The sequence below is a fragment of the Salvelinus namaycush genome, chromosome 1 (genome assembly GCF_016432855.1).
Source record: "Salvelinus namaycush isolate Seneca chromosome 1, SaNama_1.0, whole genome shotgun sequence".
Classification (NCBI taxonomy): domain Eukaryota; kingdom Metazoa; phylum Chordata; class Actinopteri; order Salmoniformes; family Salmonidae; genus Salvelinus; species Salvelinus namaycush.
The window spans coordinates 75,457,404-75,529,492 of record NC_052307.1 but is presented as its reverse complement, the minus strand read 5'-3'; the positions used below and the strand labels follow the sequence as shown (position 1 = coordinate 75,529,492).

The window sequence follows — 72,089 nt, the reverse complement described above, 5'->3', positions numbered from 1 at the left end:
AATAAGGACATCAACAGTAAAGTGTTACCAAAGTCTGATTGGCCAGTATGGCATTGTTTTCCTTTCTCACACATTGATGAATTGTAACGCGAGCTCCACATCCCTTCACCAACAACCTCATTATTCAAAGACGAACTGTTGGGTGGAAAAGCTGTTGTTTGTGTGAAGCATGAAGGAGCAGCGCTGTGAAAACAGCTATAGGGAGGTCGAGTATGGAGTGGGATTCCTCAGCAGCAGCAAACCAACTCTCCTCATGTATTTGTGAGGCCAAGAATCTCCTTGTGCTAACAGAGCGATGCTATTGCTAATTGGTATTATAGATCAGTCAGTGTTGGCCGGAGGCTGAGCTAGGACTTCTGCTTTCCCAGAGTACTGCCTTAGCTAACTGTGTGTGCAGGGATGGAGTTACTGGAGACGGTGGAAGGTAAAGGCCTAGTGTGGTAAAGGCCTAGTGTGGTAAAGGTGGCTGAAGGAAAGTCGTTCTCAAACACACAATCACAAAAAGAGAAGGGGACAGAGATGCAGTAGTAACAAATAACATAATATGCCATTTAACAGACACTTTTAGCCAAAGCAACTTATAGCCATGCGTGCATATATTTTACGTATGGGTGGTTCCAGCTGGAATCGAACCCACAACCCTTGAGTTGCAAGCACCATCTTCTACCGACTGAGCCACTGTCAAAGCAAACCAGGACAAAAGTCACAATAGCAGACCTACAGTGAGCTTTTGGGCATCCCACTGCAACAGTAGAACAATAACTACTATTGTGTTCCCTGCCAATACTGTAGTAGCGTTCCAAATCAACTCCAGGGAGAGAAGAATCTGTTAAACAGATGAAAAGCCATTTGTGCAAGGTAGATTCTTGGTTCTGTTTTTTTAAACCTTACCTCAAGGCTTTAAAGATATCAGCGAAATGTTCCATAAAATAAATGACTCCTTCTGAAGATGTACTTCTGGTGGCTTTAGGTTAGGTATCCAACTTCACCAAATACAAGGCTACTTTATCTTTATTGAGGTTAGCATGAGGACATTCATGTGATCGCGTCTGAGCCTCAGAATGGGAGGAAAACAGCACTGCTTTCTGGCCAGATGTCAATAACCCACTTCAGACAGGAACCAGTTGGCCCACAATAAGTAAAATGGTACAGAACACTCAACACTCTACCGCAAGTTTTCTTAAAATAGGGGTCAGGACCCAAAGTGGGCCCTGGGCATGTGAGAGGTGGGTCGTGAGATATGAGAATACATGCTGTTTGGGGTTTTAGGTTGGGTTTCTATATAGCACTTTGTGACATTGGCTGATGTAAAAAGGGCTTTATAAATAAATACATTTGATTGATATATAAATCACACATTATTTCTACTTAATTTGGCTCGTTGGAGGATGATTTAGGTCTCGGGACGACAGTCAATTTCTCATTTGGGTGTCTAACAAACAGTTTAAGAACCTCTGCTCTACAGGACTGCAGCTGCTCCTCAAGCCTCAGCTATGACTTCATCTATTCTACTAGCCAGGAAATATTTAACCAAGCAGGAAATCACTTACGAAACTGCAAGGAAATCCTTGTGGATTCACCAGAAGCAATGTATGAAACCGGTACTTTATCATTGTGTTCATATGGGTTTTATCAGTGCTGTGATTGCTAGGCTTTTGATTGGAAGTGGTGGAGAAAGACGGCTTGGCTTTCTGCCCGTTTTTATATCCCTAACTCTCTCCCTCGGTCTCGCCATGAAAAGTTTCTCCCTTAACTCCTCCACACATGAACATTGTTTACTTTGGAGAGCTTCCATTCCCTAATCCAAGACCAGTATTTACCCGGCAAACACCCTTCACTAAACGCCACACCGCTGATGATTTCAGCTCCTGTGTAGTGGGTCACGTACAGCTTCCATTGCTATCTTGCTTGACTACAACAAGAGATTATTTAAATCAATCGACAAAACTCTGTCGAAGTGATGTAACAATAACTACACTGACCAAAAATAAACATTTCAAGAGCCGAAACAAAAGATCCCAGAAAAGTTCCATATGCAGAAAAAGCTTATTTCTCTCAAATGTTGTGCACAAATTTGTTTACATCTCTGTTAGTGAGCATTTTTCCCTTTGCCAAGATAATCCATCCACCTGTCAGGTGTGGCATAATAAGAAGCTGATCAAACAGCATGATCATTACACAGGTGCACCTTGTGCGGGGGACAATAAAAGGTCACTAAAATGTAAAGTTGTCCCACAACAATGCCACAGATGTCTCAAGTTGAGGGAGCATGCAATTGGCATTCTGACTGCAGGAAATGGTCCACCAGAGCATTTGCCAGATAATTGAATGTTCATTTCTCTACCATAAACCGCCTCAAGTCGTTTTAGAGAATTTGGCAGTACGTCCACCAGCCTCGTGTGGGCGTCGTGTGGGTGAGCGGTTTGCTGATGTAAATATTGTGAACAGAATGCCCCATGGTGGCGGTGGGGTTATGGTAAGGGCAGGCATAAGCTACGGACAATTAACACACTTGCATTTTAAATCGATGGCAATTTAAATGTACAGAGATACCGTGATGAGATCCTGAGGCCCATTTTGAGGCCCATTTTATTTTAAAGGTATCTGACCAACAGATGCATATCTGTATTCCCAGTCATGTGAAATCCATAGATTAGGGCCTTATGAATTTATTTCAATTGACAGATTTCCTCATATGAACTGTAACTCAGTAAAATATTTTAAATTGGTGCATTTTGCAGTTATATTGCCTCCCGAGTGTCGCAAGGCACTGTAGCTGTGCCACTAAAGATTCTGGGTTCGAGTCCAGGCTCTGACGCAGCCGACCGCGACCGGGAGACCCATAGGGAGGCGCACAATCGGCACAGTGTCGTCCGGGTTAGGGAGGGTTTGGCCGGCAGGGATGTTTTTGTCCCATCGCGCACTAGCAACTGCTGTGGCGGTCCGGGCGCAGTGCACGCTGACACGGTCGCCAGGTGTACGGTGTTTCCTCCGACACATTGGTGTGGCTGTCTTCCGGGTTGAGTGGGCATTGTGTCAAGAAGCAGTGCGGATTGCATTGGATTGCGTTTCGGAGGACGCACGGCTCTCGATCTTCGCCTCTCCAGAGTCCGTACGGGAGTTGCAGCGATGAGACAAGACTGTAACTACCAATTGGATACCACGAAATTGGGGAGAAAAAGGGGTTAAAAAAATATAATTGAAGTGTCAAACTTCAGATTCTAAGCTAGTTTGAAGTGTGAGAAGAGGAGGAGGCAGAGGAAGGGGGAGGTTCTGCACATGTAATGCTCTGGGTGTTTCTAGAGCTCTTCCTGTTAAACCAGACATGTTGAGGTAAAGCCAGAACAGCTGGCCTTATCAGCCGGCAACAAACCCACAACATGGGTCAAATGTCAAGCATTAGCTGGTTGCGGCTAGACTAGGGCTAACTATAGACGGAGTGAAGGGAGTGACTTAGCACAATGAGGCTAACGCTAACCCACATGGACACAGCAGAAAGGAGGTCAATCCCATTAGTTAGATCTCAGAGACACTTCTTCCAATCCCGTGAAAATTCTCAGGGGTATATCCCTGCGGAGTGTCCAGATACAGTTGTAGGCTGGGAGTATTTTTATTTTATTTTTGTATTTATTTAACTAGGCAAATCACTTAAGAACAAATTCTTATTTACAATGACGGCCTACCCTGGACAAACCCGGACGATGCTGGGCTAATTGTGCGCCGCCCTATGGGACTCCCAATCACGGCCGAATGTGATACAGCCTGGATTCAAACCAGTGCCTTAGACTGCAGCGCCACTTGGGAGTATGATATGCTAAATTCTATATGAGCTAAACAAACGCAAAAAGAATGTAGCCTATTGTAGCGAAACATTCACTAGAGAACCATGTTCTGACGCATTTACTGTAACAACGTCCTGTTACACATCAACAGGACATTGTTAAGGCCAAGGCTTACTCAGAAGGAAGCAGTGAAGTCCAGATACAATGGAGATATAGGCTGTTAAGGGCTTTACATTGGGAGGGAACTGTAGTCATTGTTGTGGACAGTTAAGTCATTTACTATACCACAGGCAACATTCCAGGTGGACAAGCGCTTTATTCTTAGCATGGTGGTGACACGTATCATCTTACAGGGCTAGGGCTGTGAGTCGAGCGCAGTTAGAACGACCAGACAACCAGAGGAGGGGTGGAGTGAGGGAGCGAGGGGGAGAAGGTGAGAAGGGACTGACAGTTCAAGCTTTCCTTCAACAATTAATTTATTGTCGACCTTTGGCCTCAACACTACATGGCTGTGAGTCACTGTCCACCAAACTTGATTAAAAAAAAATAAAAAAAATAAAAATAAAAATTGTTGATGCATTCACTAAATTAACTCAGTTAAATGTAAACAGAATTGACCTCAACCTTGCTGTAGACATACTTCAGAGCGCACTATGCTCTTCAACCAAAAAGTATGGCGAAGAGGACACAAACTCTCCAAACCTGCCTGGAGTCAAACACAGCATGCACCTAAACCACACTACGGGACGGTTACAGGAAGAGCACAGTCCGCGGCCCGTGATGTTATTTCCACGACTGACCTACTGAGGGGGGATGTCCCTCATGTTGTTCACTAGTAAGAAACCCAGCTGTTTTCCAGATGTCTGCGCTTTAGTGTGAGGAAGGAACAGCATGCGCACTTTGCAAATGGAGAAACCCCATCTGGACTAAGAGGACCGGGCCGCTACGACGCCCATCTGGACTAAGAGGACTGGGCCACTACGAAGCCCATCTGGACTAAGAGGACCGGGCCGCTACGACGCCCATCTGGACTAAGAGGACCGGGCCGCTACGACGCCCATCTGGACTAAGAGGACCGGGCCGCTACGAAGCCCATCTGGACTAAGAGGACCGGGCCACTACGAAGCCCATCTGGACTAAGAGGACCGGGCCGCTACGAAGCCCATCTGGACTAAGAGGACCGGGCCGCTACGAAGCCCATCTGGACTAAGAGGACCGGGCCGCTACGAAGCCCATCTGGACTAAGAGGACCGGGCCGCTACGAAGCCCATCTGGACTAAGAGTACCGGGCCGCTACGAAGCCCATCTGGACTAAGAGTACCGGGACACTACGAAGCCCATCTGGACTAAGAGGACCGGGCCACTACGAAGCCCATCTGGACTAAGAGGACCGGGCCGCTACGAAGCCCATCTGGACTAAGAGGACCGGGCCGCTACGAAGCCCATCTGGACTAAGAGGACCGGGCCGCTACGACGCCCATCTGGACTAAGAGGACCAGGCCACTACGAAGCCCATCTGGACTAAGAGGACCGGGACGCTACGAAGCCCATCTGGACTAAGAGGACCGGGCCGCTACGAAGCCCATCTGGACTAAGAGGACCGGGACGCTACGAAGCCCATCTGGACTAAGAGGACCGGGACGCTACGAAGCCCATCTGGACTAAGAGGACCGGGCCGCTACGAAGCCCATCTGGACTAAGAGGACCGGGCCGCTACGAAGCCCACCTGGACTAAGAGGACCGGGCCGCTACGAAGCCCACCTGGACTAAGAGGACCGGGCCGCTACGAAGCCCATCTGGACTAAGAGGACCGGGCCGCTACGAAGCCCATCTGGACTAAGAGGACCGGGCCGCTACGAAGCCCATCTGGACTAAGAGGACCGGGCCGCTACGAAGCCCATCTGGACTAAGAGGACCGGGGCGCTACGAAGCCCATCTGGACTAAGAGGACTGGGCCGCTACGAAGCCCATCTGGACTAAGAGGACTGGACCGCTACGAAGCCCATCTGGACTAAGAGTACCGGGACACTACGAAGCCCATCTGGACTAAGAGTACCGGGCCGCTACGAAGCCCATCTGGACTAAGAGTACCGGGCCGCTACGAAGCCCATCTGGACTAAGAGGACCGGGCCGCTACGAAGCCCATCTGGACTAAGAGGACCGGGCCGCTACGAAGCCCATCTGGACTAAGAGGACCGGGCCGCTACGAAGCCCATCTGGACTAAGAGGACCGGGACACTACGAAGCCCATCTGGACTAAGAGTACCGGGGCGCTACGAAGCCCATCTGGACTAAGAGGACCGGGCCACTACGAAGCCCATCTGGACTAAGAGTACCGGGGCGCTACGAAGCCCATCTGGACTAAGAGGACCGGGCCGCTACGAAGCCCATCTGGACTAAGAGGACCGGGCCGCTACGAAGCCCATCTGGACTAAGAGGACCGGGCCGCTACGAAGCCCATCTGGACTAAGAGGACCGGGCCGCTACGAAGCCCATCTGGACTAAGAGGACCGGGCCGCTACGAAGCCCATCTGGACTAAGAGGACTGGGCCGCTACGACGCCCATCTGGACTAAGAGGACTGGGCCACTACGAAGCCCATCTGGACTAAGAGTACCGGGATACTACGAAGCCCATCTGGACTAAGAGGACCGGGCCGCTACGAAGCCCATCTGGACTAAGAGGACCGGGCCGCTACGACGCCCATCTGGACTAAGAGGACCGGGCCGCTACGACGCCCATCTGGACTAAGAGGACCGGGCCGCTACGACGCCCATCTGGACTAAGAGGACCGGGCCGCTACGACGCCCATCTGGACTAAGAGGACCGGGCCGCTACGACGCCCATCTGGACTAAGAGGACCGGGCCGCTACGAAGCCCATCTGGACTAAGAGGACCGGGCCGCTACGAAGCCCATCTGGACTAAGAGGACCGGACCGCTACGACGCCCATCTGGACTAAGAGGACTGGGCCACTACGAAGCCCATCTGGACTAAGAGGACTGGGCCACTACGAAGCCCATCTGGACTAAGAGGACTGGGCCGCTACGAATCCCATCTGGACTAAGGACTGGGCCACTACGAATCCCATCTGGACTAAGGACTGGGCCGCTACGACGCCCATCTGGACTAAGAGGACTGGGCCACTACGAATCCCATCTGGACTAAGAGGACCGGGCCGCTACGAAGCCCATCTGGACTAAGAGGACCGGGCCGCTACGAAGCCCATCTGGACTAAGAGGACCGGGCCGCTACGAAGCCCATCTGGACTAAGGACTGGGCCACTACGAATCCCATCTGGACTAAGGACTGGGCCACTACGAATCCCATCTGGACTAAGGACTGGGCCACTACGAATCCCATCTGGACTAAGAGGACTGGGCCGCTACGACGCCCATCTGGACTAAGAGGACTGTAATTATCATGTTGTTTAATCAGCTTTGTGATATGCCACACCTGTCAGGTGGATGGATTTTCTTGGCAAAGGAGAAATGCTCACTAACAGGGATATAAACCAATTTTAGCACAACATTTGAGAGATATAAGCCTTTTGTGCATATGGAAAATTCCTGGGTTCTTTTGTTTCAGCTCATGAAACACGGGACCAACACTTTACATGTTGCGTTTATATTTTTGTTCAGTGTACTTCCCCCGAGTCAAATGAACTTGTGGATACCATTTAAATTGCACTAACGCTAGTTAGCATTGTATGACGCAGCTGCCTCTAACTTCCTTCATACTGGCCACAGAGACATAAAAATGGTATCCACTAGTTCATCTGACTCTGGGGAAGTAAATAAACGGCCTCATTGCCAAAAACCTGAAGTATCCCTTTAACATGCTGCAATTTAGCTGCTATCAGTACATCACTGGGGCCAAGCTTCCTGCCACCCAGGACCTATATACTAGGCGGTGTCAGAGGAAAGCCCAAAAAATGGTCAAAGACTCCAGTCACCCAAGTCATAGACTGTTCTCTCTGCTACCGCACGGCGAGCGGTACCGGAGCGCCAAGTCTAGGAACAAAAGGCTCTTTAACAACATCTATGACCATGGGTAAAATGTTAATGGTCCCTGTTCAAATAAATCCCGGGAAAGGACCCAACTGACCAATGAGCTAGTGGAAGGGGATATGGGTGTGGTTTAGCTGTGCGGACATGATAAGAGTTAGGGTTAAGGAGTGTTGGACTACACATTCTAATGCTCACCTTTCCAGTTCAGTACAGGAGACAGGTGGGGAAGTGGTGCACATGGGGGTAACTTGAGACAGTAACATAAAGACACTGACTTTATACACCCAGATAGACTAACTAGAGACACAGACTTTATACACCCAGATAGACTAACTAGAGACACTGACTTTATACACCCAGATAGACTAACTACACATTTACATTCAAGTCATTTAGCAGACGCTCTTATCCAGAACTACTTACAGTAAGTAGTGAGTGCATATATTTTCATACTTTTTCATACTGGTCCCCCATGGTATTCATTATTACTATCATTATTACTAAGCCCCCCTCCCGCCACAAAGAGCCCTCCCACTCCTCTTACGGAAGGAAAGGGAAAGACGAGGAGGAGAAAGGGGTTACAGAGGCAGAAAATGAGAGCGCAAAAAGGACTTTTAAAAACCAACTGACATCCACTCCTTTACATGTACAGGACAGAAGAGGAGTGTAGAGGTCTGCAGAGGAGGGAGCAGCAGGATAACACAGCCAGCTGCACATGGACACAGTCAAGGCCACACAGGAAAGGAGGAATGGATGGTGTGTGTGTATGGGGGGGTGGGGGGTGGGGGGGTAGGAAAAAGAGAGCAAGAGCAAAGAGAGAGATGATGTGCATTAGTGATGTGTGAATGATCGTTCCTGTGCATGTTCATGTTGTTATTTTTGTACACTATGATGTGTCTCTACAACGAAGGAAGCGTGAGGAATAAAACAGAGAGCGTAACCATCTCCCCTATCACTCTTCGGGGGTACTGAGTGCATTTGAACGGAAATGATTGAACCATGTAGTTTCAACTGGAAAGAATGAAACCAAGCCATAACAAATGGAAATACAGAATGTCTATTTTCCACTCCCATAACGTGCACAGACAGTGAGTGCATGTCTATGAATAACAGAGACACATTGTGTATGTTAGTTAAAGCTGTTGGGAAGATATACAGTCTATTCATTGGGATGAAACATTAAAGTGGAACTGACAGCATTTTAACTACTTTGCAGATATGAAACAAACAGAATCATAATATCTGAAAAATATATCAAATTCCTAGTTTATGCTACAATACCAACTTTATAAGAACTTTTAAAAATAGGTTCTATTTGATTCAAAGACAACCATGAACAGGTAGGCTATTTGATCAACATGACTGTAAAGATCCCAAATATTAGAGGACTCCCGTGGTATTTACATACTTGCAGAAATCCATTCAGGTGTATTTTGCCATATGCTTTATAATGATCTAATGATGGCAGGCCCTACTGCCTGTAAACACACAGTCCAGTTCAAAGTGAATGATGGCAGGTCCTACTGCCTGTAAACACACAGTCCAGTTCAAAGTGAATGATGGCAGGTCCTACTGCCTGTAAACACACAGTCCAGTTCAAAGTGAATGATGGCAGGTCCTACTGCCTGTAAACACACAGTCCAGTTCAAAGTGAATGATGGCAGGTCCTACTGCCTGTAAACACACAGTCCAGTTCAAAGTGAATGATGGCAGGTCCTACTGCCTGTAAACACACAGTCCAGTTCAAAGTGAATGATGGCAGGTCCTACTGCCTGTAAACACACAGTCCAGTTCAAAGTGAATGATGGCAGGTCCTACTGCCTGTAAACACACAGTCCAGTTCAAAGTGAATGATGGCATGCCCGTGTGGAAAATTGCTTATTTGCATATAGGCATACTGCAGCTCTGATTGGCTATGGCACACCGGTCTATGTAGAGTCAGATCCTGGACAAGACAGATGTTTTATTATGTTTAATTTACTGCAGTGTGAGTTCCCACTTTATATTGCTATAGAATGTTCAATTGCCTTAATGTACATCATTCCCAAACAGTCTGAAAGTATGAAAACGTGAAAATGACCAAATTTAAGTGCGCACTTGTTTTTAAATACAAATATAAAGCTGTCATATTCTTCTTGGGGGTTTATAGGAACAGATTTTAATAAGATTTCATGTGGCTAAAACACTGTCAATTCCACTTCAAACCCATTTATGGGTGATGGGTAGAGTTGCAAAATTCCTGGAACTTTCAATAAATGACGTGGTTTTCCAGAAATCCTGGTAGACGGCTATTATGATTAAGGATGATAATTAGAGAACAGTGACTATTTCTACAGATAGAAATCTGACAGAGTTGACACACTTTTCTGTTCCAGACTATTTCATACATCTATTCTCCCATTTATCTAGTCTATACGCAAACACCTATTCTCCTATATATCTATCAAGTCTATATGCAAACATCTATTCTCCCATTTATCTATCAAGTCTATTCCAAACATCTATTCTCCCATATATCTATCAAGACTATTCCATACATCTATCTCTCTAGCCACACTGACAAAGGCCCAGGTGTAGGCAGCGGGCCGAGGCAGTGGGCCGAGGCAGTGGGCCGGGGCAGCTAGTGAATGCCGACAGCAGGTGCTGGCTACACTGTGTTGCTGACATGGCATCTGAGGACTCTCACCTGCCTCCCCTTAAATAAAGAGGCTTTTTGAGGCCGCACAAACACAAGCACATTGTTGGGCTGCCACTGACTTGACACACCAACAGCATCTGCCACTGCCTAACAGCATCTGCCACTGCCTAGCCAACTGGTAGACTTTAGTACTGTGACAGGAGCCAGACCCGGCACACTAGCATCAGCCTGGGCAGCTAATGCTACACCTGTTCAGAGATTAGGATACGTTTCTGCAAAGACTTCTGAGCAAGTGAATGCTATAACAGATATGGTATTGTTTGAGTGGTCTTTGTCTCCAGAAAAGGTCCCCTGAGCAAATGATTTGTGCATCGTCTTGACTTGATGTCAATTAGAAATAGTTACAGGAAAATGTGAGTAACTCGAGCAGATCAAGGACAATGCATTGTTTCTCTCCAGACTAATACAGAAGTTATTAGTCTGTCTTCTCGTAAGAAACTCCACCACCTGCACTGTGTATACCAAATACAATGCGCCCCCAGTCACACAGGCAGGATGTTGACATGGAGATGTTTTGGAAGGGTCTGGCAGCAGATGAGCTCAGGAGTCTAGTTGGAGCATCCCTTCCTTTGATTTAGTAAGGGGAGTGGACTCACCGCTCACAACCATCCAAGTATTCACTCTGGCCCTGTCGATACTTGGATCCGACGTAGAGACAAAATGTCTGACTGAACGTTGAACGCTGGCTGCAGCCCTTTGATCCAATGGGAGAAGCAGCAGTGAGCATCGATCCACTATGAAAGCTTATTTTTTCAGTGGGAACTTCTGGGGGAATTATGTTTTTTCAGCGGGAACTTCTGAGGGAACTTTATTTGTGGTGTCAGGTACAGTACAAGCACATAAATCACACAGGACTGCAATACATTCAAACACATGAATGTTGAGTCAGGATGACAAAATAGGTCCAGGATGGAACAACATGTACTGTAGCGAACCGTCCCTCCTCAGCTAGTTAGCGCTGCATCAGGCCAGCCTTCCATTACAACCCTACACAGTGTCTCTGAGAGAAACTGTGCTTGGCTCTGGCTCTGCCTGGGGGAGATAAGGAGTGTTGAGAAGAAGCAGAGGGAAGTTGGTCAGCATTCCTCTACCTAGACGCCAATTGGTTGAAGCAAATCATTCAATTTCACGACAGCGCAGTTATTTTTGGGGGGGAGGGGGGTACAGGTTAGTGCACTGGCATGTACACTACATGTATAGTAATAGGACTTTTGAGAACACTTTAGAAGATGACTAGTATTATCAGAGTCCCCCTAAAATAGAGTGTGTGTGTGTGCATGGTTGGAGTAAAGCTTATTTAGGAGTTGATGCTGGTGCAATGCACACACGTATACGAGCAGAATGCAGCCTGTGTAAAAGGGAGGACAGAGGAGGTGTGTGTAGCTCAGACGGAGAGGAGGTCAGCTCACCACAGCCGTTCTAATGAGGCTAGTCTATGTAAACAGCATTCCAGCAGAGGAAGAGATACATGTGTTCTTAACAGGTTGATCCATTATACTACCATATCCTGTACTGCATCTATTCTACAGCTCACAGGACTCTGGTCAACTTTCACAGTTAACAAGGCTTATAGTTAACAACTTTATATATCATAACATTAACTGTAGTTACTATGGCAAGGGGGCTGCCCCTAACCAGCCCATATCAAAGTGATGGAAAAGGATTGAAACTGTAGAAACCATTCACAGTATACACAAAGTTATTACTACACTTATTCAAATGGGAGGCCCAACACACAGCCTCCTGTTGAAAACACTTCCTGGTATGTATAGTCTTCCTTTCACGAGAGCCAAATCAGGACGTTCCCTGTTTAAAACATGCACGGTACAGAAGCATATGACGTTTTCACATAACCCAGTGTTCTCGGATTGGAGCCTATTTTAATGACGAACACCATCACAGTAAGTAGGGCCGTTTGCAGCCCACTATAATTGAGCAGTTTATCACCTCATTTCGTCATTATCTTTACATTACAAGTAGGGCTGACCCAATTAGTCGACTGGTCAATTTTTTGTTGTTGTTGAGCAGTAGCAAATATATATACACATATATTTGTTTTATTAATGGCACATGAGACACCGGTCTTATTCGCGCCGATCTCAGTGAACTAATCCATTGCGGAGGCCGTGGGGATGACTCAGTCCAGGGAAAAGGGGTGTGGCTAAAATGCACATCTCGCTTCAGAATGCGCTCTTTCCCGCCAATTTGTGCACATTCATTCTGTCAATGTTGAGTAAAGACGCGCACGTGATTACTCATAGAAGTAGCCTATGGCTACCTGGCCTGGGCGCAAATGTAGGCATATAAACAGTGGTGGAAAAAGTACGCAACAGTCATACAATACTTGAGTATAAGTAAAGATATCTTAAGAGAAAATGGCTCAAGTAAAAGAAAGTCACCCAGTAAAATACTAATTGAGTAAAAATATTTGGTTTAAAATATATTTAAGTAGCAAAAGTAAAAATAATTTCAAATTCCTTATAGTAAGCAAACCAGACGGCACAATTTTCTTGTTTTTTTTATTTACTGAAATCCAGGGGCACACTCCAACACTCAGACATAATTTACAAACAAAGCATTTGTGTTTAGTTAGTAAGCCAGATCAGAGGCCAGGGATGTTTGGTTGATAAGTGTGTGAATTTGACTATTTTCCTGTCCTGCTAAGCATTCAAAATGTACTTTTGGGTGTCAAGTAAAATGTATGGAGTAAAAATTACAATATTTTCTTAAGGAATGTAGTGAAGTAAAAGTAGTAAAAAATATAAATAAGTAAAGTACAGATACCCCAAAAAACTACTTAAGTAGTACTTTCAAGTATTTTTACACCAATGCATATGTATGTGCCCATTTGGGGATCTGATAGTATTTCTGATTGGCTTAATGCACCACCACCACTAATGAGCTGTGGAGCTTCTCAAAGTAATGTTGTTTTCTTCACCTCAAACAGCAAGCAAACAACATATGTTTTTACATCCACTGAGAATGACAATAGTTCCTCAATGTATTCCAGCTCGCTTCGTTTCGATAACTACTCAGCATGAAAGTGCAAAAATGTCATGCTCTAATCCAGTGGAAACTTCATAAAATAGGCCTACATGATTACTTATTATCCCTTGTGCAAATAGCTTACAGCTGTGTCTGTCCATGTAATGCACTGTATAGTTGATTTTATTAAAACACAGGGTGTGTCTATATGGAAAAAGACACGTTTTAACATTTCTACCAATCGATTGGTCGAAAGAACTCAGCGGTGACAACTTTAGTTTTTCTCTCGAGACAGCACTAATTACAACCACAGGGATTGAATCCATTTAGCTCGTTTATTTCCTGAAGTGGATCATCTCTGACATGTATATGATCTTAATGAGGCAGACAACTAGAACTACTAGAAAGTCTGACACAGAACCAGTCACACCAGCAACCTAATGGGGTGAGAGAATAACACAGGAGAGTAGGAGTATAATCACACCTTTAGCCTTTTCTGTCATCTATACGATGTTAGGAGAAACTGGAACTGAGCCTGTATCTGCTGACTGTTTAGTCAACCAGTCGATACTGTAGGACTGCATTTACAATACCTTGTGTAACCTAGCACGAGCACACAGACACACACCCCAGGGCCTCAACACACACCCTCGACAGACACACACACACACCCCAGGGCCTCAACACACACCCTCTCAATACACACACACACACACACACACACACACACACACACACACACACACACACACACACACACACACACACACACACACACACACACACACACACACACACACACACACACACACACACACACACACACACACAGGGTGATTTGGTTTCACACAAACAAAATGGACACACCAGATTCTACACCAGGAAGCCGAGAGCTCAATGGATCCCAATCTGTCTGTTCTTTCTGTTGCCAAGGGGAATGAAAAACAACCACTTCCAGTGGACAGTAAAGCCCCCCCCCCAACCCCATGTCTGCTGCTGACCCCGCCCTGTGTGGGAGACATACAGTACAGCTCTAATCCTGCTGAGCATTACAGGGCTAGGGGGGTTGGTATTACATGTGCTGTGTGTGTGTGTGTGTGTGTGTGTGTGTGTGTGTGTGTGTGTGTGTGTGTGTGTGTGAGAGAGAGAGAGAGATAGCAGGGTAGTGATGAGGGATAGAGCAGAGAGGAGAAGCTGCTGACCTGGGCTGACTCACTCAGGGAGTGTTTCTGTTGGACGTACATGTCGTAGGGGGAGTACAATAGTAGCATGTTGCATTGGGCCAAATGATCATTACAGCAGCTCCATCCACAGACAGTAACTAACCTGACCCTCCAGACTCCTTACAGCAGCTCCATCCACAGACAGTAACTAGCCTGACCCAGTAACTAGCCTGACCCTCCAGACTCCTTACAGCAGCTCCATCCACAGACAGTAACTAGCCTGACCCTCCAGACTCCTTACAGCAGCTCCATCCACAGACAGTAACTAGCCTGACCCTCCAGACTCCTTACAGCAGCTCCATCCACAGACAGTAACTAGCCTGACCCTCCAGACTCCTTACAGCAGCTCCATCCACAGACAGTAACTAGCCTGACACTCCAGACTCCTTACAGCAGATCCATCCACAGACAGTAACTAGCCTGACCCTCCAGACTCCTTACAGCAGCTCCATCCACAGACAGTAACTAGCCTGACCCTCCAGACTCCTTACAGCAGCTCCATCCACAGACAGTAACTAGCCTGACCCTCCAGACTCCTTACAGCAGCTCCATCCACAGACAGTAACTAGCCTGACCCTCCAGACTCCTTACAGCAGCTCCATCCACAGACAGTAACTAGCCTGACCCTCCAGACTCCTTACAGCAGCTCCATCCACAGACAGTAACTAGCCTGACCCTCCAGACTCCTTACAGCAGCTCCATCCAGACAGTAACTAGCCTGACCCTCCAGACTCCTTCCAGCAGCTCCATCCAGACAGTAACTAGCCTGACCCTCCAGACTCCTTACAGCAGCTCCATCCACAGACAGTAACTAGCCTGACCCTCCAGACTCCTTACAGCAGCTCCATCCACAGACAGTAACTAGTCGGAGGTCTTCTACAGGGATTATTTTCTTGAATCGATGTTTTAGGGGGAACAGTCTGAAAAGTAGGCTACATTTCAATCAAAGCAAGTTGCATGATCCCGATTCCTCAGCGGTGAATGTGGGTCTACTTACTGTGTCCGACCTGGATTTCAAACCATATATCTCCTGGTCACCATCCTATTCTCCAACCACTAGCTCACACTGCAGGCTCAGCACTGATAGAGAGAAGAAGATATAAGGCAACCAGACTATAAAACATCTTCAAATCTAATTAACGGTTTTGTTACGTCACTAAGCCACGCGGAAGGAGTTTTTTTATTTATTTAACTAGGCAAGTCAGTTAAGAACAAATTCTTATTTACAATGACGGCCTACCCGAGCCAATCCCGGACGACGCAGGGCCAATTGTGCGCCGCCCTAAGGGACTCCCAATCACGGCCAGTTGTGATACAGCCTGGAATCTAACCAGTGTCCGTAGCACTGAGATGCTGTGCCTTAGACTGCTGCGCCACTCGGGAGCCCTCACAGAGCTGATCTCTGTGTGTGTGTGTGTGTGTGTGTGTGTGTGTGTGTGTGTGTGTGTGTGTGTGTGTGTGTGTGTGTGTGTGTGTGTGTGTGTGTGTGTGTGTGCAAATTAGAGGAAGCTATGCGCACACACTAACAGCAGTGCCAGGAGCATTGAAGCGGGCTCCAGTGCATCACCCAGCCTCTCCCACACTAAGCTCCTGTGACAGCTCCTTATTCTTCAAAGGCAGACAATGATGATGCAACCACAGAAAGAGCAGCGTAAGTCACTCCTGACTCTGCCTGCTCCTGACTCGCTCCCAGGGAAGCCAGCTGTCTCCACTCACATCTACAGGTAGCCCAGAACTAGTCTTTTTCCTATGAGATATTATTTTTCTGTTTTGAAGTGCTAGAAAAATGATGTCTTGATACGTGTCATCCTTCATGAATCTATACTCCCTTGTTTATCTTAAATTGATGCCATGTTCCCACAGCTGTCTTTTATTATGATAGCTTTTTAATTGCGGGATAAAAACTAATCTTGACCGCAGGCCAATTGTCTTGGACATGTAGAGAAAGTATTCTGTTGGTGAATATGTTGTAAAACAAATTAAACAAATTGTAAATGATCACAATGTATCATTTTTGTTGCAGCTTAGTTTATAACGACATTTGAATAATACTAAACCTGGCTAACTAATACTAAACCTAAACATGGTATTAAACGTATTCGGTAAACCATCTCTAAACCAACATACCAACAACCATGGGTCTAACATATCTTCAACATGGGGGTCTTTAACAGACAATCCATCTGGATTGGAGTGGTAGTTACGCAACCAGGAAGGTCTGTCTACAGGCTAGAGCTGAACAAGTCAACGGGCTTTCCTATCTGGCCCTTATGTCTGCAATCTGCCCACCCTTTCCCTCCCAGAGCACAGGACCGGGAGCATGAGCTGACCCATCAATCTGTCAAGACTGTTTGCACTCTGCTTGTACATGTCACGTTGACTATAGTGTGTGTGAGGCAAACCACGACGTTGAGCGTTCCTGTCAGTTATCTCCAAGACGATACACTGGTTTCCTGAGCTGACCAATCATTACTGATGAGCAGTATGGAACAAACAGAACACAGTTAGGGGCAAGAGCAACTCTGAAACTGAACAACTGATTTCAATTGGGTTGTTTTGAGGTAGTGGAACAGCTTGGTTGTTCTGAGGTGGATTCCAATGTAGTTCAAGTTGCCAATGCTAAACATCTTGTCCACATAAGGTTCTGCTGTATCTAGGAAAGAAATGTAAACAATGTTCGGAAATTATGGACAGCGGCTAGTTGCCAAATGGCTAAAGGAGGACAGGAGGGGAAAGATTGAACCATTAGTAGTAGTGGTTAGAGGAGGACAGGAGAGGAAAGATGGAACCATTAGAGGAGGACAGGAGGGGAAAGATGGAACCATTAGAGGAGGACAGGAGGGGAAAGATGGAACCATTAGAGGAGGACAGGAGGGGAAAGATGGAACCATTAGAGGAGGACAGGAGGGGAAAGATGGAACCATTAGAGGAGGACAGGAGGGGAAAGATGGAACCATTAGAGGAGGACAGGAGGGGAAAGATGGAACCATTAGAGGAGGACAGGAGGGGAAAGATGGAACCATTAGAGGAGGACAGGAGGGGAAAGATGGAACCATTAGAGGAGGACAGGAGGGGAAAGATGGAACCATTAGAGGAGGACAGGAGGGGAAAGATGGAACCATTAGAGGAGGACAGGAGGGGAAAGATGGAACCATTAGTAGTGGTGGTTAGAGGAGGACAGGAGGGGAAAGATGGAACCATTAGAGGAGGACAGGAGGGGAAAGATGGAACCATTAGAGGAGGACAGGAGGGGAAAGATGGAACCATTAGAGGAGGACAGGAGGGGAAAGATGGAACCATTAGAGGAGGACAGGAGGGGAAAGATGGAACCATTAGAGGAGGACAGGAGGGGAAAGATGGAACCATTAGAGGAGGACAGGAGGGGAAAGATGGAAGTATCTACATCCCACATTCGTTGTCATCCTTCAGTGATCCCTACACACTACTCACAGCAGTACGTGACCTAGAAACATGACCTTGCCACTCAGTAGTTGGCAGAGACATGCGCCTGGCTGATGGTAGCTTGAGTCTCACTATTCATCTCAATCAATCCAAAGCTTGATTAATTTGAGCACTTGAGAGACAGGGCATGTCATGAGCTAACAGCGAACTGTTGGTGTTGGCAGAGCTCCAGAGTAAAGCCTCTCGTAAGTGATATCTTCCATCAAGCGTTAACATCCTGTCTGTGCCTGTGGCCCCGGGGTGAGCTTCTCAACTGACAGCCATTGGAAAATGACTGTGTGCTCAGCTTTGGTTTTGCAACAGTAATATAGAAATCCCCAGAAGGAAATATGTTTATTTATTTACCCTTTATTTAACTAGGCAAGTCAGTTAAGAACAAATTCTTACTTACAATGACGGCCTACCCCGGCCAAACCCTAACGACGCTGGGCCAATTGTGCGCCGCCCTATGGGACTCCCAATCACGGCCGTTAGTGATACAGCCTGGTATCCTACTCATAACACTTATCCGACCTTATCCGCTGCATTTCATAAGCAGTGCTACTACTTTAACAAAGCTCAATGATAAAGTATTGAATCGCTTCAACCATTTATGGCCATTAGCAAATGCAGTGAGCTAATGAGCTATTAGCTTAAACAGCCTCCATAACGTTACTGTTTGTGGTAGGCATTTATTTAGAGCATGAGTTACGTGCTTGAAGGGAGTGTCTCATACTATCTCAAGGCTAAAGCCAAGAGAATAATGTGCATCATAAATCACATCTGTCAGAACAATGCTAGCAGGTATGTTGCTATATTCTCATTATGGATTTCTATGTTCGCAAATTTTGACCTTGAGCCTAGAGTTAACTGAGGTAAACTAGTGGTTTGGCAGGTAACACGACTCTATAGTCTCTGTTGTAGGTCCAGCTGAATGGCTATGTCAGTGGATATATGTACATACTGGCTGCCTGAATAGTGCTTGACAGCTGGACCAAAGGTTAGATGTGTGTTAGCTAGCTAGTCCGGGGCTCTGACATTAGCGTAAAGACCAGTAGCACATTGTTCTCTCAGGAGTGAAATGGTAGCCGACCCAGCCCCCCTCCCCATGTTTGAGTGGGAGTCAAGTCAAGGTAATGTACCATCAAAGGGAGGGAGAGAGGAATGAAAAGACAGGAAGATCTCTATTGCATACTCTTCGCCTCCTTCTTAAAACCCATTGGAGTAGAAAGCCAGAGGTCCCTCCCCTCTGACCTTCTGCTCCAATAGGTTTTGAGAAAGAGGCAAGGAGAGAGGAGTCTGGAATGGAGACACTTCCAGTGTCTTAATTCAACCTTAACAGCAGTCTTAAAAGGTCTGTTAACAATATTAGAGGGAAGCAGGATTCTGTTCCACACAACTAGCATTTAGAAATGCACCTTGGATGAATAGATTCTTGATTTAAACCGAGTTCACACTGCTACTTCCCTATACCTCTTAAAGCCACTGTCCCTTTTTGAGTGATCCAAGGTTAGACTGTCGGAGTCCCCCTCTCCCAGTTCCCTTAGTCCCCCTCTCCCAGTTCCCTTAGTCCCCCTCTCCCAGTTCCCTTAGTCCCCCTCTCCCAGTTCCCTTAGTCCCCCTCTCCCAGTTCCCTTAGTCCCCCTCTCCCAGTTCCCTTAGTCCCCCTCTCCCAGTTCCCTTAGTCCCCCTCTCCCAGTTCCCTTAGTCCCCCTCTCCTAGTTCCCTTAGTCCCCCTCTCCTAGTTCCCTTAGTCCCCCTCTCCTAGTTCCCTTAGTCCCCCTCTCCTAGTTCCCTTAGTCCCCCTCTCCTAGTTCCCTTAGTCCCCCTCTCCTAGTTCCCTTAGTCCCCCTCTCCTAGTTCCCTTAGTCCCCCTCTCCTAGTTCCCTTAGTCCCCCTCTCCTAGTTCCCTTAGTCCCCGTCTTCTAGTTCCCTTAGTCCCCGTCTCCTAGTTCCCTTAGTCCCCCTCTCCTGGGCCCTTAGTCCCCCTCTCCCAGTTCCCTTAGTCCCTCTCCTGGGCCCTAGCAATACTAATCAGTAAAGGGCAGATACGCAATCTCACTGTGCAAACAATTAAATGCTGCACCTCCGCACTCAAAAACCACTCAATTGTGCCGGCATGTTAGAGATTAACCCACAGGGCTTACACATTAGCTGTCCAGAGTGGGAGACACACACATTAGCTGTCCAGAGTGGGAGACACACACATTAGCTGTCCAGAGTGGAGACAGGCACCGCAAATGTTGTTCCTGAGAGGCTGTAAAAAATAGCACCCCTTGATCTTGGTCACGTTCTGTCATTTCATACACTTGGCTTTCAGACTGGTATCAGACACCACTTTAACAGTACGGCTGGATGAATCTAGAGGAATAGTTCTCCCTCAAACACTTGACTTGTAATAGGCCTACAGTATAGGTGTTAATGTTCTCATATAGAACGAGGCAAGTAAGTACTGTACACCAATCAGGGTCGGGGTTGACCAAAACACCTGCTTGTCCAGTTCTTACAATTAGTTCAGAACACTAAAACGGTACACTTTCCAAAGCCACCTAAAACAATATACTCCTCAGTCACACAGTATGAGTGTGGTGCCACTCTGAAGTCCTCCTCAAGGAATGTCAGAAGGAATGTGTACACTCCCACGTTCAATGAAACCCAAGCTACTGTAAACAGAGTGGTCAGACGGCGAACCACCGAGATGGAAAAAAGACAATAGTTGCCAGGCACTGAGGCTGTAGTTGCCAGGCACTGAGGCTGTAGTTGCCAGGCACTGAGGCTGTAGTTGCCAGGCTGTGAGGCTGTAGTTGCCAGGCTGTGAGGCTGTAGTTGCCAGGCTGTGAGGCTGTAGTTGCCAGGGTATTCTGGTGAAATAATGTTCAGGTGTGGTTGTTGTGTGACATACAGATGAATGACAGAGGATGTGGGGGTGGGGGGGGGGGGTGGGGGGTTACTTGAGGGCCTGTAAATCCCTCTGGAATGTTCAGAAATAGAGGGTGCCCCAGAATACCCTACAGGGCTTGTCATTCAGACAACCTAGGCCTCTGACACAGGTAGCACTACTCAGTAATAAACAACTCATTTTGAGTTTGTCCTTCCTTCCAAGCTCTGTTGCCGCCCATCAACAGATTCAGAATTTATTTTGATTGAACTATTATGTATTAACAACCTTGGACGGTGCTTTGCGTTCCGGTCTGGTATCCAAAAACAAGGGGGAAACAGTGAAACAAGAAGGCACAACTGTAGCCATTCAGAAGCTGCTGTGGGCAGAGGAAAAAGCTCCTCTGTGTACAATATAATCCCTGCACAGCTGGATGAAAACTGCAATAAAGCCTTCTATAGAGCAGTAGAACTCTGGCCACAGGGACAGCTGGGGCCAGACACTGTTGCATAAGAACACACAGCTCGTCCCATCTATTAGGTACAAGCCAACAGAGTCTGAACACACAGCTCATCCCATCTATTAGGTACAAGCCAACAGAGTCTGAACACACAGCTCATCCCATCTATTAGGTACAAGCCAACAGAGTCTGAACACACAGCTCGTCCCATCTATTAGGTACAAGCCAACAGAGTCTGAACACACAGCTCGTCCCATCTATTAGGTACAAGCCAACAGAGTCTGAACACACAGCTCGTCCCATCTATCAGGTACAAGCCAACAGAGTCTGAACACACAGCTCATCCCATCTATTAGGTACAAGCCAACAGAGTCTGAACACACAGTTCATCCCATCTATTAGGTACAAGCCAACAGTCTGAACACACAGCTCATCCCATCTATTAGGTACAAGCCAACAGAGTCTGAACACACAGCTCATCCCATCTATCAGGTACAAGCCAACAGAGTCTGAACACACAGCTCATCCCGTCTATCAGGTACAAACCAGGTTGATAATAGAGCAACGGTTTCTTCATTACTGGAAACTGTTTTTATTGCACCATCAACCACAGCTGCTGTACTACTACACTACACATAGTTCATAGACTGATAGGAGGCACTGTAGACTGGCTGACACAAACAGCACTGTCGACTGGCTGACACAAACAGCACTGTAGACTGGCTGACAGAAACAGCACTGTAGACTGGCTGACTGAAACAGCACTGTAGACTGGCTGACTGAAACAGCACTGTAGACTGGCTGACTGAAACAGCACTGTAGACTGGCTGACTGAAACAGCACTGTAGACTGGCTGACTGAAACAGCACTGTAGACTGGCTGACTGAAACAGCACTGTAGACTGGCTGACTGAAACAGCACTGTAGACTGGCTGACTGAAACAGCATTGTAGACTGGCTGACTGAAACAGCATTGTAGACTGGCTGACTGAAACAGCATTGTAGACTGGCTGACTGAAACAGCATTGTAGACTGGCTGACTGAAACAGCATTGTAGACTGGCTGACTGAAACAGCATTGTAGACTGGCTGACTGAAACAGCATTGTAGACTGGCTGACTGAAACAGCATTGTAGACTGGCTGACTGAAACAGCATTGTAGACTGTCTGACTGAAACAGAACAAAAGCCTTTTGGCTCATTTTGTCCATGAGAGGAAAACAGCACCAGAAAACTCAGACAAAATAACCATCACTGTTAGAGGTCGACCTCTAATCACTGTTACAAATAACCATCACTGTTACAGGTCGACCTCTAATCACTGTTACAAATAACCATCACTGTTACAGGTCGACCTCTAATCACTGTTACAAATAACCATCACTGTTAGAGGTCGACCTCTAATCACTGTTACAAATAACCATCACTGTTACAGGTCGACCTCTAATCACTGTTACAAATAACAAAGGATTTTATTGCAACGGTGTCCTTACCTCCAACACTGGCCCCGCCCCCAGAATGATCTGCTCCACCCCGCTGGCGAATCCCTTCTGGCTGAGGGCGGTCAGGTGGTGAATCAGGAAGTTGGTGCTCTGGGTCTTTCCCGAGCCGCTCTCCCCAGAGATGACGATGCACTGGTTCCTCCGCCGCTGCAGCATGGCGTGGTAGGCCACGTCCGCCACGGCGTAGATGTGCGGCTCCAGGTCTCCCAGAGCGTGGTTGTCGTACATCTTGACGTACTTGGGGTTATAGATGGGGAGGAACTGGAAGGGGTTAATGACGATGAGGATGCTGCCTACGTAGGTGTAAATCCTCTCCTGGCGGAAGCGCGAGCGTAGGTTGTCCAGCAGCGAGCGCTCGGTGAGCTCCGGCAGGCAGCACAAGTCGGCGTGGTCACCCCTGACCTCCTCCTGTGGCAACAGGCCACGCTCCGTCATGCGCCGGCGCTCCTCGGTCACACGCAGCCACATCTGCAGGCTGCCGCCGTAGTGGATGGAGCCATCCAGATTCTTCTGCCGCAGCAGGAAGCGGTAGTCCTCCCCGCCGCCCGAGCCCGAGCGCTGCTCCAGAGCCCCGCGGGGCCACAGCATCATTCGTTGGACGGGGCAATCGCTGGGGTTCAGGATCCATTCTTCCCCGCCAAATTCCTTGACCTCGGCTAGCACGTAGCAGCGGTCGCGGTCCAGACGCAGGCGTTCCAGGCAGCGCTCGATGGCCTCGGCGGCCGTGGTGCTTTTGCGGGCGCTGACGGGGCAGTAGATGGTGCCCTCGGCCAGGGAGCCCGGATAGATGCGCAGGGTGAACTCCGAGTCCTCGTAGCGTCCTCGCCTGCCCAGCGTGCCCACGCCGCCGATCCCGCCGCCGTGGCCGCCATCACGAGCGCTCATGGTGTCACAGGGGTTCCCATTAGCAGTCACTTGACCTCGCACGTGCTTCACTAGGCCGGATGGGAGACTGCCTCAAGACATCACCGCTGGAGGAGACAGAAATAGAGGGTTAGAGATGACAAGACAACACACAGAGAGGATAACAACGTAAATCATTCATCACTGAATCCACCACAAAATGTGCATTTCATATTATTACGTAATCTATGAAAAATGTCCAAATGAGTTTATAGCTGGCTGGCCAACATAAAGAGACTGGAACATTCAGGCATAACAGCATCTGGACTGACTAGATTACACTGCACAGCAGCAGCAGTCCATCCCCATGCCAAGACTAGCAGCTGCCAGCTTCTCCACTGAACACACAATAACACCATTCAAAACCTTAATATACACCCAAAAGTTCTGATGGGGTGACTGGTGTCCACAGAGAGAAGAGAAGAGCATTATGAGACAGTCAGAGACAAAACATCTGTCCAACTGGACTGTCCTAAACTCCTCAACACTTTGTGACAACTACTTATGTAAAAAGGCTTTATAAAATACATTTGATTGAAGGATGGACCATATAAATGGCCTAAAAATCGGTATAAACGTAGCATTAGTCAGTCTGTGTGTGTGTGTGTGTGTGTGTGTGTGTGTGCGCAAACCACTAAGCCCTCTATTGTCTGGGCTCCTCTCTCCTGTATACAGCTCATTCCCATGGAGACTATACTGAAACAGAAACCATCCACAATACCTCACACAGAGTGCACACAACTACAAAGGTAGCATAGATATTCAGGTATTCACTAGTGTTGTGTAATTTGCTTTGCATAGGCCAATGATGAGACTGACCACCTCCCTGTAGGCTGAGACCTGGCCGGGTGGTGCCAGGACAACAACCTCTCCCTCAACGTAACCAAGACAAAGGAGATGACTGTGGACTACAGGAAAAGGAGGACCAAGCACGCCCCCATTCTCATCGACGGGGCTGTAGTGGAGCAGGTTGAGAGATTCAAGTTCCTTGGTGTCCACATCACCAACAAACTATCATGGTCCAAACACACCAAGACAGTCGTGAAGAGGGCACGACAACGCCTATTGCTCTCTGGAAACTAAAAAGATTTGGCATGGGTCCTCAGATCCTCAAAAGTTTCTACAGCTGCAACGTCGAGAGCATCCTGACTGGTTGTGTCACTGCCTGGTACGGCAACTACTCAGCCTCCAACCGCAAGGCACTACAGAGGGTAGTGCGTACGGCCGAGTACATCACTGGGGCCAAGCTTCCTGACATCCAGGACCTCTATACCAGGCAGTGTCAGAGGAAGACCTAAAAAAATCATCAAAGACTCCAGCCACCCTAGTCATAGACTGTTCTCTCTGCTGCGGCACGACAAGCGGTACCGGAGTGCCAAGTCTAGGTCCAAATGGCTTCTTAACAGTCATAAGACTCCTGAACATCTAATAAAATGGCTACCAAGAATATTTGCATTGCCCCCACCCTCATTTTTACACTGCTGCTACTCTGTTTATTATCCATGCATCTCTCTTTTACCTCTACCTACAAATACGTACATATTACCTCGACTAACCATTGCCCCCGCACATTGACTCTGTATGTAGCCTCGCTACTGTTATGTTTTTTTTGCTCCTTAATTATTTGTTATTTTTCCATTTCTCTTGTAATAAAAAAATAAAAAACTTTTACTTTTCTTAAAAATGCATTGTTGGTTAAGCGCTGTTAAGTAAGCATTTCACTGTAAGGCCTACCCCTGTTGTATTCGGCGCATGTGACAAACAACATTTGATGTAATTGAAACTGGGCGTACAGTCGCGCTCTCCCGTATGTTGAGCCATTTGAATGTAAAATTTTTGTTGTTAATCAAAATGCATTTTTGGGCAGAGATTCCACCTGGAACATGTGAACTTTTATGTGCCTTAATAACTAACTTGTATGCCATCTGTAAATATGAATAAAATTGTTAAATTACGAGCCTAGTTGGTTTAGCCGCAGAAAAAGACAGCAACCTTCCCGCTAGTCATGATTGGCTGAGATCATGAGTGGGCTGGACATGCAGAGAGATGAGTTCGGATTGGTCTGCCATGTAGCGCGCTTCTATCTGTAACATGAGCTGGTCAGTATGTGTAGGAAAGCCTTTCTAACGTCGTTTTTTTAGAAGATATCATCTAGTAGACTGTATAAGTGTTGCTCTCCACTTCCTGCAGGGCCGAGTTTTGAAAACAGTGGAATTAGAGTATGATAGCTAAGGAGATTCTGGAGTTTGATTGCAAATATGCAGACGGAGTCAAAAAGAGAACACACAGAAGGCTGTTGTATAAAACACCTGTCTCCGGATTACATCTTCAAACTAAGGGCAACCATGGCATCCGACACAGTGAGGGAGAAGCGTCCATCCATGTATACGAGTAAGATTGAATGTAGCTAGCTACATTCAGATATTACACATTTCAAATTTTTTCAGAAAGTCGTTTTCATTTCAAGTGTACTGTTAGCTAGCTAGCTAACGTTTGCTGGCTGTCTCGCTAGCTAATGTTACGTGTATGATCTGTGTAGTTATATTATTCATATCTCAGAGCCATTTGAATTGTTAGTTATAGCCTAATGTTAGCTAGCTAACATTGAACCTGGTTGGTTAGCTACCTGTAGACTCATGCAGGGTAGTAACGTTATGAGTTGGGATTATGGTTCATTGTTTAGCTAGCTAGCTACGTGTCTACATATGCAAGTAACCATTTCAATAGAATGTTCATGACGTCACTGCGACGACTGTCGATAGACGTAGCTGGAATAAATGAATACACCCGTAGTATAAACCAGCCTTTAGTCATGAAACCTTTGGTTGTTTAGTACATGGCCTCACATGTGAATCATTAAAGAGCTGGGTGGGGCTAAGGCTTTAGAGGGTGTGAACGATGCTGAATGGGTGTAGACAAAGAATTATTGAATGTCCGATACCAGAGCCAATGAGAACCATTTGCTATATGAACATGATTGTGTTTACCACAATTCCTCTCACAATGTATCCGCTAGAAACATACACAGATGCTGCTTTGTCAGTCCAATATACGGTGTTATTTCTGTTGCTAAGGACAAAACTGCTCCTGCCCATAAAAACCTGCATGTGGGGAGAAGAAAAATGAAAACAGGAAATGGAACAGGGAAGCATATAGGTGGCACGCCATCTCCAGCTGGGTCCTAATACAATGCTGCACCCTTCTCTCCAATTTCCTGCCGGCCTACATTCAACCCCCCCCCCCCCCAACCAGGTTGTGAACAGCCTTGCCTGCATGCGTCCAACACACACACACCCCTGCTAACCAGATTGTGTAAGGCTGGGCACACACACACTGGGGGTATTAATGGTGCACTTCGCTGTGTGTGTGTGTGTGTGTGTGTGTGTGTGTGTGTGTGTGTGTGTGTGTGTGTGTGTGTGTGTGTGTGTGTGTGTTGGGCTGTGTGTGACGGCCGGGTGGCGGAGCAGATGGCCAGTGCACTGCTTAAAGGATAGGGGTTAATAGATTTAGGGTTGTTCTCCCTCAGTGGCTGACTGGCTAGCCATGCCGAACCATGTTCACCACATCAGGTCAATCAACTAATGCTCTCCTCCAGGGAATCACCAGCCCTTAGCAATCACCGCAACTGTCTGGGGTCTAGAATCTCATCTCCAGTTTGGATTGGAGATGCACAATCCTTTTATTCACAGCTGAGGTAGAGGGGGGAGCTTGTGTCAGCCCAAGACTGAAGCTGATTATGGGGTGGAGTGCATTATGTCAGAGGATTGTATGTTTGCAAGGTGGGTGGTAATTCTTAATGTACTGTGTATTGATTAGTAGTAGTACCGTACATGACAACTGTATATTCAATCAAATAAAACATACTATTCAGGTTAGAAACAGTGTAGAGTAGACCATACTCACTGATGATTACAACCAGCAATCCGTTTCTAAACTGCCATTAAAATTAAAACTATAGGCCCAAGTCAACACGTTCCTTCCAGCAGGAAAATGAGGCTGTAGTAGTATACTCTAAAGAACAAAGTGGCCTAGACACTCGTAACCCCATAACAACATATTACACCGTCAACACACACTGATACAGTGTCAATATGAATCAGTGAACACACCCCGTACGGCCAGGGACAGAATATCCCATTGCTGTTGCCGCATTCTGAAACTTATCCATTTGACTGGCAAACAAAAACTGAACAATCTTGCCATTTGCTGAAGCAAATGTCCTGAGACAGAGAGAAGAGAGAGGAGAGAAGAGAGATATACAGATAGACAAGGCCCTGCAAAGACAGAGAGACATAGAAAGACCCGAGAGACAGAGGGACATAGACAGAGCGAGAATGTCTAAGCCATGATGTAATGGTGCCTGAGGACAGTGAGAGCTGCCGCTGTTTGTGGGGACTAATAGAGGTCCCGTGGTGGACCTTTTCTATTGGTGGGTTCAGTGTGACACAGCACACTAAACCCACAGGGACAAAAACGTCCCGCAGTGTGTGTGTGTCACTTTCCAAGTTCCCTCTACATTTCAGTCAGTAAAAAAACTGACTCACTAACAGGGAAACAATGGGAAAGGGTCACCCACTCGGAGGAGGGTAGAATGTATTAGTGCTGACTGATTAAATGGCTGTCGTTGTGAAAGAAGCGGAGGATGGAGTTGGGTCGGTTTAAGTTATTACATCATGGTTTTGAGAAGCTGTGTGTCATCAACCGCAAACACACCGACAGCTGACCATGTCAGACAACGTTCATTGTTAGATCTCCTGTACCAGTTTATTAAGAATGTGTGTATGTATGCATTTACATGGCATAGCATATATGTTCTGGACCATGCATCACCTATAGTACTGCATTAGAACCTAATGGGGCGTGGAGAGCCAGACTCCTCCATTATATCTATACTGGTCATGTCCCTCTTCCTCTACAAGGGCTCCAGAGATGTGGGGAAAAAGCCACCAAACACAAAGTCAGAGAAAGGAAATTGCACTTTGGACACAAAACACATTGCAACAGTACATTCATACAGCCTTAAAGAAAAATGCATAGAACATGGCTTGTGAAAAACAGGCATGAAACACAGAACAGTCGACTAAGCTCAAAGCTCAATGTGCTAAGAGCTTTGGTTTGTCATAACTGGCAAAAACTCTGAGCAGCCAATAGCAAGCCTTCAATTAAAGCTCCTTATGTTTGGCATTATGGATTATGATAGAATACAGTCAGAGGGGAGAAGTCTTAATTAACCAAACTACTCAATTAATTTCCAAAATGAAGGGGGGGGGGGTGTTCTATCGCTGGCAGTCCTGGGCGTTCAACCAGCAGAGGCAGAGAGGATCATGGGATATCTGGCTGAGTGAGAGGGGGTACAGTAAGCAGGGCAAGATCTGGTCACAAGAGCACAGTAATGAGTCTGGTGTTTGGTGGGAAAAGACAGTTGAGGAGTAACATAACACAGGACTGCTGTGTGTATGTGTGTATGTGTGTGTGTGCGCGCGTGACTCAGCGGCACCATTGTGACTCAGCGGCATTAGTTATGACCTTGTCAACAGGGATACTACAATTCAGCATGAAGTCAATGACTTCACAGTTATACTGTTAAGAGAGTATTAGTGAAGCAGTGTTATCGAGCCAAGCATTGAGTCAAAGAGGGAGGGCCCGTCTTGTAGGCCACTTCTACAGGAGGGCCCGTCTTGTAGGCCACTTCTACAGGAGGGCCCGTCTTGTAGGCCACTTCTACAGGAGGGCCCGTCTTGTAGGCCACTTCTACAGGAGGGCCCGTCTTGTAGGCCACTTCTACAGGAGGGCCCGTCTTGTAGGCCACTTCTACAGGAGGGCCCGTCTTGTAGGCCACTTCTACAGGAGGGCCCGTCTTGTAGGCCACTTCTACAGGAGGGCCCGTCTTGTAGGCCACTTCTACAGGAGGGCCCGTCTTGTAGGCCACTTCTACAGGAGGGCCCGTCTGGTAGGCCACTTCTACAGGAGGGCCCGTCTGGTAGGCCACTTCTACAGGAGGGTATGTCTTGTAGGCCCGGGACATTGCAAAGCAAAACTTTGCCAAAATACAATAGTGACTTAATTCAACCACTAGTTTCTAACCAATTGGTTGACTGCATAGTCATCAGGGGGATGTTTTCCCTTTTGTCTTGCTTGACCTGACGGGAAAGAAACTCTGCAGCTGCTGACACCGCAGCCAATGATTCTGTTACAAGTCAGCTCAGAGCGGTAAAACTATTTGAATTGCAAATCAGCCGTGCAACCTCCTCTTTAGTCTCCAACTCCTACAGTCTAATCTCACCGGTAGTCTTCAGTCTCCAACAGTCTAATCTCACCGGTAGTCTTCAGTCTCCAACTCCTACAGTCTAATCTCACCGGTAGTCTCCAGTCTCCAACTCCTACAGTCTAATCTCACCGGTAGTCTCCAGTCTCCAACTCCTACAGTCTAATCTCACCGGTAGTCTCCAGTCTCCAACTCCTACAGTCTAATCTCACCGGTAGTCTCCAGTCTCCAACTCCTACAGTCTAATCTCACCGGTAGTCTCCAGTCTCCAACTCCTACAGTCTAATCTCACCGGTAGTCTTCAGTCTCCAACTCCTACAGTCTAATCTCACCGGTAGTCTCCAGTCTCCAACTCCTACAGTCTAATCTCACCGGTAGTCTTCAGTCTCCAACTCCTACAGTCTAATCTCACCGGTAGTCTCCAGTCTCCAACTCCTACAGTCTAATCTCACCAGTAGTCTTCAGTCTCCAACTCCTACAGTCTAATCTCACCGGTAGTTAGATTTATTATGCAAATAATTATAAACAAAAACACAAGCAACAGTGTGCCAACACGTAGAATGTTGTCTCATCATTTTCCAAGACATCGTGTTCCCTCAAAAGGTCGACATTTCAAATATCTCTTTTCATACATTGTTCATTCCAGATCCAGAACAAAACACTGAGGTGGGACACATATCCCAGTACAGGCTACAACATTGCATTTGAACGCCTTCTCCCCAGAGTTTCAAGGACATACCAAACATTCAAATGCCCTCATCTTTTGACTTGAAGAGGAAAAGCAAGCATGGACGTGTGCCCCAACTCCTGAAGCAAACCGAGGTGTCTCTGAACCCAACCAATATACACTACATACCAGACATCTTCAATGTTATGAGTAGGTGGCATTAAGCCACTGAGTCCCTCAAAAGTAAAAGAAGAAAAGTTTGGTTCTAAGACAGTTCTCAGTCTAAGCAGTCATGTTGTTGCTAAGTGTAGCTCTTTCAGGTCTTTAAAACTTGGTGTACAACCAATCTCCCAGTATGTTGAGTGTGTCTCTGTAGTGAAGAGTAGTGCTTCAGCTAGTTAGCAGATCTCCACAAGTGCAGCAGTGCACTCACACCTCCAGACATACCGGGAAGGACCGAGTGTGCCACAAACGTTTCCAGTCACACTGACCATATGTGTGTATGGGTTGTGACTGTCTCCCCCCCTCTCTCACACAGCCCTTATTCTGGCCTCATGACAAGGAAGTGTGTGTCTGTGTGTGTGTGTCAGCGGCCTGTCAAAACACACCACAGCCCTATACAGTGGGAAGTAAGCATGTGCTCTCCTTCGCCCTCTCTTCTACTGTCTATTCTTTGTCCTTGCCGGTCTATATCCTCTCAGCTCATCTTCAATCCAATCCTTTACTATTTTTTTTCCTTTGCCCTCTTTCTTCTTCCCCTGAAATGAGAGCTCAAATCAAATCAAAGTTTGTCACGTGCGCCTAATACAACCTTACAGTGAAACGCTTACGTACAGGTCCTAACCAACAGGGCAATTTTTAAGTAAAAAAAAAAAAGGTATTAGGTGAACAATAGATAAGGAAATAAAAAAACTGTAAAAAGACAATAAATAATAACAGTAGTGAGGCTATATAGAGTAGCGAGGCTATATAGAGCAGCGAGGCTATATACAGGTACCGGTTAGTCGGGCTAATTTGCTGTTGTTCTGGGATTGATTTGCACTTTTCACTTTTCATATCATCTCTAGGAGACAGAACGTGTCTCCTTCCTTAGCGGTATGATGGCTGCGTGGTCCCATGGTGTTTATAATTGCGTACTATTGTTTGTACAGATGAACGTGGTACCTTCAGGCGTTTGGAAATTGCTCCCAAGGATGAACCAGACTTTAAAGGCACAGTCAACTTAGCGTATGCAAACTTCTGAACCCACTGGAATTGTGATACAGTGAATTATAAGTGAAATAATCTGTCTGTAAACAATTGTTGGAAAAATTACTTGTGTCATGCACAAAGTAGATGTCCGAACCGACTTCTATAGTTTGTTAACAAGAAATTTGTGGAGTTTTAATGACTCTAACCTAAGTGTATGGAAACTTCCTGAGGGGGAATAGGCTTTGTCGTGCCCTCTTTACAACTGGCTTGGTGTGTTTGGACCATTCTAGTTGGTTGGTGATGTGGACACCAAGAAACTTGAAGCTCTCAACCTGCTCCACTACAGCCCCGTCGATGAGAATGGGGGCGTGCTCGGTCCTCCTTTTCCTGTAGTCCACAATCATCTCCTTAGTCTTGGTTACGTTGAGGGATAGGTTGTTATTCTGGCACCACCCGGCCAGGTCTCTGATCTCCTCCCTATAGACTGTCTCGTCGTTGTCGTGATCAGGCCTACCACTGTTGTGTCGCCTGCAAACTTAATGATGGTGTTGGAGTCGTACCTGGCCACGCAGTCGTGGGTGAACAGGGAGTACAGGAGGGGACTGAGCACGCACCCTTGGGGAGCTCCAGTGTTGAGGATCAGCGTGGAAGATGTGTTGCTACATACCCTCACCACCTGGGGGCGGCCCGTCAGGAAGTCCAGGATCCAGTTGCAGAGGGAGGTGTTTAGTCCCAGGATCCTTAGCTTAGTGATGAGCTTTGAGGGTACTATGGTGTTCAACGCTGAGCTGTAGTCAATGAATAGCATTCTCACGTAGGTGTTCCTTTTGGCTAGCAGATCAGGTAGATGCTCTGTTTGCAGAGCAAATAGTTCTCTGTGGTGGTGGGCACAGTGAGACCAATAGTGGGTGCTTTTGTGGGATAATATCCCCACAACCAAGACATGAGGCTCCTGAATCTCCACACCATGTCTAATTAAACACTGTCTCTGCCTAGCTCCGTCTATTGCTCCCTGGCTAAATGTAGGCCAACCCTTTATATGTGACCGTTTTCACTCAACCTTGTGCTCCATACTTCAATCAATGTCACACCAACACAAGTCTTTCAATGTTTGTAACATAGTCTAAACGCATTGCCAGAACCATTACTGCAATTGAAGTTGAAATCGTCAAGTTTAAGCTGTAAAGTGTTTGACCTACAAGATGTACAAGATCAAAGTAAACTACGTGAACAGACAACTGCTAGTAGCTCATTAGTGAATCCAAGCAGATTTGAGTTAAGAGAGGGTCTCAAGGGGAGAACAGACGTCCTGCTAGTAGTACACTTCTGATGTGGTGCGCTGGCAACTCTTCTAAAACACCCTTAGTAAATCCTATAGCGGGCTCTAAAAACACAGCTCTCTGAGGTGAAACTCACGGCTAACCAATTAAATACGGGAAGAGGTAAACACACAAAGACCTCAAGTCATTTTTGCTTGTAGCTAAATGTTTTTTGTTCCATGTCCTTGACCTTGTTTTAAGATGTGTATGTCATTGTTTGCTGCCACATAATCCATTTTACAATGTTAAAGGTTGAAAATGTAGCATACTTGGTGGGCTAGCAGGATATTGCCTCTTCCAGTAAGGGCCTTATTCAATCAAATATGTAAAGTGAATAAACAGATAACCAGTGGAAAACAAAGACATTCTACATAATTCAGGCACACTGTCATGCTGGGCTGGAAAGGTTCAGGTTGTATTCAACTTTTGGGTTGAAAAGGTATGTTCTCCAGACTTTGATGAATTACATGTAAGGAAAGTGTCAGTCATCTACACTGAATAAACATGTGGACTCTGTACAGCCACAGAGAAAACAACACAACCATGGCCTCTCAGAACTTTGTTAAGGCGTCAACTGATGCTCTGATATAAACACACTATCAAAAGCTCTTGATCAAACGACAGCCAGGAATTATGTGAGAAGAGCCAAAGAGAGATGAAACAGTTATAGTAGCTCTACTTTGATGCAGTCTCTCTGATTCACTGCCAGGACCTGAACACAGGGCTTGTCATAAACTATTTGTGTACAGCGTATGAACTGTGAGCTGGAAGGAGACACCTGAGTCAGCAGGCCAGGGTCAGCGAGAGGAGAGGAAACATGGCTGCCCCACGCCTTCATAGCCAACAGAAACACTGCCACTGTGCCAAGTCACTTAAAGGGCCGCGCCGTCCCCGGCTCCTCCTCTGAGTGGGAACAGAGATCCTTCAGCCTCCTCGACTTGGCCAAGAGGTTAACTCTTTGATGAAGGGGAAACAGGATGAGATTGGTGCCTGTATGTCACACCTTCACCTCTGCCTACTTGAAGTTCCTTCCTCAATAAATATTGGTGCCCTGTTTACAACTTCATAGATAAGATATCACAAATACCTTAGTAATTCAATCACAATGTTTGGGCTAACACAAAGTGCAATAACGCTAACCTGTTAACCTAGCAGGGTAGCATGCTAGCATGTGGATAACCCAACTGACACATCCCTTCCAAACTTCACCGTTCTCACTGTAATTACAGCCAAAGGCTCCCTGGGCCTGTGTGCACAACACAGCACAGAGATAATAACGGGTATTCTAAATGAAATACAACTGCCATGCTAACTCCCTCCACATGCCTGCTATAATAGGAACATGCTTGCCTTACACTAAACGCTGACAGGTGTGTGGTGGTGGCACAATTGTGGATTTGCACTCATACACAAATATGAAGTTGTCTCGCTGAGGAGGCCCGGAGGATCTTGTTTGGTGGGTCAGGGTGACAGTGCCATGTGTCACTGCTAAAATAAGAGCCGAGATTGTACTAATAATAGCACCAGCATGGCCAGTCCAGTTAGCACAGTGTGTGGTCACAGAACAAGGAGCGCTCGCTCGCTAGACAAAGGGGGAAGATGTACTAGGAATGATCGGATGCTAGACTGTGCTGATCCTGTTCAGAATTGCTCTAATGCCACATTCAAAGAAGAAAACAGAATTATGAGATTACAATAAAATATGTATATAAATAAACGGCCTATCGTTAAATGTAAAGGTGGAAAGAAATGGGAGAGCAATCCCACCACAGAGTCAAGCCTAAATTGCTTTTTTATAGCCTTGTAAAACTTGCAACTCTTGAAGAAAGACATCCGGGCCTGGCCAGTGACAAGCCAGGACAAACGGATTCCCGTAGCCATGTGTATAGCCATGTTCATTGATTTCTTAATGTTGACTTTATAATGAAAGGACACCATTTCATTTCAGCAGTTAAATGTCAATGTCACCTAGTAGTCCACTGGTCAACAAAGACTCCAACTTTGAAGAATAAGGCAGCTTAACCTAAATCAAAGATGGCCACCATAATAGCGTTCTCTAATGAGCAGATCTTTGTAACTCTTGAGGTAGGTCGCAGGACTTCCATTTCTATCAACATGGCCAGCCTTCAATGGGCTATGCTGTCCCCTCTCTACATACAGTAAGGGGATGGTTCATGGGCCTTTCAGAAAATACTAGTCACTCTGGGCCAAACAATCCAACAGACTGTGTCATGCCAGTGAACTCAAAGGCAGGTTCCTGAAAGGAACTGCTATTAATACCACTGAAGGGGTTTGCATGGAAAAGAGCGCTGGAGACAGGGAGAGTAAACAGGACCACCCCTGCGTGGTTGCAATGGCGAGGCCTACTTCCTTCATCCACTCCCAGGACAATGACCCCGGCATGGGCGAAGCAGGAAGCATGGTTCAGGGGGCTTCTCCACAACAACAACACCGTGACATTGTTACGGCTCCCTTTCCACTTTCTACTGATAGCAAAGCATGAACCTCATTATGAACTTTTAAGTGTCCTGTTTGATGCTACAATGTTCCCAGTTTGAGGAACTTTAACTCTTTGGGGGTCAAATTGATGCCGTATGTCAACGTTTAACATCTAGCTACAAAATCGTAGCCAACAGGGGCTCTTAAATTCCCTGCCCTTTAAGTCAGAAAAGAGAAGATTACACAAAATACTATGACAAAAGAGGAAATAAAACACCGATGTCTGCCTCTGACCGACAACAGACAGGAACATGATCAAACAGGACATCCCAACCGGAGAGGGATTCTCACAGCAGACAGCCAACTGTGAGGAGACTGCCAGAGCTTCCTGTCAACAGACACTACCTAGAAAACAGTACGGATGGACAGACTGCCAAACAGGTCCGTGGGTCAGACAGCATGTGAGCTTTTTCTGGAGGACTCTCACCATTCCCACGCTCCTCTGACTGGCTGCAGACAGAGCACCGGCGTAGGACGTAGATAGGGCTACAGACACCTGTCAGGAACCTGGGAGAATAACACACAGAGATCTGGCCCTTTCCAAACCTCTCTCGCCAAACCTCCACTCTCTCTAACCCTAATCCAGAAGAATACAACACATACCAGAACTCTTGCCCTTTCCAAACCTCTCTGGCTGGTTCTCACTGTCGTCCAGTCGCTCTCTCCCACACCATCCGTCTCCAACTCAGTCTCTCACTCCGTTTCCCCCCCCCTTCTATCTCCCCTCTCTGTCCATCTCCCCCTCTGATTGTGTCTCTGTCACAGCTGAAAGGTGAGAGTTCTATAGTTAGTTATATAGTGATATAGTGTCCATGTGAAATCATTCAGAACTAGACACAGTAAGAGGTGATGATAGAGGGCATTCCAACAGTAAACCATTAAAGGATGCCAATCATACCATACAACCAAATAAGTATGAGGTAGCCTGATCCTAATAGGCTGCGTTTACACAGGCAGTCCAATTCTGATTTTTTGACCAATCACATCAGATCTTTTCACATCAGATATTTTTCAGAGCTGATCTGATTGGTCAAAAGACCAATTAGTGAAAAAAATGCAGAATTGGGCTGTCTGTGTAAACGCAGCCATGGTGTCAGAGATATCAGTATCATCTGGATGAAGACTTGGCAAGAACAACATCTGTGTTACAAATGGAACTTAATCATTAACAGCATGAATCTGCTACACTGGGGTATTAACTTACTTTAACATTAGTATAGGGGAGGAGTAGGATGTTCCTTTCTCAGGAAAGAGAAAGCTGTCAAAATTGGCCATTCTCTAATCTCCAGACAGTTGTGGATTTCTTTGGCAACACATTTTATAAAAAATAAAGACATGGGGGAACTAGCTGGCATGGAATATATAGTCATCACACAGATTTATTTAAAAAAAAATCCTGGTAAAGCCACTGATCAATTCATACTGGGAAGAAGTTCAGTGTGTGTGTGGCAGGAAGCCCACAGCAACTGAATAAAGAACACCCGTGAGCTCATGTGTAGCTGGCTTGTACACCTCTTTAGAAGTTTGCCAAGTCTAACCACTAGAAAGGTATCACCTCAAGCACAAATCTGTCTGGTGGTGAGCTGCATGGCAAATGACTGTATGATGCCAAGCAGGGTCTGGGTCAATTCCATTTCAATTCAGAAAGTAAAACCTATTCCAATTCTCTTCCATGAGGAAAATGTACTCTAAAGAGAACTTCAGTGTACTTCTTGAATTGAAATGGAATTGACCCCAATCCTGATGCCAACAGCCTCTACTGGGAAAGTCGGGAACCACTCGACTCTAGAGGAGTGAGTGGGGCGATGTCAGAGCATCCACTCCGCCGGTGCTGAAAGCAAGCAGCTGGGGTTGGTCAGAGGGAGAAAAAGCAGCAGAGAGGGAGTGGAGAGGAGGGTGAAGAAGAAGACACAGGGAGGTTACTGTAGGAGGTATCAGTGACCTGGATTACACACACTCCATTTCCCTATAAGAATGGTATCCATTAGGCCAAGGCCTGGTTCAGCTCAGCAGGTCCTGGCCTGGGGCAAGGCAGCTTCAAGGACAAGAGGAGGAGGAGCTGGGCACCAGCCGGTGGACTCCTCCAGACACAGTGGCTGGTAAATACACACGCTCACACCGAGTACGTTTATATGCACAGTAATAATTTGATATTTAACTGATTATGGCAGTAGACAGATTATGCAATAGTCATGTAAACACCTTACTCTGCGATTAAAAACACCTGGTTTTCTGAGAAATAGTTCTAATTATTAGGACATGTAAACACCTTAAATCGGCGTTCCAAAGGTGTATTTGATCTGCGCATGTGCAAGCACCAGCCGAGTGCGAGTGAAGCACCCTCTATAGTGCTAGTGAAGTGAGTTTGGAACAACTGAATGTATGCCTCTTAGAAATAGTTCACATACAAACATTATATGTCCGAACTCATAATCAAATATGCTTCCCAAAAATAACAGTAGCTTTGGTAGAACATTTATTTTGATTGGTGATTTTTTGCATTTATCAGAGTGCCATCAGGTAGCCTGATTTCAGATGGCTCCATGGAAACAGGATTATTATTATTATTAGGGAAATCGTTCTTCTTACAAAGCATGTACAGTGCCTTGCAAAAGTATTCACCCCCCTTGGCATTTTTCCTATTTTGTTCCATTACAACCTGTAATTTAAAATTTTATTTTTATTTGGATTTCATGTAAATGGACATACAAAATAATCCAAATTGGTGAAGGGAAAAAAATTACTTAATTAAAAAAAAAATTAAAAGTGGAAAAGTGGTGCGTGCATATGTATTCACCCCCTTTGCTATGAAGCCCCTAATTAAGATCTGGTACAACCAATTACCTTCAGAAGTGTAAGTCTAAGTGTCTGCAACACCACTAAGCAAGGGGCACCACCAAGCAAGCGGCACCATGAAGACCAAGGAGCTCTCCAAACATGTCAGGGACAAAGTTGTGGAGAAGTACAGATCAGGGTTGGGTTATAAAAAAATATCAGAAACTTTGAGCACCATTAAATCCATTATTAAAAAATGGAAAAAATATGGCACCACAACAAACCTGCCAAGAGAGGGCCGCCCACCAAAACTCACAGACCAGGCAAGGAGGGCATTAATCAGAGGCAACAAAGAGAACAAAGATAACCCTGGAGGAGCTGCAAAGCTCCACAGTGGAGATTGGAGTATCTGTCCATAGGACCACTTTAAGCTGTACACTCCACAGAGCTGGGCTTTACAGAAGAGTGGCCAGAAAAAAAGCCATTGCTTAAAGAAAAAAATAAGCAAACACATTTGGTGTTCGCCAAAAGGCATATGGGAGACTCCCCAAACATATGGAAGAAGGTACTCTGGTTAGATGAGACTAAAACTGAGCTTTTTGGCCATCAAGGAAAATGCTATGTCTGGCGCAAACCCAACACCTCATAACCCTGAGAACAACATCCCCACAGTGAAGTATGGTGTTGGCAGCATCATGCTGTGGGTATGTTTTTCATTGGCAGGGACTGGGAAACTGCTCAGAATTGAAGGAATGATGGATGGTGCTAAATACAGGGAAATTCTTGAAGAAAACCCGTTTCAGTCTTCAAGAGATTTGAGACTGGGACGGAGGTTCACCTTCCAGCAGGACAATGACCCTAAGCCTACTGCTAAAGCAACACTTGAGTGGTTTAAGGGGAAACATTTAAATGTATTGGAATGGCCTCGTCAAAGCCCAGACCTCAATCCAATTGAGAATCTGTGGTATGACTTAAAGATTGCTGTACGCCAGCGGTACCCATCCAACTTGAAGGAGCTAGAGCAGTTTTGCCCTGAAGAATGAGCAAAAATCCCAGTGACTAGATGTGCCAAGCTTATAGAGACATACCCCAAGAGACTTGCAGCTGTAATTGCTGCAAAAGGTGGCTCTACAAAGTATTGACTTTGGGGGGGGGTGAATAGTTATGCACGCTCAAGTTGTCTTTCTTGTAAGACAAGAAAAAATATTTTGCATCTTCAAAGTGGTAGGCATATTGTATGAATCAAATGATACAAACCCCCAAAAAATCTATTTTAATTCCAGGTTGTAAGGCAACAAAATAGGAAAAATTCCAAGGGGGGTGAATACTTTAGCAAGCCACTGTAAATGTTTTAATCAAACTATTATATTAAATCAGATTATCAACAAAAAAAAAATATATATATATTTTTTTTAAATCGCATTGTGTGCATGTAACCGTTCTCACTAACACGCAAGCGCACACAAATTCAAATAAAATGTTATTGGTCACATACACGTGATCAGCGGGTGTAGCGAAATGCTTGTGCTTCAAGCTGCGAAAATCCAGTAACATATAACAAATTACACAACATATACACAATACACACAAATCTAAGGAGGAATGAATTAAGACTATATAAATACGGACGAGCTATGTCAGAGCGGAACGGACTAAGATACAGTAGAATAGTATAGAATACATATACACATGAGATGAGTAATGCAAGATATGAACAATGCAAGTTCACAGCTGTCTGCTGAGGACTTCTGCTCCCATTACAGTGGCAGAAATACAACCTGACTTGAATATTCAGTGTCAACAGATCTGAACTGATAAATGGTCTGTTTCCTGCTCGATGCCTCCGTCAGTCTTTGGAATGATGCGGTCATGCAACCGACTGAACACAAACAGTCTTTAGACCTGCAGGGTATGAAGATCTGAATCAAACTAACCATCACAGTCAATGAACTGTGTTGATGTTGATCGAATTATCTGCAGGATGATTCCTTTGTGAGGCATTAATTACATAACCACACTGCAGTTGTCACGTGTGATGTCTTGATTCATAACTGTATCCCATACTATGGACAAATTATAAAAGGACAATTTTGCTTAACGTTTAAAAAAGACTTAGTGTACCTTTACAGACAAACAAACATGCCCGTAACTCGGTGCATTCAAGGGGTATATGACTGTGGTGGAGAACTTCATTGCCTGGCTCTTGCGGTCATATAATACGACCATTATTCTGCATTGTGAATTGACGTGGAATTGTATGATTTTTCTTATCGTAAAAAAGAAAGGCTACACACATTTAAAGTAAACGTTTAAAAACAGCATTTAAAAAAAAAAAAATCAGTTTTCCATTAAAAACGATAAGAAAAATCATAAAATTCGACGTCAATTCACAATGCAGAATAATGGTCACATTATATGACCGCTAGAGCCAGGCAATGAAGTTCTGTACCACTGTCATATACCCCTTGAATGCACCCAGCTACGGCATGTTTGTTTGTCTGTCTGTAAAGGTACACTAAGGCTTTTTAAATGCGGTCACGAAACCTCTGGATATAGTTTCGAAGCGCCACTGAACAGGTATTTTACTTGTCTGTAAAGGAATGCAGCTTCTGAAGCGTGACTAACGTTCATCACTAGGCAACCAGAACTGTCAATCAAATCATCTCAAACTACCTGCGCGCAGCCTGCCTGTTTGTTAAATACTGTGATTTAAATCAAGACATTTAGTAGAAAGAAGACATCTTATGCTAGGAATCGACTCGTAAGATTCAGTATTTTTGTAACGGAGTAGACTGATTTAGTTTCCAACACTTCCAAGAACACTCGCATCTTTCATATAGAGCTAGCGAGGGACAGAGAGAGGAGAGGAGCACTTTACAGGCAGGTCGGTTTTCTCTAGAAGGCATACACTTTGGTCAAAATGTACTTTTCGTAGGTTTAGGAAAACTTATGCAGCAGGTTAGGAAAATTAACGTAGCAGGTTAGGATAATTTGATAAAGGATAGGGGGGGTAGCTGAAATGCAAAAAATACAAACAAATTTGACAAAAGATGTATCCCTTCTAGACACATCCAGGCACGTTGGCCACCAGGCAGACAGGAGTCAGAAGGCACTAGAGGCCTATCTATCAGCAATCAAAAGCTGTATCTTGCAATGGAATGCTGTATTTCGCAATTTCTTGGCTTGCAATGTTTTGCAACTTCAGTAAAGCAGGGCCTATCATCAATGAATAGGTTAAGGATATTCTACAAGCAATAGAGCGAAGACTGAACACTCGCATCATTAACGAAGAGAAAGAGCAAGCCAGCCAGCAGCAGGGTTATTTTAATTTAGTGGGGAGAAAAAAAAACTAAATAACCGTTTTTCGCGTTAAGGACTTTTCTTACTTTCACACCCCTAATCCATACTGGAGGGCGTACAACTTTTAGTATAATAAAAAAAAGTTTAGACTGAAACCTCAAAGATACAACCCAGCCATATGATGTCATGCTGTGCAAGGTAATCCCGAGTTCCATCATAAAAGTATCCGGTTCAATTCAATCAACTGGAGTCGTTGGCAGTCCTATAGTATACACACTCCATAACAGAATCCATAGCTGTGTTTGAATACCCATACTAACATACTGTATACTACATACTTAATGAATATATACTGCATACTATTAGTTCCCTTTTAGTATACTGTCTGTAAACGAACGGTATCTTTTCAGTTGAGCATACTAGCGCTTCATCTGTCTACAGGAAGTTGATGCTGTTGCTATGCAACTTCTTGCTAGCCTGTTAGCATAACAAATTACTAGCTAGGCATCAAATCAAATTGTATTGGTCACATACACATATTTAGCAGATGTTATTGCGGGTGTAGCAAAATGCTTGTGTTCCTAGCTCCAACAGTGCAGTAGTATCGAACAATTCACACTAAAATAAAATAATGGAATTAAGAAATATAAATATTAGGAAGCACAATGTCAGAGTGGCATTGACTAAAATACAGTAGAATAGAATACATTATATACATATGAAATCATTTGACTTTGGGTGTGTTCGTAAATTCAATCTGGAGTGCCAGCGTGCGCTCTGGGCGTTTGTCAATTCAAAGTATTGTCAGTTTGTCAATTCAGAGCGTTTTGCTCTTGGATCATACAGAGCACACACTGGACACTGGCGGAAGAGTAGGGTTGATCAGAGCGGCAGTCAAGCACCCAAGCTAACTGGCTAACTTGCTAGCTACTTCCAGACACAAATGAGAGAACACCTCCCTCTGACCATTTTACTCACCCTGACAGAGCTGGTTAGGTTGTTTTCATGTTATCCAGAGCTTTGGTGACTAACTGTGCTGCTGGCAACTATTTAATTACGATTTTTTCCCCCCCCCCAGAGGTTTACTGACACTAGGTATAAATATATATACACACACACAGCGGGTGTTGAGCGTTTGTAAATTCATAAGTTATTCTGCGCTCTGGCACACTCAGACGAGAGTGCTCTGAAATCAGAGTAGATAGCCAGAGTGAATACATTTTATTTTACCTATATTTAATTCAAGTCAGTCAGTTAAGAACAAATTCTTATTTTCAATGACGGCTTAAGAACAGTGGGTTAACTGCCTTGTTCAGGGGCAGAACGACAGATTTTTATCTTGTCAGCTCGTGGATTCGATCTTGCAACCTTTTGGTTACTAGTCCAACGCTCTAACCACTAGGCTACCTGCCACCCCACAAAGACTATACCACTTAGCTAAGCTAAGAATGACGTGAATAATCATGTCAATAATTGTTGGGTAGTTAGTTAGATAGCATATAGTTAATATACTGGCAAGTTCGATGTATTAGAAGCCAACTAACGTGACGTTAGGTAGCTAGCTAACATGCTGTATGAGGTTCCAGACACCAAACCAATCCTTCCAGGCTTGTTATTCCCTTTCAAAAGGCATTTCTATACTAGCCTAAGGAAATCCACTTGGCCTGACTGGCTTTGACAAGCTAGCTTGGGTACATTAGCGATGGAATAATGCCAAGTGTAATATGTGCTCGGTAGTGGATCCACTCTAATGACTTTATGATGCATTTTCTATGACCTGAACATGAGCAAAGCAGAACATGCTTTTTATCATTCAAACCAACAATTCATTTGCTTTGTTAGCTGCACTGTTGCAACCATCAACGCCTCTAATACCAGCAAAGGTTATCAGAGATTTGAAAGCACAACCTAAAAGCATGTTTTGGGATGACTATTAGGTTTCCCATGTATAACAAAACGGTATAGCTTATGCATTGGCAGCCATGATGGCAGTAATGCAATATTCATCATATACAGTACAATGGGCAGGCTATGACATAAACTGCAGGGCTGAATGTTAAGCACATCTGCTTAGCGCATTATCAACAACATGACCTCTAACTATAGGTCAGTGTTCAGAGGGCTCTCTCAGACTCTTCAACATGACGACGGGCCTGACTGATCGCTGTCAGTCTGCAGCCAGACGACGCTCTTTGAAATATGAGACGAATGGTGCAGTCGCAGCAGCAGTGGATGGAGGGAGGCAGAAGAAATCTGAAACAGTGGCCACATTGATCCATGCTTTGTTTGAGATGAACGTATGGAAAGAAACTTGTGAGAACTTTTGAGCCTCACAATTCTTGTGGCAGTCCTAGGTATTACAGAGGCCACATCAAACATTACCTTTGTAATGTTACCCAAATACGTTTCCCCCCCCCAAAGCAAAGTGTAGATTTAGTGTAAAAAATCTGTCCATAAGTCACTATTATACTGAATCAAAGCTCAGCCAGTTTCACATTGATTAATTCAACTAGCATCTTGACCAATTAGCCAGGAACTTGTTTCAGGAAGGGATCTAATACGTCTTCAAAAGGGACTTATCGTCCAAAATAGTGACAGCTCAGGTGTTTTTTTCTCTCTGAACAATACCGTGCTGTCTTGAATAAGAGGGTCACAGCAGTCCAGTGCTCCTATTTAGAGTCCATTTTCCCAGATTTACATTGGCCCCCCTCCGGAAACACTTGGAGCGAATGTTAGCCTCTGTGCCTGTAACTTCCACTGCTCGCCTGGAGTTGTGTGACATGACCAGGGGAAGCATTTTCCGTGCTAAATGGCCGCGCAGCGAGTGAACAAAGCAATCAGAGGTGAAAAACACCATGGAACACCACACAAGGTCTGACTGGAAAGTTAGCATAAAATAGGCCTAGCTTTTACTCCTACAGCCAGGATAAACTAACAAGACAATTTTGAGATAGTTCTAAATAACCTTCAAATGTATATCTATTGTGATAGATATGAATTCGGGACCTTTGCCACCTAGGAAATGTGTGTTACCGGACCTTCTCAAATAGTACTTGAGAAGTCTTGCTCTAGGGTGTGAATCACAGGCCCTCGGACAACACATGGGAAGAAACCATAACAGTTTGGCAGATCAGTCAGTCAAAGGAGGACAAGACAGGCACTTTGTCTGAGGTGAACACTGACGACGCTAACGGCGCTAATTGCTTTTGCTTTAGCAGACCGCGTGTCTGATGAAGTATATTAAACAACATAGCGTTATCTTACACAGAGGGGAGGTCAGGGAGTTCAATGGGGGAACTAACAAACACCATGCATTCTAAAACAATGGGTAGATAAAGAAATGATATATTAAGGGAGCGCAGAGGGGGATGTTCATCAATGCAATTGTAAACTCTATAGGTCGGTATAATGTTTTTAGGATTTGGGCTTATTTCATAAAATAGTAGGAAACAACTTTGCCATCAACATCACGTTGTCAAATTTACTTTAGACAGATGGCAATGACATTAGCTTGCAAAGTTCGTCCCAATAAGGATGTATTGAGCAGAATGCTCAGTTGGGCATCAGTCCTAAAACAAACATTCCAAAAAATATTGTTACGCAACCAATGATTTAAATTACTAGAGGGACTATATCATAAACCCTTAAAGTTCCATAATGGAGTGAAAATGGGAACCATAGCTTAAGATTTGAAAGAAAATCAAACGGATCTGATTATATAAAGTGATCTATAACAGCGCTTTGGTCCGCGATGCTTTATGCTAGAAACAAGATGTAAAATATCAATCAATCAAATGTATTTATTTATAAAGCCCTTCTTACATCAGCTGATGTCACAAAGTGCTGTACAGAAACCCAGCCTAAAACCCCAAACAGAAAGCAATGCAGGTGTAGAAGCCCGGGAAAGACGTGACTCCGACACATATGGGGATATCATGGTTTCATTTATTTGACATTCAGAGGCTGAGCTGCAACCTTCTATAGCAGAGGAGACAAAAAATACACTTTGCTTGGGAAGTAATCTAATTATTTCACTATCATTTTATTAAGCTATTCACTCTGTACAATAGAAGATGTTTAAGCTCAGACAACATTTAGCGAAACACTTGACCTTCTCTCATTGGGATAAGCCACGGAAGAAGAATAGCCAGAAGTTTAATTTTCCATTGCAAACAAGACACACTGATTTGGCAATATATGATATCTCGGAGTCCATTTTATTTGTTATTATTTTACCCCTTTTTCGCCACAATTTCGTGGTATCTAATTGGGTAGTTACAGTCTTGTCCCATCACTGCAACTCCCATAGACTCGGGAGAGGCGAAGGAAACAACCCAGCCAAGCTGCACTGCTTCTTGACACAATGCCCGCTTAACCCGGAAGCCAGCCGCACCAATGTGTCGGAGGAAACACCGTACACCTGTCGCTAGTGCGCGTTGGGACAAGAACATCCCTGCCGGCCAAACCCTCCCCTAACCCGGAGGACGCTAGGCCAATTGTGCGCCGTCTCATCGGTCTCCCGGTCGTGGCCGGCTGTGACAGAGCCTGGACTCGAACCAGTATCTCTAGTGCGATGAAGTGGCTTAGACCACTACGCCACTCAGGAGGCCCTTCGGTGTCCATTCTCATCCTATAATTTTTGTAATTTGTGTGGTATTAAAATATTCTGCTAATGTTTAAAATGATGTAGAATTTAATGAAATGTTTATAAAAGGCTATATTTTCTTGGGTATGTAAATATGATGATAGATTCATGCAATGCTTTTACTATAAAGGAGATCTCTCCACTCCTACTCTTGTCCATGGTGGTCTGTGAACCCACAACCTTCTGGCCTGCAGCCCTGTGCAGTGTGCGCTATCAAAATTCCTGCATTGCCATGTAAGGCTTACAGGACAAAGAACAGTTTCTAAAACTGCATGTCTAAGGCTCTGGTATGTCCAAGAAGTGAGGGTAAACGGTAATTCCATCTTGGTCTAATCATTTAGTTGACGTAACCATTTAAGCTAAATAAAATCTAGTGCTTAAATTATGAAATACCCTAGACCTCATTTGCTAAGAGTGATGAAGCAGTATGTAAAATTACCTCAAGGGCTTTCTTCCAGAAGCAACTTTCGCTACATGCCCTTCGAGTTTCCTGTGATTGTTCTAGCATATTAACTAAATCTCAACAGGGGTTTCTCAATAGAGAGGAATTAAACAAAGATTTGACCCTGTCCTCTTTCCACAACAGACACTCCTTTTTAGAGAACTACTGTATGAGCGAACTCCATACTTTTAAAGGGACACTAATAACCAAATAATGAGTAGGCTAGTGACCAAGCTAGTAACAAGTAGGCTAGTGACCAAGCTAGTAACAAGTAGGCTAGTGACCAAGTAACAAGTAGGCTAGTGACCAAGTAACAAGTAGGCTAGTGACCAAGTAACAAGTAGGCTAGTGACCAAGTAGGCTAGTAGCCAAATAGTTGGCCTGATCTGCATTTAGGCCGACTCAATCTGGTGAAAACAGAAAATACCGCCGTAATGTTAGGAAAAGAAAAACAATTCCTTGTTTTTGATCACTCTTGATAAGAGGAATACCTATGTGAGAATGATGTTCATTGACTACAGCTCAGCGTTCAACACCATTGTCTCCTCCAAGCTTGTCACCAAGCTTAGGACTTTGGGTATGAACACCTCCCTCTGCAACTGGATCCTGTACTTCCTGATGGTACGACCCCGGGTGGTGAGGGTAGGCAACATCACCTCAGCCACGCTGACCCTTAACACAGGGGCGTGTGCTTAGTCCCCTCCTGTACTCCCTGTTCACCCACAACTGTGTGGCCACGCACAACTCCAACATCATTTTCAAGTTCGCTGACGACACGGTGGTGGTAGGCCTGATCACCGGCGACGATGAGTCAGGCTACAGGGAGGTCAGTGAGCTGGCAGTGTGGTGCCGGAGCAACAACCTCTCCCTCAACACCAGCAAGACCAAGGAGCTGATCGTGGACTACAGGAAACAGCAGGGGCAGCAGGTAGACCGCTTCAAGTTCCTCGGTGTCCAAATCACTAAATACTTAAAATAGTCGAAAACACACACACGCACAGTTGTGAAGAAGGCGCAACAGTGCCTCTTCCCCCTCAGGAGGTTGAAAAAGTTTTGCATGGGCCCTAAAATCCTCAGGCTTCATCACTGCTTGGTATGGCAATAGCACCACCCTCGATCACATGGCGCTACAGAGGGTTGTGCGGACAGAACAGTATATCACTGGGGACGAGCTCCCTGGCACCCAGGACCTCTACAGCTGGCGGTGTTAAAAGAAGGTCTGGAAAATCGTCAAAGACTCCAACCACCCAAGCCATAGACTATTTTCTCTGCTGCCGCACGGCAAGAGGTACCGGTGCTTCAAGTCTGACACCAACAGGCTCTTGAACAGCTTCTATCCCCAAGCAATATGACTGATAAATAGCTAACAAAATAGCTACACAGACTGAGTTAACCTTTAATTGACCTTTTAATTCAATCTTTGCACTGTCTCTATGCACACTCACAGGGCCCTACACACTCACAGGGCCCTGTCACTCCATCATTTGGTCACTCACACATAATATGCACATACATTTATACTGACTCTACACACCCGCTCACATACAAGCTGCTGCTACTCTGTTTATCTTATATTCTGTTGCCTAGTCTCCTTACCCCTGTACATATCTACCTCCATCACTCCAGTATCCCTGTCACCTTACCCCTGTACATATCTACCTCCATCACTCCAGTATCGATGCACATGTAAATATGGTACTGGAACTGACTTATTAAAAATGTCCTTTATTTAGTATGCTTACTTACTTACTTGTGTATTTTATATTTATTATTCTTGTGGAGGGTTTTTCTAGTAATACATTGTTACTGATCATTGCATTGTTAGGTTTTGAGTTAGCAAGAAAGGCATTTCACTGTACTTGTGCATGTGACATTAAAACTAGAAACTCTCATTCTGACCAGTCTGAGCACCATGAGAAGTTAACGAGGGGAAATACAAAGCCATGGGGGAAGCCAAGCCTTTGAGGTCCCGTAGCCTCCTTCTGTAATGGCCACAGAGAATGGGGAGCTTTGTTCATGGGCAACAGGCATGTTCCACTTTAATGACTTCACTTCATGTGCGTGCCCATCACTTACGCCATACAATCCGGCCATGCGGCCGCACAACACTTTTCATGTGCGGCTGACCAAGTGACTCAGCACGTGACCTACCACCCCACCCCACCTAACCCCACAGAAGCATGTGGCAATGAGGTCACTCATTTGAGGTCATGTTGGGTTTTAGAATCCTCAAAGGCATTGTGTAGGCCTATATGGGAAAAGCACAGCATGGTCACAGAGGAGCGGTTTGTCGTCTCGGTCCACCAGTGAACAAAACAATCAGGATAGAACTGACACAGTCAACATGTTGGCTACAGTCTCTGTGGTTAGGGAGTGATAGCTTTAGGGTGATGCAATAGTTGTATATTTCTGCAATGGTCTTTTCCATCATGGAGGCTAGCCATCAAAACTTTGGAAGAGCTCTGCTACTACTGTAAAGCTTGTTTCCATTTGTCAAAGCAGCAGCCCACAGCTCAGACTTTGGAGCATCTACAGAGTAGCGTACAATGACTAAATAATGTGCAGCCAAATGGCCATTCCCATTGATTTCACTGATCCACCTCAAAGATAATCGGTTTCTAAAGTATACCACAGCATACCCCACCTAGGAACATACATGAACAATTTCCATAGCCCCAGTCAGTAATATTCCACTGTCATAGATAGTGATATAGCCTAATAAAGCTACATAACATTTTTATTCCCAGATGAATACTTCATGATTGAGCATTTCCAAACTGCAGATAGAGTGACATAGTTCCCTTCAGACCCTGCATCTGCACTGCTTCTACTGCATCTGCACTGCATCTGCACTGCTTCTACAGCATCTGCACTGCTTCTACTGCATCTGCACTGCTTCTACACTGCATCAGGCACTGCTTCTGCACTGCTTCTACTGCAGCTGCACTGCTTCTGCACTGCATCTGCACTGCTTCTGCACTGCATCTGCACTGCTTCTGCACTGCTTCTGCACTGCTTCTACTGCATCTGCACTGCTTCTACTGCATCAGGTGTTAGATATCTGGCTACAACAGCTGCTGTAGCTACTCTGCTGCGCTGACAATCCCTCCCACGTTTGAACCTCTCTAGGTTCATATCAGCACAACGTGGTTTTTCTCAAGCCTTCGTCTCTGTTTGATGGTTTGCTTTCCATATTATCCTGTAGGCCTTCAGTTCAACAAGATGAACCCAAACGTCACAATGTATCCAGTTGTGATCAGAAATATCCTGCAGCCTAGTCCTGACCCAGGCTATTACACGTTTCAGGTAAACACGCTCCAACCATGGACACTCCCCAGAACATCATATCATGACTATTCATTGGATGTTAACCATAGAGTTAACTAGAGCTGAAGTGTTCTATTACCCCATGACGTGATACAGCCAAGAGGTCTGCCATTCAGAAATGTCAGAGAGAGGAGATGCCTGCCGGGAGTCATGTCAGTGGGACAAGTTGCTGGACTCTAATGTCATGCCCATGGCAGGCCTCTCTGGTGCTACCCCAGCAGGCAGCTGTGTCTTCTCAGTCCCAATGCATTCCTCCAGACCCACTCTGATCACCTGTGCAGAGGATGGCCCAAAGTAACAAACTTTACGGAGAATATAGTTGTAGTACCTGGGAGTTTTATTAGACATATGTACGGGATACACATGGTTTACACAGTCCAACGAAGTGGTTACTTGCAGGCTCGACAATGCAACAACATTAAGAAATAAAAGTGAGTTACTAAACATTCGTTATATTTTAGTAATTTCAAAATGTCTTGTTGTTGCTCACCATTGAGTAATCGTTTCCCATCATACCCATATCAGACTCCAGAGAAGCTTATTAATAAAAAAATAATCTACAGGCTAAACAATATCCAAACTACAGAAGACATATAGAATACAGGCTATAGCCTCTATACTGGCATTACAAACAAAAATATTTTCCAAAGATCATATAAACATTCTCAATCAACTCAGTATGAGGATAGGTCAGCTTGAGGGATAAGTAGTGGATAAAGCTATGGAACTAATGTTATGGGCTAAGGAGTGCTGCTCTGGGCAGGCCCCATGATTCAGCAGCTTATTCACCCCATTAGACCTCCTCTACAATTCCACTGCTTTGCAGTCTGTACTGCATCCACTGCATTATAAGCTATTCTGGCTGACCTCCACTAAATAATACATGCAAACATTTCCCCGCCCCAGACAGAGATAGACAACACACCTCTGCTATTGCTAGTGCTCTCAATTATTGTTCGATTACTTTGTGTCAAAAGAGGGTGGTCTGAGATCACTTGAAGTTGGCGGGACATTGTAACCTTCATATTTTGCTTGATACATTTGATGGGATACAATGCATCTGCATGGACGTTGACAGATACTGTCTTGATTTGACTTGAAATAATTGTTTAAAAACTATAGTGCGTAGGTTATAAACTTTCGGTTCCCTTGACATAAACTACAACATCAGTTATCGAATTAACGAACAGCTCATGACAATAACTTACTACTCGAAAGCAATAAGACTTTTGTAATAATGGGTGTCCCACTACTGACAAAGTAAAAAATAACTAATTTTGTATGCAAAGATGTGGTTTCTTTAATACACGCACAATCACAAAGTGGTCAAGCTATAAATCCAGTCAATAAATTAACACAGCGTTTCAATAATGGTAACTACACGCAATAAACTCCCTGTGGCTCAGTGGGAAGGGTAGTTCATCGCGCGATGAATGGAATTCCAAAAATCATATCGTCAATAGCAAAACCTTGCCTATTGGTACCCCAGTGATTGGTACATATATATATATTTACACACACATGAAAAGCCCCGTTTGGGACAGTATCAACACTTCTTACCTTACTACATCAATGAACGTTAATCCAAATCTGTTGTGCGCGGAAGCCTTCTCGTTTGGGACAGGGGAATTAGCACACAAATGCAACTCTCAAATCTGATTTTTAATTCCCTGGGTTTCCTTAAACAACTGCGTCTTCGTTCTTCTCTCCAAATAACTTCCCCCGAAAAGAATACTCAAAATTCAGATCAGTCCCGAACAGTGACGCATATTTGTCCTATTTTCTCCTCTTCTTAAAATGTATTAAAAGCAGCCCTTCCTATCCCCGGTGACGTTCGATGAAACCTCTGCTGCCTTTTCCCCCTTGCTAAACAGTGCGCGCTCACGCTACTTGATAGGCGGGGTGAAATAATCAGGGAGGCTGGGTTTCCCAGAGAGGTTCGAGGGGATTGGATGTACCGACTCATTCAGCGAATCACCCGCATGGACATAGCGGGTCCCAAATGTCTCGGGAAAGCCCACTTGCCCCGCAGTACTGTCGCAAAATGTTTACAGTAGTGGAGCAGTTTGTACTCGTTTACGTTTCTTACTGCAACGAGGAAGGAAGGTTGCATTTTTGATGGAACTTTTTAGTGAATGTGTCTGGTAAGGTATGTGAAATAAAATGTTTGTTTGTTTATTAATTTCGTACATCGTAAAACCCACTGCGCATGCCAAACCCATTGGATTGGGTTAGCTAGCATAGCAAAACGCAATGCAGCGCCAGCAACCCTGCCAAATTTGACCAAAATAAAACATGTTTTAGCTATAACTAGCTAACTTAGTGTGTTGTTAGATAGGCTTTATAGCTATAGTGCTAATTGTGAGATTGAAGATTATATCCAGTATAAGTTTTATTTATTCATAGCTAATCAGCCTGCCAAAATAGCTAAGGTTAGCTATCTGGAAAGTACTTTCAGCACCTAGGCTATATCTAACTAGTAGAAAAACACATTTTTGTGGCTCATACACTCAACTAATGCTAGCGCTCATTCCTGAAAAATCTGACAAGATGACAGTTTGTGATTGTGTATAGTAGTGTTGCTTCATCTTTCACTTAATCTTCCCAAAACCGGTTCCTCCATGTTTTACAGACTGACACTGTCTACCTGTTCGCCCCCACCCTGCCTTGGAGAGAATGGATCCTGTTGTGTTGAGCTACCAGGACAGCCTCCTGCGGCGCTCTGATGTGGCCTTACTGGAGGGCCCTCACTGGCTCAACGACCAGGTCATCGGCTTTGCCTTCGAGTACTTTGCCGCTGAGCTCTTCAAAGGCCTTGATGAAGCGGCCATCTTCATCAGCCCCGAGGTCACCCAGTTCATCAAGTGTGCTGCCTGCCCGGAGGAACTAGCCCTGTTTCTGGAGCCGCTGGGGCTAGCTTCCCGGCGCTGGGTCTTCCTGGCTGTCAACGACAACTCCATCCAGACTGCCGGCGGCTCTCACTGGAGCCTGCTGCTGTTCTTGCGCGACGGTGGCCATTTTGCCCACTACGACTCGCAGAGTGGTGGCAACTCACTTCACGCCCGGCGCATTGCCACAAAGCTGGAGCCCTTCCTGGGGTCGGGGAGGAAAGTGCCCTTTGTGGAGGAGCCCTGTCCTTTGCAGCAAAACAGCTATGACTGCGGCATGTATGTGATCTGTAACGCAGAGGCCTTGTGTGAGAGGGCCAGAGTGGAGGGCTCGCCTCGCCTCCCTGTCCAGACCATCACCCCGACCTACATCACTCAGAAGAGGCTAGAGTGGTGCAGACTGATCCAGAGACTGGACAGAGATTGACCTGGGGAGCTATGTTCTCCTCCTCAGCACTAAGCGTGTCCTCAATGTACTCAGAACAGGAGAGCCTCCAGGAGTTTTAAGGTCAATGAAGGAATGCACTGGATCTACATTCATAATCACAAAGATATTGCCTTTGATAGTAAAAGATTGAAGCCGTGTTCCAATATTTCAGGCTTTATACAACAATTGCTGTCGTATTTACCCCTTATAAAGCCAGGACAACACATGTAATCACTGCACCTGCATGCCTATACAATACGTTTAATTTATTATCTATTTATCATATTCATCACAAGGAGCGGGTTACAAATCAAAGTTTATTTGTCGCATGACAGAATACAACAGGCGTAAACCATCCAGCTAAATGTTTCCTCAACAGAGTTCAATATCAGAGGTAGGAAATAGAAAGTCCAGAATAGGATCTTACAAAAAGCACGTAAACAACACTAGGTCAGGTATAAAAAATAAAAATAAACACAGGAGAAATGGACATCTTGAAAAGAACGACACGTTTTCTCTTCTCTGTATTTCATTTGATCTTGTAAGAAAATGTTTAAATTGTTGACAATGATTTTTGCTCAGGTTTGCTGTAAATGAATTAGAATTGATATGAAGAATATATCTTAGAATGTTAAATATACAATAACCTCACAAGGAAGAAATGTTTGGATGCAATTATACCTGTTGATCATGGCCAAATGCTGGTTGTATGGTGACACCAGTTCCATGATCCTCTCCGTTTACTAAACCTGCAAATAAAACCTAGTTCTTATCTTAGTAGACCATTAACATTTACACAGTATCTCCATGATGCACTTCCATTAAACCAAGCAAGGAACATGAAAGTGCCATATCTTATATATGAGATTATATGCATATGAGAGAAATGAATTTCATGTTGAAATTGTTACAGTATTTTGGATGATAATAAAGGAATGAATCTGAAATCAATAAGCAGCCCAATTTGGTTCCACTTTGTGTCCGTCACATGCAGTCAAATACATGATTCAAAATCAACAAGAGTGTGTGAATAATGAATATAGTACTAATGTAGTAATGACATATCAATTATTTATTCATTACTGGCTGAGGCAATGATGAACATCTGAAGAATAGAAAACCATTCAATCTTGGAATCAATCACAAGGTCCCGGTAATTACATTCCTTCATTAGTCCCGTTTACGGCTCTATTCAGTCTGTATCGCTGAAGCGTTACAGATTGTGTGCTAGATATTTAAAGGTCATTTCCGATTGAAACGATTTCCAGTCAGAAGGACAAATGTCAGGCAATAGTAGTGTAATTAAAATGACTGTTTCTAGTGTAGTGTAATAGTAGTGTAATTAAAATGACTGTTTGTAGTGTAGTGTAATAGTAGTGTAATTAAAATGACTGTTTCTAGTGTAGTGTAATAGTAGTGTAATTAAAATGACTGTTTTTAGTGTAGTGTAATAGTAGTGTAATTAAAATGACTGTTTTTAGTGTAGTGTAATTAAAAAGACTGTAGTGTAATAGTAGTGTAATTAAAATGACTGTAGTATAGTGTAATTGTAGTGTAATTTAAAGGACTGTTTGAAGTGTAGTGTAATTATAGTGTAATTAAAGGACTGTTGCCTGACATTTGGCGTTCTGACTGGAAATAGGCCTGTCCCCTTACCCTCTCCACACTTCATGTCGGTCTGAATGAATTGGATAGATATAAACATAAACACGCATGCTTCAACTTGCCCTCTGATCTACACAGGTGCTTAGGTTGAAGTAGGGGGTTGTTTCTGGGAAGATCTAGATTTCCCTTCCAAAGGGCCAGCAGAGGCTTGCAGACAGTCATCACAAACAGTATTATTACACAACTCCTCAGACTATATCCATCTGGGGATACAATACACAAACAGAATTATAGAATTAGTCTACAGCGTTCAGAATGGGTGCCTATAGTGATCATTCCTGACCTCCATCTCATCTGAAAGCCTTCACTCAGTCAACACAGATTGTATTTTAAAATCCAAGGCTATGAGAAACAGTCAGAATAAGAACGGGCTATTCTTTTCCACAAATGGCGGTAGAATCTGAACCATCCATATTTATAGGTGGTATCAGTTTTAGACTTTTAGACAGGCTTAGCTTGTCAGCGGAGACGGCCATGATGCAGATAGCCCAGAGACGATCCACTGCAGGCTTGTGGTGGAGTGCACATGACATTCCACAGACGCCTCACACGTCATAATACGTCGTAATACTCCAGTCAACCTATGAAGGCTCTAGATCAGGGTCGTCACAGTTATGCCGTTATGCAGTACCATATACAGTGCTTTCAGAAAGTATTCACACTCCTTGAGATGTGTCACCTGGCCTACACACAATACTCCATAATGTCAAAGTGAAATAATGTTTTACACAATTGTTACAAATAAATACAACATGAAAAGCTGACATTTCAATAAGTAGTCAACCCCCTTTGTTATGGCAAGCCTAAATCAATTCAGGAATAAACATTTGCTTAACAAGTCACATAAGTTGCATGGACTCACTCTGTGTGCAATAATAGTGCTTAACATGATTTTTTAATGACTACCTCATCTCTGGACCCCAAACATACAAATATCTGTAAGGTCCCTCATTCGAGCAGTGAATTTCAAACACAGATTCAACCACAAAGACAAGGGAGGTTTTCCAATGACTCGCAAAGAAGGGCACCTATGGGTAGATGGGTAAAAAAACAGAACTTTGAATATTCCTTTGAGCATGGAGAAGTTATTTATTACACTTTGGATGGTGTATCAATACAGAGAGTCAATACAAAGATACAGGCATCCTTCCTAACTCAGTTTCCGGAGAGGAAGCAAACCGCTCAGGGATTTCACCATGAGGCCAATGGTGACCTTAAAACAGTTACAGAGTTTATTGGCTGGGATAGGAGAAAACTGAGGATGGATCAACAAGATTGTAGTTACTCCACAATACTAACCTAAATGACAGAGTGAAAAGAAGGCAGCCTGTACAGAATAAAAAATCTGCGTCCTGTTTGCAATAAGGCGCTAAAGTAAAACTGCAAAAAAAATGTACTTTATTTCTTGAATACAAAGCGTTATGTTTGGGGCAAATCCAACACAATGCCACTCTTCATATTTTAAAGCATGGTTGTGGCTGAATCATGTTATGGGTATGCTTGTCATCGCCAAGGACTAGGGATTTTTGGGGGGATAAAAAATAAACGGAATAAAGCTAAGCACAGGCAAAATCCTAGAGGAAAACCTGGTTCAGTCTGCTTTCCAACAGACAATGGGAAACAAATTCACCTTCCAGCAGGACAATAACCTAAAACACACGGCCAAATATACACTGGAGTTGCTTACCAAGACGATATAGAATGTACAGTACCTGGGTGGCCTAGTTACAGTTTTGACTTAAATCGGCTTGAAAATCTGTGGCAAGACTTGAAAATGGCTGTCTTTTTTATTTATTTAATTTTTATTTAAGAAGGCAAGTCAGTTAAGAACAAATTCCTATTTACAATGACGGCCTACCCGGCCCAATAGGTCGCCGCCCTATGGAATTCCCAATCACGGCTGGATGTGATGCAGCCTGGATTCAAACCAGGGACTGCAGAGACGCCTCTTGCACTGAGATGCAGGGCCTTAGACCGCTGCACCACTCGGGAACCAGTCAGGATTGTCTAGTAATGATCAACAACAAATTTGACAGAGCTTGAAGAATTTAAAAAATAATAATGTGCAAATATTTTACAATCCAGGTGTGCAAAGCTCTTAGAGTCTTACCTAGAAAGACAGTTCGCTGCCGAAGGTGATTCTAACATTTATTGACAATTTTTTTTGCTAACATTTCTAAAAACATGTTTTCACTGTCATTATGGGGTATTGTGTGTAGATGGGTGAGAAAAAAATCTATTTAATCAATTTTGAATTCAGGCTGTAATACAACAAAATGTGAAATAAATCAAAGGGTATGAAGACTATGAAGGCATTGTATAGTTAAGCAATAAAACCTCAGGGGGTGTGGTAAAGCACGACGCAACATGGAGTGCCTGGACACAGCCCTTAGCCGTGGTATATTGGCCATATACCACAAACCCCAGAGGTGCCGTATTGCTTTTATAAACTGGTTACCAACATAATTAGAGCAGTAAAATGGTATGTTTTGTCATACCCGTGGTATACGGTCGGATGTACCACGGCTGTCAGCCAATCAGCATTCAGGGCTCGAACCACCCAGTTTATAGGACAAAGCCAGCACTCAGCAGCTCCAAAAGGGCTTTTCAATGCTGACATCATAATGTAGAGCTCTTTTCACTCTGGTAGATTCCACTTACTGCATGTTGTTGATTATCCTTATTGGTTCTCTATAATCAATGCACGTACCAGGACCGCATACTAAATGACACCATATTCCCTATATAGTGAGCTGCTTTTGACAAAAATCTATTCCCTCTAGTGCACTATACTGTACCTGTAACCAGAGACGAATAGGGACTAGGGTGTACTGTATAGGGAATAGGGTGTACTGTATAGGAAATAGGGTGTCATTTGAGAGGCAGCCGTACTGTTTAGACCACTGTCTGTTGTGACATGCACTTGAGAATGGGCGAGAGAGACGGGTACTGCCATGGCATCTTTGGCTGAGGGCCCCGTTGCTCTGAGAGTTACGCCGCTTGGCGCAGTGCCACCATGGAGACTGTCTCGTGCCTCTGGCGTCATGTGCCCGTTCACACCCGACGGTCATATTTCACCAGGAGTGCCTAGCTGCCCGGACAGACAATCCCATTAAGGTTTACAACTGTCCCCATAAACCACACAAGACTGGGACCACTCGCCGCCTTGGCAGGCAAACTCTATTAGAGAAATCTCTCTCCCCTCTCTCTCTCTCCTCTCTCAGCGCTGCAGAGTAACACACAATAAAGGAGAGCAGATTTGACCTGTGCATGAATGTGGGATTTTAACCACACATTCATTCTCCTAAAACAGTGAAAGTACCCATCTGAAAGAAAACAGGACAGTTGTTTAGAGACATGGTGCCAGCATCATGGCATTGAGTACATGTTGGCTGTGGAGAATGCCAAGATAAAACACACGGGCAGATGTTTTCCCATTCCAAGTGATACAGTTCCGTAGACCTGGCTGTGGGTGGAATGCTTATGAGCCAGGGTTGAATCTGCCCTGCAGGGAGCTCGTCAACACCCTCTCATCATGAAAACGCTCACCAGACGGTACCAAGCCTGCCTCTCTGCTACGGCTAAGGCTTTTTCCACACAACAAACACTCATATGAGATGTTAAACCCCCCACACACACGCTGTTCCATTTACAGGGTTAATTGATCTGGTCTGTTGATCAGCGCTGTCTGTTATCATGGCCTGTTGGGGAGTTCTTCCTAGGAGCTGAGATTCCCTGTAGCATCTCAGGTGTTTCACATTATCTGTTCTTTCAGGATGGACTCCAAACAGAGTTAACTGCACGCACACACACACGTAGGTATGCATGCACTCACACACACTCATCTGAAACCAACTACAACCATTTTAGACACATTTTCAACAAAATGTGTGACTTTAATTGAGAACAAGCGCCATCCTTTCCTGTGCGTGAAAACATTCAGAAAAGGAAAGTGGCCAGGTGTGTTCTGTTATTTCTGAATTTGGTCCAACATCTACGGTTCAAGCAAGACAAGGTTTTTACATTTCAAATTAGTTTATAATAATCCATTTAGATGTTTATGCTCTTTATCCTCAACATACATATTGACATTATACCATTTTGCAAGGGGAGACTGAGCAAGCTACACAGCAACTAGACCCTTCATCTCTATATTTAACCTGTTGGAGGACACTGTCTCTCCGTTAGCACAGTGGTGGTGTGTCATAGTATGGGACTGTTGGTCATATCATACTGTTTCAGAGAGAACATACACACACCAGCTGGCTGTTTGACACAGAGTCACAGTCTAGACATCAACAAGCTGTCTGTGTCATTCTAGACAGCTATGGAGACACATGCTGCTTTTCCACTGTAACACCAGTGTTATACTAGTGTGTTCTGGAGAATGAACACCCACCTTAAATGCTCTTTCCCTGTAAACACTCACGCCGTTAGCATCAGGGAGAACATAGCATTAGCACATTTTGGAAGATTGGATGTTCCTCCTTCTCCAGGTAATGGTCTGGTTCTGCTCTCAGTAGTATAGAGGCAGGTTTAGGAAGGGACAACTGGTTGTTGTAGTCGGAGGGAAGAGGACACGACGTTCCAGGGATTTTTATCATTCTAAGTTTAATGTTAGAGAGAGGAAAGGATGCTAGGGAATGATATTGAGGTGTTTCTGTGAATTGTGCAAGTTTAATTCAAATGTCAATATGAGAGAGAGAGAGAGAGAGAGAGAGAGAGAGAGAGAGAGAGAGAGAGAGAGAGAGAGAGGATTAATAGAGGAAACGTTAATCCAGCCGTGAAGAACGAGATAGAGCTCCCATTTCCCTTCCACATCAGGGGGTCCAGACTGCCAGAGAGAAATCTGGAGGGACTCAAACCCGAGGACAACCTCTTCATCTGTCAGCCATGGAAGTCTCCCCTGGACACTCACCACCTCAAGGTCATGACATTTCACGGCTCACAATATGGCCTACTTTCAACATCACAGGAAACAGGGTGAAATACTGAAATGTTTACAGGTTACACTTCATCATGGGTGAGAGCTAAATGAATGGTTATTGGTTCTATTTGAATGCATCTGTATCAAGGATCGGTATATGTTCATTTATTCATTATCAACACAATCAATCAATCAATCAAGTTTACTTTATATAGCCCTTCGTACATCAGCTAATATCTCGAAGTGCTGTACAGAAACCCAGCCTAAAACCCCAAACAGCAAGCAATGCAGGTGTAGAAGCATGGTGGCTAGGAAAAACTCCCTAGAAAGGCCAAAACCTAGGAAGAAACCTAGAGAGGAACCAGGCTAAGAGGGGTGGCCAGTCCTCTTCTGGCTGTGCCGGGTGGAGATTATAACAGAACTATGCCAAGATGTTCAAAATGTTCATAAGTGACAAGCATGGTCAAATAATAATCATGAATAATTTTCAGTTGGCTTTTCATAGCCGATCATTAAGAGTTGAAAACAGCAGGTCTGGGACAGGTGGCGGTTCCATAACCGCAGGCAGAACAGTTGAAACTGGAATAGCAGCAAGGCCAGGTGGACTGGGGACAGCAAGGAGTCAACATGCCCGGTAGTCCTGATGTATGGTCCTAGGGCTCAGGTCCTCCGAGAGAGAGAAAGAAAGAGAGAAGGAGAAAATTAGAGAGAGCCAAGATTTTCAAAATGTTCATAAATGACAAGCATGGTCAAATAATAAATCAGGAATAAATGTCAGTTGGCTTTTCATAGCCGATCATTAAGAGTTGAAAACAGCAGGTCTGGGACAGGTAGGGGTTCCGTAACCGCAGGCAGAACAGTTGAAACTGGAATAGCAGCAAGGCCAGGCGGACTGGGGACAGCAAGGAGTCATCATGCCCGGTAGTCCTGACGTATGGTCCTAGGGCTCAGGTCCTCCGAGAGAGAGAAAGAAAGAGAGAAGGAGAGAATTAGAGAGAGCCAAGATTTTCAAAATGTTCATAAATGACAAGCATGGTCAAATAATAATCAGGAATAAAAGTCAGTTGGCTTTTCATAGCCGAACATTAAAAGTTGAAAGCAGCAGGTCTGGGACAGGTAGGGGTTCTATAACCGCAGGCAGAGCAGTTGAAACTGGAACAGCAGCAAGGCCAGGTGGACTGGGGACAGCAAGAGTCATCATGCCCGGTTTGCCGTGACGTATGGTCCTAGGGCTCAGGTTCTCAGAGAGAGAGAAAGAAAGAGAGAACGAGAGAATTAGAGAGAGCATACTTAAAAACACACAGGACACTCGATAAGACAGGAGAAGTACTCCAGGTATAACCAACTGACCCTAGCCCACCGACACATAAACTACTGCAGCATAAATACTGGAGGCTGAGACAGGAGCGGTCAGGAGACACTGTGGCCCCATCCGAAGATACCCCTGGACAGGGCCAAACAGGAAGGATATAACCCCACCCACTTTGCCAAAGCACAGCCCCCGCACCACTAGAGGGATATCTTCAACCACCAACTTACAATCCTGAGACAAGGCCGAGTATAGCCCACAAAGATCTCCACCACAGCACAAACCAAGGGGGGGCGCCAACCCAGACAGGAAGATCACGTCAGTAACTCAACCCACTCAAGTGACGCACCCCTCCTAGGGACGGCATGAAAGAGCACCAGTAAGCCAGTGACTCAGCCCCTGTAATAGGGTTAGAGGCAGAGAATCCCAGTGGAGAGAGGGGAACCGGCCAGGCAGAGACAGCAAGGGTGGTTCGTTGCTCCAGAGCCTTTCCGTTCACCTTCACACTCCTGGGCCAGATTACACTCAATCATATGACCTACTGAAGAGATAAGTCTTCAGTAAAGACTTAAAGGTTGAGACCGAGTCTGCGTCTCTCACATGGGTAGGCAGACCGTTCCATAAAAATGGAGATCTATAGGAGAAAGCCCTGCCTCCCGCTGTTTGCTTAGAAATTCTAGGGACAATTAGGAGGCCTGCGTCTTGTGACCGTAGCGTACGTATAGGTATGTACGGCAGGACCAACTCGGAAAGATAGGTAGGAGCAAGCCCATGTAACGCTTTATAGGTTAACAGTAAAACCTTGAAATCAGCCCTTGCCTTAACAGGAAGCCAGTGTAGGGAAGCTAGCACTGGAGTAATATGATCAAATTTCTTGGTTCTAGTCAGGATTCTAGCAGCCGTATTTAGCATTAACTGAAGTTTATTTAGTGCTTTATCCGGGTAGCCGGAAAGTAGAGCATTGCAGTAGTCTAACCTAGAAGTAACAAATGCATGGATTAATTTTTCTGCATCATTTTTGGACAGAAAATTTCTGATTTTTGCAATGTTACGTAGATGGAAAAAAGCTGTCCTTGAAACAGTCTTGATATGTTCGTCAAAAGAGAGATCAGGGTCAAGAGTAACGCCGAGGTCCTTCACAGTTTTATTTGAGACGACTTTACAACCATCAAGATTAATTGTCAGATTTAACAGAAGATCTCTTTGTTTCTTGGGACCTAGAACAAGCATCTCTGTTTTGTCCAAGTTTAAAAGTAGGAAGTTTTCAGCCATCCACTTCCTTATGTCTGAAACACAGGCTTCTAGCGAGGGCAATTTTGGGGTTTCACCATGTTTCATTGAAATGTACAGCTGTGTGTCATCCGCATAGCAGTGAAAGTTAACATTATGTTTTCGAATAACATCCCCAAGAGGTAAAATATATAGTGAAAACAATAGTGGTCCTAAAACGGAACCTTGAGGAACACCGAAATGTACAGTTGATTTGTCAGAGGACAAACCATTCACAGAGACAAACTGATATCTTTCCGACAGGTAAGATCTAAACCAGGCCAGAACTTGTCCGTGTAGACCAATTTGGGTTTCCAGTCTCTCCAAAAGAATGTGGTGATCGATAGTGTCAAAGGCAGCACTAAGGTTTAGTAGCACGAGGACAGATGCAGAGCCTCGGTCTGACGCCATTAAAAGGTCATTTACCACCTTCACAAGTGCAGTCTCAGTGCTATGATGGGGTCTAAAACCAGACTGAAGCATTTCGTATACATTGTTTGTCTTCAGGAAGGCAGTGAGTTGCTGCGCAACAGCTTTTTCTAAAATGTTTGAGAGGAATGGAAGATTCGATATAGGCCGATAGTTTTTTATATTTTCCGGGTCAAGGTTTGGCTTTTTCAAGAGAGGCTTTATTACTGCCACTTTTAGTGAGTTTGGTACACATCCGGTGGATAGAGAGCTGTTTATTATGTTCAACATAGGAGGGCCAAGCACAGGAAGCAGCTCTTTCAGTAGTTTAGTAGGAATAGGATCCAGTATGCAGCTTGAAGGTTTAGAGGCCATGATTATTTTCATCATTGTGTCAAGAGATATAGTACTAAAACACTTAAGTGTCTCTCCCGATCCCAGGCCCTGGCAGAGCTGTGCAGATCCAGGACAGCTAAGCCCTGGAGGAATACGCAGATTCAAAGAGGAGTCCGTAATTTGCTTTCTAATTGTCATGATCTTTTCCTCAAAGAAGTTCATGAATTTATTACTGCTGAAGTGAAAGCCATCCTCTCTTGGGGAATGCTGCTTTTTAGTTAGCTTTGCAACAGTATCAAAAATAAATTTTGGGTTGTTCTTATTTTCCTCGATTAAGTTGGAAAAGTAGGATGATCGAGCAGCAGTGAGGGCTCTTCGGTACTGCACGGTACTGTCTTTCCAAGCTAGTCGGAAGACTTCCAGTTTGGTGTGGCGCCATTTCCGTTCCAATTTTCTGGAAGCTCGCTTCAAAGCTCGGGTATTTTCTGTATACCAGGGAGCTAGTTTCTTATGACAAATGTTTTTCGTTTTTAGGGGTGCAACTGCATCTAGGGTATAGCGCAAGGTTAAATTGAGTTCCTCAGTTAGGTGGTTAACTGATTTTTGTCCTCTGACGTCCTTGGGTAGGCAGAAGGAGTCTGGAAGGGCATCAAGGAATTTTTGTGTTGTCTGAGAATTTATAGCAAGACTTTTGATGCTCCTTGGTTGGGGTCTGAGCAGATTATTTGTTGCGATTGCAAACGTAATAAAATGGTGGTCCGATAGTCCAGGATTATGTGGAAAAACATTCAGATCTACAACATTTATTCCATGGGACAAAACTAGGTCCAGAGTATGACTGTGGCAGTGAGTAGGTCCAGAGACATGTTGGACAAAACCCACTGAGTCGATGATGGCTCCGAAAGACTTTTGGAGTGGGTCTGTGGACTTCTCCATATGAATATTAAAATCACCAAAAATTATAATATGATCTGCTATGACTACAAGGTCTGATAGGAATTCAGGGAACTCAGAGAGGAACGCTGTATATGGCCCAGGAGGCCTGTAAACAGTAGCTATAAAAAGTGATTGAGTAGGCTGCATAGATTTCATGACTAGAAGCTCAAAAGACGAAAACGTCATTTTTTTTTTTGTAAATTGAAATTTGCTATCGTAAATGTTAGCAACACCTCCGCCTTTGCGGGATGCACGGGGGATATGGTCACTAATGTAACCAGGAGGTGAGGCCTCATTTAACACAGTAAATTCATCAGGCTTAAGCCATGTTTCAGTCAGGCCAATCACATCAAGATTATGATCAGTGATTAGTTCATTGACTATGACTGCCTTTGAAGTGAGGGATCTAACATTAAGTAACCCTATTTTGAGATGTGAGGTATCACGATCTCTTTCAATAATGGCAGGAATGGAGGAGGTCTTTATCCTAATGAGATTGCTAAGGCGAACACCGCCATGTTTAGTTTTGCCCAACCTAGGTCGAGGCACAGACACAGTCTCAATGGGGATGGCTGAGCTGACTACACTGACTGTGCTATTGGCAGACTCCACTAAGCTGGCAGGTTGGCTAACAGCCTGCTGCCTGGCCTGCACCCTATTTCATTGTGGAGCTAGAGGAGTTAGAGCCCTATCTATGTTAGTAGATAAGATGAGAGCACCCCTCCAGCTAGGATGGAGTCCGTCACTCCTCAGCAGGCCAGGCTTGGTCCTGTTTGTGGGTGAGTCCCAGAAAGAGGGCCAATTATCTACAAATTCTCTTTTGGGAGGGGCAGAAAACAGTTTTCAACCAGCGATTGAGTTGTGAGACTCTGCTGTAGAGCTCGTCACTCCCCCTAACTGGGAGGGGGCCAGAGACAATTACTCGATGCCGACACATCTTTCTAGCTGATTTACACGCTGAAGCTATGTTGCACTTGGTGACCTCTGACTGTTTCATCCTAACATCGTTGGTGCCGACGTGGATAACAATATCTCTATACTCTCTACACTCGCCAGATTTAGCTTTAGCCAGCACCATCTTTAGATTAGCCTTAACGTCGGTAGCCCTGCCCCCTGGTAAACAGTGTATGATCGCTGGGTGATTCGTTTTAAGTCTAATACTGCGGGTAATGGAGTCGCCAATGACTAGGGTTTTCAATTTGTCAGAGCTAATGGTTGGAGCCTTCGGCGTCTCAGACCCCGTAGCGGGAGAGACAAGAGAGAGAGAGAAGAGACAAGAGAAGACTCAGACTCAGACTCCGACTCGCTACATAATGGGGAAAACCGGTTGAAAGTTTCTGTCGGCTGAATGAGCGACACCAGTTGAGCATTCCAACAGCATTTCCCTCCAGAAGCCATGAGAAAGTTGTCTGGCTGCGGGGACTGTGCGGGGGGGTTTATACTAACGTTAGTATCTGTACTTACTGGTGGCACAGACGCTGTTTCTTCCTTTCCTACACTGAAATTACCCTTGCCTAACGATTGCGTCTGAAGCTGGGCTTGCAGCACAGCTATCCTCGCCGTAAGGCGATCGTTCTCCTGTATATTATGAGTACAGCGACTGCAATTAGAAGGCATCATGTTAATGTTACTACTTAGCTTCGGCTGTTGAAGGTGCTGACGAACCATGTCCAGATAAAGCGTCCGGAGTGAAAAAGTTGAATGAGGGAAAAAAGTTGCGATGGAAAAACTAAAAATATAAACGGTAATTAAAAAGAAAAAAAAAACATAAAGTTGTCAGCTAGCAAAGTAAAGTTGGCAACAAAACGCACAGCAACAAAACGCACAGCAACACGTCTGCAAATTCAAAGACACAGTATTGTAGCGAACAGAGGGGCAGGGAAGCAACACCGATCTCTGCTGTGAAAGGCAAACACCCTATGCATCACACCAATAGGGTTTCCACTTGGTAGAAATTGTAATGTGGCTGACATAGCGAGGATCGCTACACTGCCCCCTCCGAACGGGAAGGCACGTCCCCATGCTTCGACTAACCTCAGCCCCCTCACACTGGGCCATGACAGCCGCCATCCCACTTCTGACACCAATGTCGACAATGGCGGGCCAGGGAAGCAAACCCGTGTCTCTGCGTGACAGGTCAAATCTGCTCTCCTTTATTGTGTGTTATTTGGTGGGAATTGTAACATGGCTCACATAGCGAGAATCGCTACAGTATGTCGTTTTATTTTATTAAACCTTTATTTAACTAGGCAACTCAGTTAAGAACAAATTCTTATTTACAATGACGGCCTACCACATCAGGGGATAAAGTCTGTATGTCACAGGCCTAGCATGCAAAACTTACTATCTCAATGTGACTAACATGGATAGCAAACAATACTGATGTCATTGCCACCTCTATGAGAAAAAAATACACTTATTGCTTCAGCAAAATCTAAGATGAACGTCTTTATGAATCCATTTGTTTGGCCTTTGCATAGCAAACACAAACAAGAACTGGTGTCATGTCGTATCGCAATGCAGTATAAAAAATAAAGCTGGACCGTTACTGTATCTTTGCAGGCAGCTTGTGCCCATTGACACAACAAGAGTAAGTAAGGGTCCCCTGAGGAACATTCCAGTACAGACAGTATGGCTCCCAAGAGGAATGGTCTCGGCTGTAGTGTGTCTGGCCATCTGCTTCAGCCTGACCTCTGCCTCTCTCGAGCCCAATACAGCCCCCTCTCAGAATTTGGGTTCTACATTATGCAACAATTATGCAACATTGGATATGTACATTTTTGTTCAGGTGTACTGAAATCATGGAATGTGGATCTTGTGGATTTCCGAACTGTGTCCATCCTGTCTCTTTTCTTTGTATGAAGATTACTTTGTTATGGAGACCTACGTCAGTAAGGACATGGGTGGTATGCCTATAGGATCAACAAGAGGTTATGCATTGAACAAAAACAACAACATCTATTGCTAAGGTAATTTGATGTCTGTGCCCAATTTATTTAGATAGAGAAATGTGAATATTTAGAGAGATGGGTCTACACACGAACAGAGCCACTTAGCTCCAGTGTGGTTTGTTTAGCCTGGCCTATCAACCTTAAAGCCTGTGTGTTCAGTGTCTAGCTTCCCTAGGTAATTAGCTAGGGGAATTCCTGGCATCACTAGGAGAGAGTCAGAGTAGGGCCTCTTGAACCTCTGAACCAGGTGTCCCTCTGGTCCCGCCCACCAGGCTGTGGGAACTAACCTGTCAAGTGTCAATCACTTGAGGGTTGTCATGGTATCCAGGTGGAGTGGGCTCCTACAGATCCATAATTTTAGAGAGCATTCTCGCCCTATGATATCAGTAAAAGATATAGTGGATGAAATGTTTGACTGAGTTTATTCTTTCAGAAATGTATTCTTTGGGAGCCCCACAGTGAAGGTGTCATAATACCCATAAAACCTAGCGGTTAAACAGGAAAATGGTTCCAATCGTTTTTCCACCATTCATTTTTTCCATAGGGGTTTTTAGAAACACTAAAAATAAGGTCTGTGTTTCATTTAGGCTTACCCTGGCGTGGTGTTTTGATAACCATGTACAGTACATTCAGAAAGAATTCAGTCCTCTTGACTTTTTCCACATTTTGTTACGTTACAACCTTATTTTAAAGTGGATTACATTACTCCCTCATCAATCTACACACAATACCACATAATGACAGAGCAAAAACTCGTAAAAAACTGTTTTTTAGAAATGTTTGCTAATTTATACAAAATAAAAAACTGAAATACCAGATTTACATAAGTATTCAGACCCTTTGCTATGAGACTTGAAATTGAGCTCAGGTATATCCTGTTTCGATTGATCGTCCTTGAGATGTTTCTACAACTTGATTGGAGTCCACCTGTGGTAAATTCAATTGACTGGACATAATTTGGAAAGGTACACATCTGTCAACATAAGGTCCCACAGTTGACAGTGCATGTCAGAGCAAAAACCAAGCCATGAGGTTGAAGGGATTGTCTGTAGAGCTCCGAGACAGGATTTTGTTGAGGCACAGATCTGGCGAAGGGTACAGCATTGAAGGTCCCCAAATACACAGTGGCCTCCATCATTCTTAAATGGAAGAAGTTTGGAACCACCAAGACTCTTCCTAGAGCTGGCTGCCAGGCTAAACTGAGCAATCGGGGGAGAAGGGCCTTGGTCAGGAAGTTGACCCAGAACCCGATGGTCGCTCTGACAGAGCTCCAGAGTTCCTCTGTGGAGATGGGAGAACCTTGCAGAAAGACAACCATCTCTGCAGCACTCCACCAATCAGGCCTTTATGGTAAAGTGGCCAGACGGAAGCCCCTCAGTAAAAGGAACATTACAGCCTGCTTGGAGTTTTCCAAAAGGCACCTAAAGGACTCTCAGACCATGAGTAACAAGATTCATTGGTCTGATGAAACCAAGACTGCTCTTTGGCCTGAATGCCAAGCGTCACGTCTGGAGGAAACCTGGCACCATCCCTACGGTGATGCATGGTGGTGGCAGCATCATGCTGTGGGGATGTTTTTCAGCTGCAGAGACTGGGAGACTAGTCAGAATCGAGGGAAAGGAGAACGGAGCAAAGTACAGATATATCCTTGATGAAAACCTGCTCCAGAGTGCTCAGGACCTCAGACTGGGGCGAAGGTTCACCTTCCAACAGGACAATGACCCTAAGGACACAGCCAAGACAATGCAGGAGTGGCTTTGGGACAAATCTCTGAATGTCCTTGAGTGGGCCAGCAAGAGCATGGACTTGAACCCGATGGAACATCTCTGGAGAGACCTGAAAATAGCTGTGCAGCGACGCTCCCCAGCCAACCTGACAGAGCTTGAGAGGATCTGCAGAGAAGAATGGGAGAAACCTCCCATATACAGGTGTGCCAAGCTTGTAGCGTCATACCCAAGAAGACTCAAGGCTGTAATCGCTGCCAAAGGTGCTTCAACAATGTACTGAGTAAATGTAAATGTGATCCAAATTTTTTTTTTTACCAGTTTTTGCTTTGTCATTATGGGGTATTATGTGTAGATTGCTGAGGGGAGAAAAAACAATTGAATTAGTTTTAGAATAAGGATGTAACGTAACAAAATGTGGAAAAAGCGGTACCGGAGCGCCAAGTCTAGGACCTAAAGGCCCTCCCAAGCCATAAGACTGCTGAACAATTAATCAAATGGCCACTGGATTACATTGTGTTACTTTTATTATTTTTCACTTTCGTTTATTTGGTAAATCTTTTTTTAACTCTTCTTGAACTGCACTGTTGGTGAAGGGCTTGTAAGTAAGCATTTCACAGTAAGGTCTACACTTCGGCGCATGCGACAAATAAAGTTTGATTTGATTCTGCAGTCTCGTCCAGATCATTATGGTATTTCTAGTTCTTTATGATAGCCACATTAGCAGCTAATTAGCATTTCATTTTTTGGGGGAAAATACAGGTGAATATATTGATAACAGTCACCTTGTCCTAGAGAGATTTACACAGTTAACAAAACGTTCCCACAGTGTAAGCATACACGAAGCATAGCCCTTATTTTAAGCATTTCTAAAATCCCCAATGGGAAAAATGAATGGTGTGAAAACTATTGGAACCATTTCCCTGTTTGACCTCTAGGTTTTATGGGTATTATGACTTATACTTTGGTACTATATTGTGTCACAATGGAATTACAAAGACATCACAACAATCTGACTCTGAGAGGTTAGTTTCAGTACACTCAAGAAAAAGGGTTCTTCAGCTGTCCCCATAGAAGAACCCTTTTTGGTTCCAGGTAAAACCCTTTTTGGTTCCAGGTAGAATCCTTTTGAATTCCATGAAGAGCCCTCTGTGGAAAGGGTTCTACATGGAACCCAAAATGGTTCTATTTGGAATCAAAAGGGTTCTACATGGAACCAGAAAGGGAACTTAAAAGAGTTCTCCCATGGGAACAGCCAAAGGACCCTTTTAGGTTCTAGATAACACCTTTGTTTCTAAGAGTGTAGTTACACAGACTTTCTGAACAGTTTAGCTGAAAGAAGCTGATTCAACTGACCGCTGATATTCAGTATCAAATGGATAAGAGATTTAATGAGAGAGCCTACTCAGTAGTTGAGAGGTTGGTTGTAATAAACATTTTCAGTAGTTTCACTTTCTAATTGATTATACACCAGACATCTCAATGTTAATAGTAGAGGTCATTAAACAGAGAATTTCCTTAAATCCTCTGTTCTAGTTTGGCATAACCTATGGAAGATGTTTTACTGTCGTAAGGTAGCATATCTGTATTATAACATGCTAAGCACTCTATGCTGTGGTAGGATCCCCTCCTACAACATTACAAATAACCATTTAGTAAAAAAAACATTTTCTACCAGGGTTCATTGGGTTGGCCAAAGACACAGATCACGATTTACATATGCAACATATAAAAAATATCACTATTGCGTCATACTGCCATTGCTACTATGACGTCACAGAATTCACAAGTTTTCTCAATTTAAACTGGCATTAATAATAATTGCATCATCATTTATCCAATAATGACCTCACTCCAGCCCCCCTCCAGCCCTATAAAAGGGAGCACGGCCCGTCTAAAAGTCTTATCCATCAATCACAATGCCCAGAAGACGCAGATCCTCCAGACGACCTGTCCGCAGGCGCCGCCGCCCCAGGGTGTCCCGACGTCGTCGCAGGAGAGGAGGCCGCAGGAGGCGTTAGACAGGACGGGTAGAACCTACCTGACCTATCCGCCCCCTCCGGGTTCTCCCTCTCGACCCCTGGTAGTGTAGAGGTGTTAAAGTCTGCTTAAATAAAAGATGGGCTTTTAACTAAAACTGTTACGACTTTCTTTATATTATTAGATTATGTTTTTTTTGGCTATAAATTTTAGGCAGTAGAGTTAATCATAGATATTTGAATAACGGTGTCTGTCCCTAATAAATACATTCAAACAATGTTTTTTTAAAAACATTATTCAAACAATGCTTTTATTTAAAACATTATTCAAACAATGCTTTTATTTAAAACATTATTGAGACATTCAGTCTTATCAACCGTCAAGTCAGATGATGCATTGCCCCAGTAGGGTTAAATTTGCGTTGATTTGCAGCATAAATCTACAGCCATTTTTTATCCAACGGTTGGATTCTAAGCATTATAAACGGCAAATCATTCAGCCTCAAGCGTTTCCTATAGCTATAAACATTGCACAACATTGACAGACAACTAAGGAACCGAATAAACACGATAATATACATTATTAGATAGTTAGGCTTATTAGTTTAAAAGTATGTATACCGATTATAGGATAATTTCAAGATGGAACCATTCTAAACGGTAAATGTTCTAGGCTGTATTATAATACCGTAAACCTCTCCAGCTGGGCCGGAGGGTCTACTCCAACAATTTTGCGCCGATTTTCTTCGTTTTTAGGACCAAAAGAAGTGCGTGGTCCTCTCCAGTTACATGCCACTGACCACTTTATAAACTACTATGTTTTGTATTTATTAAAAATATTTAAAAAATCGTCCCTCCGCTGAATGTTTTTTTAAATGTGCGGCCCTATACTGAATTTTGAAATCCCGATGTGGCCCGAGACAAAATTATTGCTCACCATGGGTACAGTATAACAACCCATGG

At 44.6% G+C, this 72,089-nt stretch overlaps 2 protein-coding genes across 3 annotated transcripts; one reads left to right on the top strand and one right to left on the bottom strand.

Moving 5' to 3' along the window:
- Nucleotides 1-13,808: 13,808 nt before the first annotated feature.
- On the bottom strand, nucleotides 13,809-52,148 carry LOC120052979 (unconventional myosin-IXAb-like). Its single transcript, XM_039000233.1, has 3 exons — nucleotides 51,868-52,148; nucleotides 22,966-23,945; nucleotides 13,809-13,910 (listed from the first exon to the last, which is right to left on the bottom strand). Exons 2-3 carry the CDS (start codon nucleotides 23,857-23,859, stop codon nucleotides 13,809-13,811), a joined length of 996 nt encoding a protein of 331 aa, XP_038856161.1. The 5' UTR covers nucleotides 23,860-23,945; nucleotides 51,868-52,148.
- Nucleotides 52,149-52,334: 186 nt separating this feature from the next.
- Nucleotides 52,335-54,573, top strand: senp8 (SUMO peptidase family member, NEDD8 specific). Of its 2 annotated transcripts, none has more exons than XM_039005105.1 (2): nucleotides 52,335-52,456; nucleotides 52,940-54,573. In XM_039005105.1, exon 2 carries the CDS (start codon nucleotides 52,984-52,986, stop codon nucleotides 53,620-53,622), a length of 639 nt encoding a protein of 212 aa, XP_038861033.1. In that variant the 5' UTR covers nucleotides 52,335-52,456; nucleotides 52,940-52,983; the 3' UTR covers nucleotides 53,623-54,573. The 2 variants fall into 2 exon arrangements, with proteins under 2 accessions (XP_038861033.1, XP_038861042.1); XM_039005114.1 differs by having other exon boundaries at nucleotides 52,352-52,451.
- The last annotated feature ends 17,516 nt before the right edge of the window (nucleotides 54,574-72,089 follow it).

Excerpts from the sequence above, each read along its gene's own strand:
- LOC120052979 (XM_039000233.1), bottom strand. The coding sequence starts at position 23,859 with ATGAGCGCTCGTGATGGCGGCCACGGCGGCGGGATCGGCGGCGTGGGC. Across the intron at positions 13,911-22,965 it reads GGGCGGGGCCAGTGTTGGAG|GTTGCTGGTGTGACTGGTTC; the intron begins GTAAGGACACCG and ends TCACCCCATTAG.
- senp8 (XM_039005105.1), top strand. The coding sequence starts at position 52,984 with ATGGATCCTGTTGTGTTGAGCTACCAGGACAGCCTCCTGCGGCGCTCT.